Source organism: Delphinapterus leucas, chromosome 19 (genome assembly GCF_059928025.1).
Source record: "Delphinapterus leucas isolate spDelLeu-1000000601 "Yukka" chromosome 19, BTC_Dleu_Yukka2, whole genome shotgun sequence".
NCBI classification, from domain to species: domain Eukaryota; kingdom Metazoa; phylum Chordata; class Mammalia; order Artiodactyla; family Monodontidae; genus Delphinapterus; species Delphinapterus leucas.
The window spans coordinates 39892639-39963947 of record NC_143147.1 but is presented as its reverse complement, the minus strand read 5'-3'; the positions used below and the strand labels follow the sequence as shown (position 1 = coordinate 39963947).

Here is a 71309-nt window from a genome sequence, read left to right as displayed (position 1 = left end):
AACATTTGGTATAATTCACCAGTGAAACCATCTAAGCCTGGATTTTTCTTTGTGGGAGGTTTTGAAAATACTAGTGCAATCTCTTTACTTCTTTTAGGTCTATTCAGATTATCTATTGAAGTAGTTTCAGTAGTTTGTGTCTTTCTGAGAATTTGTCCATTTTATCTAGGTTTTCTAATTTCATAGCATATACTTGTTCATAGTATTCCTGTATAATCCTTTTTATTTCTTTAAGATCTCTTCTTTCATTCCTGATTTTAGTAACTTGAGTCTTCTCTTTTTTCTTAGTCTGTGTGGCTAAAAGATTTGTCAATTCTGTTCATCTCTTCCAAGAACCAACTTTTAATTTCACTCACTGTTTTCTATTGCCTTTCTCTTAATAAGGTGTTTCTTGAGCACCCAGATGATACAAGCTGCTTAGGTCAGGGGAAGCTCGGACTGGGACTATTCCTTTGAGCGGCTAGATTCAAACTCATCTCCTTGTCTATTTCCCTCTAAAACAGGGTTCTCTCTATTTCAGTGTCTCCCTCATCCCCCCGGAGTACTATGACAAAAAAGACAGAGACCACATTGTTACTTGGAGGCTGTGAGGGACAACAGTTCCATTAAATCCATAAACATTTCTTAAACATCTGTTACAAGCTATGTGGAAGGCACCAAGGACAGGGCTGAGTAGCGAGAAGCAGCCTCAGACTGTGCAGCCTCACCGTCTAGCTGGGAGGCACACATGTACACAGCCAACTTTAACACAGGCTGGACTACAATGAGGGCTGTGATTGAGAAAAATGCTCGTGGGGGGCTGGGGTTGGGGGGTCTTCTGTCTGGAAGAGTCAGGGAACAGAAGAGCTGGCATTTGAGGTAAGTCTTGAAGCATGGCAGGATTGGGGGAGAAAAAGGGAAGGAGGGAAGGTTCTTCAATCAGAGAGAAGCACACAGGCCAAGGCAGGGAATGGTAGGAAGCCAGGCCTGGCAGGGACAGAGTGTGCTGGGGAAAGGACAGGCTGGACAGAAAAGCTAGGACCAGACTTTGGAGGAGCCTAAAGGATGTGCTAAGGAACTAGAACTTTGTCCTTAAAACACTTGGAGCCCACTGAAGGGCACTGAGCTGGAGGATGACATGACCAGCCTTTGCTGGAGTTTGGGGCCACAACAGAAGCCTAGGTTGATTTATTCAGCCTCCCTGGTGGCCTCCTCATGCTTAGAAGCAAGCAGAGACAGCCGTCTTTACCCCGGTTGATCACCACGTCCCTGAGACTCTCTCCTCCCTATGCTTCCGTGGTGCAGCACCTCCCTGATTTCCTTCCTACCTCTCTGGCTGCTCCTTTGCAGTCTCCTCAGCAGGCTCCTCTTCCTCTGCCCATCCTCAGTGTTGCTGTTCCTCCGAGTTCTGTTCTAGATCCTTCCTCTCCTCACTAGAACATTCTCCTTTGGAGATCTCATATGTTGCCATGGCTTCAAGGACCAAATATGGATTGGGAACTCCCAAATCTCTAGGTGGCTTTCTCAGACCTCTCTGCTTGCTTAGACCTATCAGATCCAACTGTCCATTGGACGTCTCCATTTAGGTGCTATTTTCATTAAAATTAGGTCCAGCCGTGAGTAGAGGGGAACCCCCAAGTAAAATGGCCCAAACAAGACTTCTCTTTCAGATAAAAGGAGTTCAGAGGTATTAAGTCCAAGCCTGGGATGACAACCTGGGGCTCATATCTCTGAAATCTGTCACTTTGTCTCTATCCCCAGGCCACCATCCTCCTCCTGGTCACCTGCAACAACTTCACCGTTCCTGCTCCTCTCAAATGCATTCTCTACATCTACACTGTCCGACATGTTAGCCACCAAACACATATGGCCACTGAGTACTCAAAAGTTGGCTAGTCCAAACTGAGATGCACTGTGAGTGCAAAATACACACTGGATTTCAAAGGCTTAATATGAAAAAAATGTAAAGTATCTTAAGTTTTCTGTTAAATGATAATAGCTTTGATATATAGGATTAAATAAAATATATTATTTAAAATTAATTTCACCTGTCTTTTCACATTTTTAATGTGGCTACTAGAAAATTTTAAACTACGTTTGTGGGACTTCCCTGGTGGCACAGTGGTTAAGAATCCACCTGCCAAGGCAGGGGACACGGGTTCAGTCCCTGGTCCGGGAAGATCCCACATGCCACGGAGCAACTGAGCCCGCGAGCCACAACTACTGAGGCCAGAGAAGCCACCGCAATGAGAAGCCTGTGCACCGCAACGAAGAGTAGACCCTGCTCGCCGCAACTAGAGATAGCCCATGCGCAGCAACAAAGACCCAACACAGCCAAAAATAAATAAATTAAATAAATAAACTTCATTAAAAAAATAAAATAAAAAATAAAACTACGGGCTTCCCTGGTGGCGCAGTGGTTGAGAGTCCGCCTGCCGATGCAGGGGACGCGGGTTCATGCCCCGGTCCGGGAAGATCCCACATGCTGCGGAGCGGCTGGGCCTGTGAGCCATGGCTGCTGAGCCTGCGCATCTGGAGCCTGTGCTCCGCAATGGGAGAGGCCACAACAGTGAGAGGCCCGCGTAATGCAAAAAAAAATAAAATAAAATAAAACTACATTTGTTGCTCTCCTTATATATCTATCAAATAGTACTGCTCCACACAAAAGCAAAAAAGCATCTTTCTGAAACACAAATCTCAACACATCACACATCTTCTGAAAACCTTTCATTGTCTTTAGGCTAAAGCTCCTTCCACTCAATATGGCTTTCAAGCCCTCCACGGCCCAGCCCCTGCCTTGCCCTCCAGCCTCATCTTTCACCACCTCCTCCTTCCCTCCACCTTCCCCTCGCACTCCTTTCAGTTTCTTAAACGTACCAGGTGCTCTCTAGCCTCTGGGCCCTGTGTCTGTTACGCTCTCTCCCCTCTTGGGTGGCTTAACCCTCCACTCATCACTCCAGCCTTGGCTTAGATGCATCTCTTCCCAGCTACCCTGATTCTCTGAGCTCCCATTACTTCTCTATCCTGACCTCACCCCACCCACCCGCAAATGACTATGCCCGCTAACCGTGTCCTTTTCCAGACTGATCAGAAATGTGCCTGTCGTGTTCACTGTAGTATCCCCAGCACCTAGAGCTGGCACGTGGTCAGTAGGCAACAAGTGTGTGCTGAATCAATGAATGACTCACTCCAAAGCCAGATAAACAAAGTTTCAGGGTAGGGCCAGACTAGATGACTTCTAAGTCTCGCCACCCAGTGACCATTAAGCTCCCAGTTTGGGAGGTGAGGCAAAGGGAAACTTGTAACATGTGGCCTGGTCTGTTCCAGGCCTGCACAGGCCCATTTGTGGAGATCCAGGCCACCACTGTCCCATCCTCCATCCCCGCAAGGGCAAACAGCACTGACTCTCCTCCCAGGAAAGCTCGCTGGCACGTCCCCAGCATTTTCAGAAAGAGCTATGCTGAGGATTCTCACAGAGGTGAGCTTCCTCCTGGGTGGGGGTGAGGTGGGTAGGAATAGGGGGAGGCGCTGAGGAGGGTGTCTGTTTACCCAGCACCAGGAGAATCCATGTGCATGTTGCTAATGAAGTGTGAGCCTCTCAGGAGATGAGAGGTGAAGGAGATGGGGGATGGGGACCCAGAGCATAAGACAAAAGTGGGTTTACATGAAGGCAGAGTGGAAACCACCCTCCCAAGCCATGGCCCAGCAGCCTGATCTGCCCGTTCTAAACTTGGACCAGAAAAGCTGAGTCCTGAGCAGAACCTTGGAGAAAGTTTGTCCAGGTGGTTCCCTAACCTTGGGGGCCTGAAAGAAGCACAGTCCGATTTTGGGTTCCCTCACTGCTTCTGACACACTCAGGAGAGTATGAACACACAGGCACACACAAACACACACCCTGTGTAGATGATGCCCACACTCCAGGTTCTCTGCCCAGTGCCTTGCACCCAAGAACCTCTAGTTACCCCTTCTCAAATCAGAAGGACTCCCAGCGGATTGACCCTGCCCTTAACCCAGCCAGAGACCACCCTGCCCTGGGCTGTTCCGTGTGCAGTCCCTGATCGCAAAAGAGTCTGGCACAGAAAGGGTGACTGGAGTCCCCTCCGCCCTGCCCAGTGGGTCTTGAAGGTGGGATGCACGCTGGAGGCCCTTTCTCTCGGGGCAGACCCTGCACCTGGCAAAGCCTTCGCTCCCAGGTTTTATTATCCTCTTCTCTCTTTTCCTTTCACAGCCATGTCAGCTCACACAAAGCAATTGGTAGTACCTGCAGTTCCCAACCTGGAGAACTAACTGAAAACACGTTCCCCAGCGTGCTGCCAGCAGCAGCCAGCATGAAGAGGCTCTGTGATTACAGACACGCAGGGATTTGCGTTCCTGTTCTCACTCATCTATGAAACGCTTCCGTTCCCTTCATTTCCCATGGTGCCTTTAAAAAGGAAACGTGAAGCTGAGGCCTTTAGAAAAGTTAGTTCCAACGCCCTGCTCCACCATGGGCCCTCACTATGATTCAAATCCATTTGGTCGTTTATTCATTCTTTCATTGGAAACAGATTTAATGGCCTCCTGCCATGTGCTAGCACTGAGCCCGATGCTGGGGACACACCAAATGTGACCCAGGCCCTACTTTTGAAGACTCACAGTCTAGTGAGAGAGTGAAAGCATATGATCTAAGTAGTTGCAGTCAAAAATCAAAAAGCGATGCGAGGGCTTCCCTGGTGGCGCAGTGGTTGAGAGTCCGCCTGCCAATGCAGAGGACGTGGGTTCGTGCCCCGGTCCGGGAGGATCCCACATGCCACGGAGCGGCTGGGCCCGTGAACCATGGCCGCTGAGCCTGCGCGTCCGGAGCCTGTGCTCCGCAACGGCAGAGGCCACAACAGTGAGAGGCCCGCGTACCGCAAAAAAAAATTTTTTAAAAGCGATGCGAGAAAAGGAAAATGCGGATAAAATCCTAGTTAAGAGAAAGATAATTTTGGAAAGGGTCGCTGTTTCTTGAGAGGTAATAAAGTGTAGTGGCTGAAAGTATAGACCCTGGAGACCACAGGCCTGGGTTCAGATCCTGACTTTGCCACTTGCTGTGTAACTTATGGAGAAATGGGGAGAATTTTGAGGTTATTGTGAAGATAAAGTGCAGGGTCCAGCACCTGGTAGAGCTCAATGGATGTCAGCTGCTAGAATCAGGGAAAGTGGCTTAGGACACGGGTTTTCTGCACATGTGGAGCAGGAAGGTAGGGCATTCCAGAACAGTCAGGCCACAGGAAGAAAATGTGGTGCTTGTATGGGATTCCTTTTGGCTGCAGCCTGTGAGAACAGAAGAAAGAAGAGATGAAGCCAGTAAATCGTGTTGGGGTTAAACCTTGGAACACGGAATGCCAAAATGAACCTAAGGAAAAGTACAATAACATAGACAACCTTAAGAAGGCAGAGTGCCCATCTTGCCTCGAGCAAGGGTCCTCATCTTTATTTAGTTATTTATTGTTAAAATTTATTTTATTTATTTATTTATTTTTGGCTGCGTTGGGTCTTTGTCGCTGCGCGTTGGCTTTCTCTAGTTGTGGCGAGCAGGGGCTACTTTTCGTTGCGGTGCGCGGGCTTCTCATTGCAGTGTCTTCTCTTATTGCAGAGCACAGGCTCTAGGCTCCTGGGCTTCAGTAGTTGTGGCACGTGGGTTCAGTAGTTGTGGTTCGCAGGCTCAGTAGTTGTGGCGCATGGGCTTAGTTGCTTCCCGGACCAGGGCTCAAACCCGTGTCCCCTGCACTGGCAGGCAGATTCTTAACCACTGTGCCACCAGGGAAGCCCTGGTGCTCATCTTTAGAGCTATGTTCAGTTGGGCCAAACTTCAGGGTGTCCAAAGATGGGGAGGCAGCCCCTGGGGCCTGGTGCAGTGTTGACCTGTCTCCTGTATTCTACCCACCTAGAAAGGCTTATTTCTGCCTGTCTGGCAGACTGAGCTCTGGAATCAAGGCTGAGGGAGAAGAGCCATCTTCTTTCACAAGGATGAGTAGACGTGGGCATCTCGGCCCACCTGAAGGCTGATGTTGGGTTACAAAGGCTGGGAGAGACCTCATGAAAGATGGCCAGTAGGGAGGGAGGTGGGAATGTAGGGCGTTTAAGGCCAGGTGAAGCTGAGCAGACTCCTAGTCGTTATCAGCAGCATCCACTTTCCTCTGTGGTTATATAGAACTTTTTCAATCCTATTTCAGAGTGGGACAGACTGAGAGCAAAGATTCATCAGGTCAAAACAAACTTAGGAGAGGCCCTGCTGGGAGACTGCAAAAGGGGGCAAAGGTCTCAGAGAGTGAGTCCCAGCTCAGGGGCATCCCCACCTCTGGGTTGAGGGGCCAGACTGGGAGGCAACGTGGCACAGCTCAAAGGGTTCTCGTCAGGGGAATCAGGAGGCCTGGCCGCGTTCTTGTCCAGGGTGTGCCACTCTCTTTGCGCAACTTTGGGGAAATGACTTCCCCTTGGCCTCTGTTCCTTCTCAGGAAAACCAAAGGTTTTTGCTGGGAGGATCTCAGAGGTCTTTTACAGCTTGGAAATTTAACATCTATGCTTGAGTGAAGCAATGCCCTGCTGTTAGGATTTGGGGTGCTGGAGTGTGCCCTAAATATTGGAAGGAACCCAGAACGGCCAGACCTGAGAAAGAGAGGAAACTAGAGGGGCTGTCTGGAGCCCCCAACCCTCAGGGTGCACAGGGGTGAAAGGCAGAAGGGGTGAAGAGAGGAGGAGGAATGAAGGGAGGGTGGGGACAGCTTATCTGAGCGCCTGGTATCTAGAGGGCAAAGGAAGCTAACTGGTGAGAGGTTTCTTCTCCCAACTCCTGCGACCTCGGGATCCTGTGGAAAAGCTGCCTTCGAATCGATAGCCACGTAAATAAATAAAGAGTCAACGCCTCCTGTCTCCAGCTCAGGGCTTCTTCAGGAAAATCGAACCTCAACCCACTTCTGCTCACCCATTCTGGATTTCTACAGAGGCCTCCAGAGGGAAGGAAACCTTACAGGCCACCTTGGGCATCTCCCTGCCTCCAGGCTGGCCTGCCATGTACCCCATCCAAGAAGGTCAGGGCTGGGGCCTGTGCCCTCTGCCTCCATCCCCACCGGGGAGGCCCTCCCTCTGCTGGCCGTAGTCTCCCTCCTCCCTGTTCCCTGGGGCTCTTACCTTCATTCTCTCACCCCCAGTAAACTCTCCCTCTCTTTCAGCTCCAGCTCTTTGCTTCTCACCTCTCCTGACTTCCTACCGTCCTCCTGACCTACTGCTTGTCACCAAATGGAATCAGCAGCAAGAGGAAGGGAGTGGCTCCCCACTCCTCTGGGGTCTCCCCTCTATACCGCGCCCCGCCAGACTCTTTGTCATCCACTGTATATGAGCCCCTCAGGGTCGGACAGAGTAAATGCATCTCTGGAAGCAATGGATAAAGACCTTTGTAACTTTACAGAACCGATATATGTCAGCAAGCTGACTGCAAGGCAGCCCTTTCTCTCTCTGACTTTTGTTACAACAGAAGAATATTCTTCTCCTAGGAAGAAGCAAATCTCCAATAAAGCAAATTCGATATTTTGGACCCCAAAGACCAAGACAGTGGTCAGCCCTGTGTGATGATGGGCGACTGCCTTCTGGGTGCACCTTGCAACACCTCAGGACCAGTCTACTGCTTCGGAGCCTTGGTCACCCCTCCAGCTCCCTGGCCCAGGCCTAAAGATGCCTAAGGGCTGCTGGGGTAGTTAGTGCAGAGAAGGGAGTTATAGGGTTGTGACAGCCTCTCTGTTCATAATTCTTGGCCACGGTGCTCCAGCTGATCCCTGGGGACTGAACATTCCTTTAATTAAAGGTTTCCAACTAGCAGACATCATATCCCTGCTTTCTCTGTTCTAAGTATAAAATGTAGACTATTTCATTTTCTCCTGAATTATCCATGGCAAAATTTCAGCCCCAGCTTCCCAACCCCACCTGGTCTCCTCCTGTCAGCAGTCATTACGTGAAGGAAAGAGTTGGATGTGAATCTGTGGCCAACGTACCCACAACGCTTCCCAGCGCACATAAGCAGAAGAGTGTTGTTTCGAGACATCTGCTCTGCAGTTCTTTTCCCCCATCATGGCTGCGGTCTAATTGTCGCAGGGGGGAACTCAGGCCTGGGAAGCAGTCAGTAGTCCAGGCTCTTGGCTCTGGTTTGACTACGTCACAGCTGACTGACTGGAGGCAGATTTGGCTGCCCAGAAAGTGGCAAAGGATTCATTCCCTGGTATCTCCTAAGAGGTGGCCGGTAGCACAGTTTAGTTGTCTTGGAAAGCTGGTTACTAATTTGCAAGGCAGCACTAATGACCCTCCTCCCCCACGGCAGTCAAGTATGGGAAACATGTTTACACAATGGACTTCCTACCCTAGGAAGAGGCTGTGAACGCAGCACACCGACCTTCAGGCAGAGATAGCTCTTAGAGCCAAGAGGGCCTCAAGAAATCATTTGGTCTGCCTTTCCCTTTGACCAGCCCCCAAGGCCCGGCCTTGAAGTGATTGGCCCAGGAGACTGAGGTCCAGCTCCCGGCTCTACTCACAACACAGGCTGGGGCTGGAGCTGAGCAAATGGGTTATGGCTGTCACCAGAGACGAGCTGGCAGCAGACACAGCAGACTATGTTTTCTTTGCAGGCTGAGGGTACCTAGAGGGAGCTGAGAATTCCTCTGCTCTGCTCCACTCCGCTCTGCTCAGCCTCGGGTGGGCAGGCGGCAGGCAGGCAGGACGAGGGGAGAGGGAAGGCCAGCGGCTCTCACGCCAAAGGAGGAATCTTCCCCCCTAGGATAAGCGAGGTAGTACGGACCAAAGATGGAAGGGAAGACAGCCTTAGGGCCCCATGGAGTCCCTGTGGAGGATGTCAGGAGGCTGGATCCCCTGTCTGGAGCTGCTCTTGGGGAGTCACAGTGAGAGCTCACATTTACAAACACGTGCTCTGTGCCAGGCACCGCGCTGAGAACTCCATTGCATTATGAAGGCAGTTTTGTGTAAGGGCTGGGAACATGGCCTAAGTGACACAAGACTGGGCTGAAGCCCAACTTTGGTACTCACCAGCTCTGTGACCTTGGGCAAGTCACTTAACCTCTCTGGGCCTCAGTTACTTCACTGATAAAATGGGAATTATAATAGCACCCACCTGATGAAGTCATTGGAAGATTAAGTACATTCGCAGACATACAGCTCTTCAAACAGTGTCTGCCATACAGTAAGCTGTAGGTAAGTTATTGCTATTACTGCTGTGTTGAAGCCTCACACAAAGCTCTGAAGTATATAGATACTCATCTCTGAGGCTCAGAGAAGTCAGATGACTTGCCCCGGGTCCGTATGATTGACAGCATGGGTACCCTCCTAAGGTCCTCTTTGGTAGGAAGCAGCTTCAGCTCCCCAGCTCCCCACCCCAGGTCCATTTCTGTTTGGAAACTCCACAGCTGCTTCATCACAGCAGGAACAAAGGTGAATCTCTATCCTCCCTCTGGGGACCAGGCTGGCTGGTGGCTTCGGGCCCAGCCAGATGGTCCCTCCCACAGACTGTGGCAGCACCTACTCCTGGGAGCCTCCCAGATGGCTCACCCTGTACCACCGTCCCAGGCCTCCCCTGGGGCCTCCACCTTCTTCTGTAGTCTCCCCTCCTCGTGCAAGGTGCTGGCTGCCAGATCGGAGGGACCCCTTTCGATCTCAGGATAAACAAACTGTCTCTCTGGCCCAGCCCTCCGCCGGCTTGCCGCTCCCCACCCCCTCGATCCGCAGTGCACAGTCGCTCTGCTCTCCTGCCAACTTGGCAGCTCGGCTCTGCTGTTACTATCAACACCTCCAAGGGAAAAGGGAGAGGACTCAGCTCTGATCGCCTGGCGCACGGAGCAGCAAATTCATGTCAGAGCCAGCGCTGGAATGTCTCCCAAGCTCCCAAGGCTCCTGGTGGGGAAGGAAAGGTGGGCCAATCGGAGCAGCCCTGATTGCAAACCAGCCTCCCAGCAGAGCTGCTGGGCCTGGCCAAAGCTGCAGGCCTGGGGGCTTGGGGGGCGTGGGGAGCGGCAGCTCTGACAGAAAGGGCTGCAAGAGGGTGCTTTGAGGCCGTGCAGGTGTGCAGGAGAGGGCTGGGGCGTCTATCTCACCCCAGCTCTTGCCGCGTTCCAGGGTGGAACAGGCTGTGGCCAGGATGGAAGAAACTGGTCTTTCTCTCTCCAGACTGTGAGCCCTTGGAATGCATGGACTGTGCCTTCTTTCCCCTGTCTCCCTTGGACTCCTTGTGTGCAGAGCTCTTGTTGTATTGGATTGGGAGCCCCTAAGGAACACTTTCCCCACCGAATGGAAACTTCCCCTAGGCAGAAGCCACCTTTTCCCTTTCCCAACCGTCCTCACCACAGCCTCTCAGGTCCTGCCCATGGGCTCCCTAAAACAGCTGATGGCTTTCTCTGGCTCCTGCCAGGACTCCTGGGGCCCAGCCTAAAAGAAGAAAGAGCCCGTATCTTCAGGGACCCAGTGCCCACAGCACAGGGTCTGTGGTCAGTCATCTACCCCTCGACAGACCCAAGGATGGTCGCTACACAGCCTCTCCCAGGAGGAACTGCCTTCCCAGCTTTCTCTGCTGTCAAGGGAAGGCCTTTGTGCCCTGCTCGAGGGCTTTGGCATCAACAGAAGTGGTGGGTTCAGGGTTAGCTTCTTAATCCTTACACCACCCGGCCACCTAGTCTCCCCAAGGATGCAGGTGTAAGCTCCCACTCTGTTTCCTTCCCTGTTACATGGAAATAACATTTCATAACTGACTGGGTTACAGCTGGTGGTGATAAAGACATGAAGATGAGGCTAGAAGCTTCTGAGACTAGAAGTGCTTAGCATTTAGAATCAGTATGTTTCCCTTCCCTCCTTCCTCCCCTCCTTCCTTTCTCTACTCCCTCCAGGAGCCCTTCTCCCAGATGTGAACCTGATCCTAAAACCCCCTCAATTCCCTGCTCCAGAAGTCTGAATACCACCACCCAGAGAAACACAGCCACCTTTCTGGTAAGAAGCCCCCAGGCCCCTGAAGGCCAGCTGACTTTCCAGGGACCAGGAACCAGGGAAAGAGAATTCATTCAGTGTGCAGGGTTGTAAATAAGCCACGAGAGGCTGTGCCATTCCAAGCTGCACCTGTGAGCATCCCTCTGCTGAAGCCCTGTCGGCGTTTCCATGACAAACTCGTGTTTCTGCGTGCCTCTCTTCCAGCTTCGAGAGGATGCCGTATGATGAGACTCAACACTGAAAATGCCTTCATAATTTTTTTCCCTAAAACAGGTTGCACGTTCTAAAAATCCACCTGCTTGTTATATGTGTTTGCTTTTTATTTTGAGAGTTCTGTGAGTACTACATTTGTACAGTATACATGCAAGCGTATGGTATACACACGGGAGTTCTGTGGTGGAGAGCTGTCATGGCAAATACACAACCACCGCACAGCGGTGATAAGACATCTCTCCTCCTAAAACATCTCCCACGTCCATTGGCCCGTCCCAAAGCCTGAAATGCCACCGCTAGAGATTAACCACTTTTGAACTTGAGTGATTATCCATCCCTAAGAGTCTACTGTGACAATGTGCCAACCCCTAAAAGGGACTAAGTTACCATCGGATGAGGGGTTAGCAAAAGAACCGTGAGACATCGGGGAGGATGACCGAAGGGTTGGTAGAAGAGCCCTGAAAGAGGAGATGAGAGGCATCCAAGACATAGTACCTACTTTACAGGTTTGCAAGGCCTGCTTGTGGGAGGACACATGCGTGTACACACATACACACACATACCTGCATGCACACATGCACACACACAGTGCTCTTTATAGAGAGCAATTGGTCCAAAAACCTAAGTTATGTTCAGATTCACCTGGGATGCTTCCAAAAATGCAGGTACACAGGTCCTGCCCCATTCATACTGAATCAAAGTTTCTAGGGCTGGAGCCGAGCCCAAGACATTGGACATGGTAGGGGAGCATCCAGGTGCTGTTGCTGATCGGTCAGGTTTAGAAACCACTGCTGTAGAGGACAGAGCCCCAGGAGAGGAAACGGAACACCTGAATTTGGGTTGCAGCATCACCATTTATTGAATAACCCTGGGCACTGCACTCTCTAAACCCCGGGGGAAACGTGTGTGAGACTTAGGTGCCCTGATCTGTCTGAGGCAAGTGTTACGGAAATGCCCGTTGAAAGCCATCAGACAATGCAAATGCTGTTATCACATACGCACACGTGGTATGTGGCTTGCGTGGGTACGTGTCACGTATATCCATGTACCTGGATTTCCTATAGAGAGGGCAGGACTGATCTTCATTGCCCTCCTTCACCTAAGCTCGTGGCTGTCTTCACATCTGAATAGAGTTTCTCTCTTCAGGACTTGCCCCCTGCTCTCCTCTCCCAATAGCATGGCACAGTCCCTGATTGTTTTTTTTTTTTAATTTCTATCTAATAGGTTTATCTATCATCTACGATCCCTCCTGGAGAGTAAGAAGGAAGAGAAGTAGTCACTCCTGCTTTACAACAAGGGGAAACCCAGGCAGGGGGCCGTTAGAGGGCTTTATACCATTTAAACATAGAGCAGGGATACTTTCCTTTTGAAAACCTGGTGAATACGTACACACACAAAATTTCCCATACAGTTTCAGGGTTTCATGGACTTTCTGGCGCCTCTCCTAGGAGTCCAGTAACCCCAGGCAAAGAACATCTGCCCCACCTGGATCTGCCCTCTGAGCTTCCAGAGGGTCACGTTCAAGCACATGAGGCTTCCTTTCAGCTGCATCTTTGCTGAATGACTAACACATTACCCCCTCGCCCCGAGCTGCAAGATTAACTTGCCTGACCTTCCCTCCCTCCCCAAGAAAGAGGGTCAAAACCCAGTGACGCAGTGACACATCACTGTGTCAGGACAGGATCTCACACCAGACTGTGCCTCTCCATTCCTGAGCCTGCAGTACAAAGTCTGAGCTGCCGTTAGGTATCAGGAGGATGGATGACCTTTATCGCAATAACAGAAGACAGCTCAAACTGACTTAAACAATAAAAGGAATCTACCGGTCCGTGACAGTAAAAAAAAGTTTGAGGTGGCTGGGCTTTATGCAAAGTCTGATTCATTTGCTCTATCTTGTCTCCTTTGGTCTCTCCACCCTCCTCCACAGTGTCAACTTCATCCTAAGACTCACAGCCTTCAAGGTTGCAATATGGTCGCCAGCAGCCACCAAAGCTCTATGCACCTTCATTCATTCTCGGGAGAGAGAGCAAGCTGCTTTTTTGATAGTTTCCATGAATGAAAGTGGAAGCTTCTTTCCAGAACCCCTCAGTCAATGTGTCCCCACATCTCATTAGCCCACGTTGGGAAACATCCCATCCTGATCAGAGCCTCTGTCCTTGGAGTGCTGCCTGGCTGGGAAATTCAGAACATGGTACAGATGGCTTGCCTCAGTGCTCAGACCTCCAAGCCCTTGGGCTTAGCCTCCTCTGTCATTTAAACTGCTTTCAAGAAAGGAATGAAGGACTCAAAAGAAATGATTTTATAGAAGCTCAGGCTCTGGTTTTGTCCCATACAGACCCTGGGCAAAAGCCTGGGCCTTCTCAGGCAGGAAAGAGGAGATGGATTTTCACTTTCTAGAAAGGGAAGGCAACGGAACCTGCAGCCAGTCAGCTGAGTGGAATGAGGGCCACACAGGGAGTCAGGGAGCTGGGGTTATGCCTCTTTCCTCCTTAGAAAGCTTGGACGATCATGAACGACGTGTTTATCCTCTCTGGGCTCTCTATAAAAAGAGTGAAATGGTCATCCCTTCACTTTTCCAGTGATCCTGTGTAAGGTACGACAGCTTGGAATGAAGCTGAGTCCTCAGAAGTTCCCAGGATTCTGTGCTACATCACAGAGGATCGAGAATGTGGTATGTGGAGTGGTTTGGGGCCAGTCCTCTATTGCCAGAACCATCCAGAAGGTCTGTTCGTGTAACTCCAAAACTTCAGGTCCCATGTGGCTCTGGCACTGTTTGGAGCTCATATAAAGAAACATGGCTCAGCAACTGAAAGTGATTTTTTTTAAAAAAAATCCAATTATTTATTTAAATCTTTTGAAGAGATATAAACACTTTGCAAAGTTTTTCTAAAGCCCCCTTTTCTCCTCCCTAATTCTCTCACATCCCTAGCTACTCAAGAGCATTTTGTATGTCAAAAGCTCCCATGCTCTCTCCAGCACCCAAATGTCTCCCCTCTTTTGGAGCTCTTTATTATTTTGTTTTAATTGATTTTTATTTTTTTATTTTTTTATTTTTGGCTGCGTTGGGTCTTCATTGCTGTGGGCTGGCTTTCTCTGGTTGCGGCTGGAGTGGGGGCTACGCTTCGTTGCAGTGCACCGGCTTCTCATTGCGGTGGCTTCTCTTGTTGCGGAGCACGGGCTCTAGGCGCACGGGCTTCAGTAGTTGTGACTCACGGGCTCTAGAGCGCAGGCTCAGTACTTGTGGTGCACGGGCTTAGTTGCTCCGTGGCATGTGGGATCTTCCTGGACCAGGGCTCGAACCTGTGTCCCCGGCACTGGCAGGTGGATTCTTAAACACTGCACCACCAGGGAAGTCCCTGGAGCTATTTATTATGGAGGGTGATTTAATCTCTTGTGTTAGGTCCTGTTCCATTTCCTCTGGGCTCTCTTCCCACTCATTCTCGCAGTTCTACATCCCAAAAGATCTTTATCAAAGTTGAGCCAGAACTCTTCTTAGAGTACTCACACACTTCAATAAACCTTGTCCCTGTCACATAAGCATCATTGGGGAAACAGACTTCCAGTCTCATATACATATAAATTATTCTAGTGCTATGTATTCCAGGGAAAGAGCCCATAGGGTTTATTAGGATTTATATATATATATATATATATATGAGATTTATTGTAGGAATTGGCTCACATGGTTATGGAGGCCAAGAATTTGCATGATCTGCCGTCTGCAAGCTCAAAAACCAGGAAGGCTAGATGCTGGTATAATTCAGTCCAAGTCCAAAGGCCAGAGAATCCAGGGAGCCACTGGTATAAGTCCTGGAGTCCGAAGACCCAAGAGCCAGGAATTCCTACGTCTGAGGGCAGGAGAAGATGGACGTCCCAGCTCAAGAAGAGAGGGGGGAATTTAACTTTCCTCCACCTTTTTGCTTTATTCGGGCCCTCCTTGGGCTGGATGATGCCCACCCACACTGATGAGGGCAAATCTTCTTTACTCAGTCTACTGATTCTAAATACTAATCTCTTCCAGAAACATCCTCACAGACACACCCAGAAATAATGTTTTACTGGCTATCTGGGCATCCCTTAGCCCAGTCAAGTTGACACATAAAATCAACATCACATACCCCATCTGGAAGTAGAACATCAGCTTTAGTGGTTTTGGCTGTTGGGGATGGGGGGGGGCTGTCTTGAACCGTCCACCTGGAGAACATTGCCTTCTCATACTTTCTACTCCTGTGGTTGTTACTCGGAACAAGTCCGCAGGATATTCTCCACTGGCTCCTCCAGCTCCACCCTCCAGCCTTCTCGACCCTGCTCTGAGATCCAGGAGGCCGACCTGTGTGGTCTATACCTAGAGGCTCCCTCGCTGTCTGGCTCCTGGCTGGGTTTGGCCAATGGGAGGCATTGACAAGAGATGGGAAGCAGGAGGTTGGGATGTTTATTCTGCCAGATCCCCCGCTGCTGGGCTGATGGTTGGCTCTGACTCCCATCCCAGGCCCTCTCCTAGCTGCAGCTGCCCCTGGGCTCTGGTCACTACTCCCACATTCCCCTTCAGCCTGGAGGCAGTAGCGAGTCCCTGTAGCTGTTGGTCCCTGGGACTCGTTACCACCTTCCCTAGCATCCTCACCCTTGTCGCTTGTCTGAACCCTGTAAACAGCTCCTTCATCCAGCTATCCTCACTGCCTGGAGTGACAGGATGTGGACTGATTCAGTGCCCCTGACTTTCACAGACTTGTTACCTCCTGGAGTCTCACCTTATCCTTGTGAAGTGGAGAGGGGGGAGGAAGTATTACATTCTTATTTATGGAGGTTCTGACATGTAAAACTTTCAACAATAATTCAGCCAAATGTCAAGGTCTAACTTGCATCTTTGGTCTGGAATATCTACCATTTTTGGCCAAGTTAAGGATTTAGTCAGTGGCTGAAGAACAGTGTCTCTCTGAAAAGCTCAGTGGAAAACGAATCCACAGCTTGTCACTATCATGATCTAACTATGGGACTACCCTAACCAGACAGGAACCACTAAAATTCAGGTGGAACTTTGCTGCACTCCCCAGCCAGTTTACCTTATCCTGACCACAACAAGACCAAAAAAGATAGAAGAATGCCAAGTACATAGAAAGACTGAGTCAGGGATCAACATGATCTGAGCTACTCTGAAAAAGCCTCTCACTCCAAAAAATCCACACGCATCCCCCATTTCCATCCCAGGCCTGATTAGGATGAAACCATGTCTGCCCGTATCTGAAATTTCATCAGTAAAGAGGTATAACTCCGCCTTTAGGCCAAACGTAGATATTGCCCTGGACTGGCCGCAAGGGGGAGGGGCACGTACTTGGCGCAAGGAGGTCGTAGAGCGTTCCCGCCATTGGCGGCGGTTAGGGCGTTTACGCAACGTCCTGACGTAGGGGAGGAGGCGTTAGTCGGGGGAAGGTTCTAGAAAAGCGGCGGCAGCGGCTCTAGCGGCAGCAGCAGCAGCAGCGCCGGGTCCAGAGTGGAGGTGCTCCTAGCAGTGTCGTTCCTCGACCAGCAGCAGTTCTCACTACAGCGCCAGGACGAGTCCGGTTCGTGTGCGTCCGCGGAGATCTCTCTCATCTCGCTCGGCTGCGGGAAATCGGGCTGAAGCGACTGAGTCCGCGATGGAGAGAGAAGAGGAACAATTCCGTAAACTCTTTATTGGTAGCTTGAGCTTTGAAACTACAGAAGAAAGTTTGAGGAACTACTACAAGCAGTGGGGAAAACTTACAGATTGTGTGGTAATGAGGGATCCTGCAAGCAAAAGATCAAGAGGATTTGGTTTTGTAACTTTTTCATCCATGGCTGAGGTTGATGCCGCCATGGCTGCAAGACCTCATTCAATTGATGGGAAAGTGGTTGAGCCAAAACGTGCTGTTGCAAGAGAGGAATCTGGAAAGCCAGGGGCTCATGTCACTGTGAAGAAGCTGTTTGTATGTGGAATTAAAGAAGATACTGAGGAACATCATCTTAGAGATTACTTTGAGGAATATGGAAAAATTTATACCATTGAGATAATTACCGATAGGCAGTCTGGAAAGAAAAGAGGCTTTGGATTTGTTACTTTTGATGACCATGATCCTGTGGATAAGCTTGTGTTGCAGAAATACCATCCTATCAATGGTCATAATGCAAAAGTAAAGAAGGCTTTATCTAGACAAGAAATGCAGGAAATCCAAAGTTCTAGAAGTGGAAGAGGAGGCAACTTTGGTTTTGGAGATTCTCGTGGTGGTGGTGGAAATTTTGGACCAGGACCAGGAAGTAACGTCAGAGGAGGATCTGATGGATATGGAAGTGGTCGTGGATTTGGGGTTGACTATAATGGGTATGGAGGAGGACCTGGAGGTGGCAATTTTGGAGGTAGCCCTGGTTATGGAGGAGGAAGAGGAGGATATGGTGGTGGAGGACCTGCATATGGCAACCAGGGTGGGGGCTGCAGAGGTGGTTATGACAAGTATGGAGGAGGAAATTATGGAAGTAGAAATTATAATGATTTTGGAAATTATAACCAGCAACCTTCTAACTATGGTCCAATGAAGAGTGGAAACTTTGGTGGTAGCAGAAACATGGGAGGACCATATGGTGGAGGAAACTATGGTCCAGGAGGTGGTGGAGGAAGTGGGGGGTATAGAGGGAGAAGACGATATTGATCTTCTTCCTATTTACCATGGGCTTCACTGTATAAATAGGAGAGGATGAGAGCCCAGAGGTAACAGAACAGCTTCAGGTTATCGAAATAATAATGTTAAGGAAACTCTTATCTCAGTCATGCATAAATATGCAGTGATATGGCAGAAGACACCAGAGCAGATGCAGAGAGCCATTTTGTGAATGGATTGTTTAATAACATTACCTTACTGTGGAGGAAGGATTGTAAAAAAAAAAAAAAAAATGCCTTTGAGACAGTTTCTTAGCTTTTTAATTGTTGTCTCTTTCTAGTGGTGTTTGTAAGAGTGTAGAAGCATTCCTTCTTTGATAATGTTAAATTTGTAAGTTTCAGGTGACATGTGAAACCTTTTTTAAGATTTTTCTCAAAGTTTTGAAAAGCTGGTGTAATAAGACATAACGTTTTTCCTTTAAAAAAAATTTAAGTGCGTGTGTAGAGTTAAGAAGCTGTTGTACGTTTATGATTTAATAAAATAATTCTAAAGGAAAAAATATTGCCCTGAAGGGAGACATTGAGTTACATTTGATGAATATTTCCATTATGTGCAAGGCACTGCTGAACACTAGTTAATGCTTTAATCCTACCAGTTACCCTGGAGTAGGAATAAACTGAATATGAGAAGAAAGTGAAACCACAAGGTGGGGAGAAACATGGGAAAAGGGGAGGAAGTTGAAGACACACGTTGCCTTTATTCATCCTGGGCTCAGGGGAGAGGCTCTGGATTAGAGATATAAACAGGGAGTCTGCAGCATTATGGATGGTGCTGAAAGCCATGGGCTAGATAAGACACCCAGGAGGAAGGACTGAGCAGAGAAGAGGACAGGTCAGGAAAGCGAGGAGGGGTGAGGATAGACAAGAACTGAGCCCAGGGACACTCCAATCTTAGAGCTTGTGAAAGGGGGAAAAAGTGAATCCAGGAAAGAACACGGAAAAGGAACAGCTGGTGACGTAGGAGGAAGATCGGAAAACTCAGGTGTTTGGAAGCAGCTGAGAAATTGTTTCATGAAGTGAGTGACCAGACGACTTAAACTGTTGCGGATGGGTCAAATAAGAATGGAGAATTGACCATTGAATCTGTCATCATAGAAGTCCCTTGATAAATGTGGTTTTACTGTCATGATAGGGACACAAGCCTGATTGGAGGGTGTGTGACAGAGAATAGGAGGTGAGGAAATAGAAACAGTCCAGATAATGTTTTTAAATTTTGCTCTGAATGATTAGCAGGCAAATGGTGAAGTAACTGGAGGGGAAAGTAGGGTCTAGGATTCTTTTTTTAAAGATGAGAGTTATATCCCACTTAGTATGCTAATGGATATGGGACACTAGAGAGAGAAAATTTGACAATGCATATGAGACAGCAGATAATCGCTGGAGTGATACCTTTGAATAAGCAGGAAGGGAAGGGATCCAGTGCACAAGGGGGGTGGGGGGGGGGGGGACCTGGCCTCAGATAGATGCATGGATGGTCCATTCATCATAAGAGGATGGAGGCAGAGTAAAAGGACCTGGATACTGGAGGTTGGTATTTTTGGTGGTGGGATGGTAAGGTTTTGTTTTGTTTTTTTCTGATTTCTTCTATTTTCTCAGTGGGGAAAAAAAATGCTATCATTGGCTGAAAGTGAGAAGCAGGGATAGTTGTGTGAAGGCCTGGGAAGGGAGGAGTGTGATACAGTTATCACAAAAAGTAGGAGAGTGACTTGCCTGGGGAGAGATTGTAGGATCACTGGGCAACAATATGGTCCTCCTGAGGTTAAAGGCCATGATTTTAAAGGGAGACCTTTCAGCACAGTCATGTGTTTTCCTCCAGCCACTTTCGGCAGCTGGAGTACAAGCGCGGGATAGATGAAAGTTAGATTTGACTAGTGTTGGGGCTTTGCTAGGCCCACAGGTTGGGAGGGAAGAAGGTCAAGGTGGTTGTATTAGTTATCAATTGCTGTTAAAAAAATGTTCCCAACACTTAGTGGCTTAAAACATAGACATTTATTATCTCACAGTTTTTGAGAGATAGAACTTAGAATTTGGAAGCAGCATGGCTGGGCAGTTCTGGGGTCTGTCATGAGGATGCAGTCAAAATGTTATCAGGGCAACGGTCATCTGAAAGCTTGACTGGGGCTGGAGACTCTGCTTCCACCATGGCTCACGTACGTGACTGGCAAACCAGAGGTGGTTGTTGGCAAACGGATTCAGTTCCTCTTCATGTGAGCCTCTGCACAGGGTGTTCGTGCGTCCTCACAACATGACATACGACTTCTCACAGAGATAGCAATCCAAGAGGGAGAACTAAGATGAAGCTATCTTTTTCTGACCTAGACTCAGGTCACAATGGATTGCTTGGCCACATTCTATTTGTTAGAAGCAAGTCACCAAGTTCAGCCCATGTTCAAGGGGAGGGGAATTAGACTCCACCTTATGAAGGGAGAAGTGTTGTTATGAACTGAATATTTGTGTCCCCCCAAAATTTATATGTTGAAGCTTTAAACTTCCAGTATAGCTATATTAGGAGATGGGGCCTTGAAGGAAGTTATTAAGGTTATATGAGATCATGAAGATGGGACTGTGATCTGATAGGATTATGTCTTTATAAGAAGAGACACAGCTGCTCAATACTCTATAATAACCTAAATGGGAAAAGAAATTGAAAAAGAGTAGATACACATATACGTATGACTGAATCACTCTTCTGTACACCTGAAACTGACACAACATTGTTAATCAACTATACTCCAGTATAAAATAAAATTTTTTTTAAAAAGAAATATATTTAGAACTAAATTAACAATAAAAAAAAAAGATTTAACATTTTCTTAGTGATTAGATAAAAGAAGACTCAGCTCGCTGCTTCTTCAAGCCAAGAAGAGAGCCCTTACCAGAAACTGAATTGACCAGAACTTTGATCTTAGACTTCTAGCCTCCAAAATAGTGAATAAATTAATTTCTGTTGTTTAAGCCACCCACTCTATGATATTTTGTTATGGCAGCCCAAGAAGACTAACACAAGTGTCAAAGAACTTGCAGACATATTTTAATGTCATTACAAAGGACAACGATATATGCAAGTGAGTTTCTTGTGATGGACCATGAACTCTAAGCTGAGAAGGGAGAGAACTGATGGTCTAGAGGGATGAATGAATGGACTAGAGAATCACTGAATGGAAGAGAGGTCACTGAAGGGGTGGAAGAATCTCGGAGCGGGAAACAAATTGAACAGATACGAGGTAGTGGCCAGAGAGAGCGGCTTGAAATGAAGATTTTTTGGACTTGGCACAGTTGGTGCTGGTGACAAGATCTAGGATAAGATGACAGAAGTAGGTGACTGAGATGGGAGGAGATTAATTAATGGAAAGGTAGATCATCTAATAGGCATTGAAGTGTGCAGGAATGATGCCAAGTGTACGGATGCTAGAGTGACTCACAGAACTCAGGATAACACTGTACTTACACTTATTGAGTAAAGAACACAAATGAACAGCTGGATGAAGAGGTACACAGGGTAGGTCAGGAAGGGTCCTGATACAAGAACCTCTGTCCTGTGGAGTTGGGATGCCTCACACTTCCTGCGTGTGCATGTATTATTCACCAACCCAGAAGCTCTTCGAATCTTGCTGTTCAAGAGTTTTTATCTTGAACAGTCTCGGGACCTCCTCTTTCTCCAGAAATTGGGGGATGGGACTGAAAGTTCCCATCCTCTAAATTTACCTGTTAGGTCTTTCTTGCGGCCAACCTCCATCCTGAAGCTATCTAGGGGCTTCACCCTGAGTCATCTCATTAGCATAAACTCTGGTGTGGTCCAAAAGAGCTCATTATGGCTAACAAAAGACACTACTATCACTCCGGAAATTCCATGAGTTTTAGGAGCTCTGTGCCAGAACCAAGGACAAAGACCAAATATATTTTATTATACCACAGGCTGCCTCATAGTAAGTGCTATGTAAGGTATTAATAATCCCTTGTTATAGATGAAGCCACTGAGGTACAGAGAGGTTAAGTAACTTGCTTATGGTCACACAGCTAGTAAGGACCAGGGTGAGGGACTCAGACTCAGACTCATGTTAAATGAGAGAAAGAGCTGATCTCAGAAGGTCTCAAGTGAACCCCTCCCTGAGGCTCCATTGGTCAGTTTTGCCTGGGTCCCCCACATCTAACAATACCTGCTGCCATTCTTTTCTTCTCCTTCTTGAGACAATATGAGTTGGTTTCTGTTATTTAGAACCGAAAACGTTCTGGGATAGGCTATGTGACCAGTGAAAGCCAAGAGTGGCTGGAAACAATATTTAAAGGGCCAATGGCAAAATTCCTCTTTGGAAGGAATTGTTTGAATCTAAAATATAGGCTTTTAGGCATAATCTGAAAGTAGAGGGCAGAACGAAAGGAGAGTTGAATTGCTTTGCTTAAAAATCAAAAGGAGGGACTTCCCTGGCGTCGCAGTGGTTAAGATTACACGCTCCCCATGCGGGGGGCCCGGGTTCGATCCCTGGTCCGGAAGCTAGATCCCACATGTGTGCTGCAACTAAGGAGCTGGTGAGTCGCAACTGAGGAGCCCGCCTGCCACAACTAAGACCCGAAGCAACCAAATAAATAAATAAATAAATATTAAAATATAAATAAATAAAAATCAAAAAGAATTTGTTTTTTTCATTTGGCCTCCCAAGGAGAAATTTTAGGTTGTCTTCAACCTGACTTTGTTATGAAGCTGTCATGAACAAATAAGTACTCAAACCTTGATCATATCTCTAATTATTTCCTTAAGACCAGATTCTAAGAAATGCAATTACTTGGTCTAAGGGCATGGATATCTTAAAAACATTTTTTAACAAATTGCCCTCCAGAACGAATGAAACAGTTTATATTTCCACCAACAGTGAATGAGTCTTGGCTTCTCAGTGTTTGTGTGTGTGAGTGTGTGTGTGTGTGAGTGTGTGTGTGAGTGTGTGTGAGTGTGTGTGTGTGTGAGTGTGTGTGAGTGTGTGGGGTTTTTTTGGCCGCGCTGCACAGCTTGCAGGATCTTAGTTTCCCGACCAGGAATTGAACCCGAGCCCTCCACAGTGAAAGCGCAGAGTCCTAACCACTGGACCGCCAGGGAATTCCCTATATATTTTTAAATCTTTGACAAATAGGTGAAAATTGCTTTAGTTTGTATTTTGATATTACCAGTAATTTCAAACTGTTTAAATGTGTTTATTGGCCATACCTATTTCTTCTTTTAAGAATTGCCTTCCTGCAGGCCTCTGGAAAGATGCTTCCCATCTTTCTGCTGAACAAAATCTGACCAAGTCCTCTTTCCTTCCTACTTTGTCCCCATGGGTTTACTCATCACCACTCCTTATAGGGTGATCCACCTGTCTGGTTTTAAAACTGAAAGTCCCATGTCACGGAAATCCCTCATTCCTGGGCAAACTGAGAGAGTTTGTCACTCTACCTCTGGGCCTTAGGCCTTCACCTGGAAAATGAAGACCAGATACCCTTTCTTGTCCCTCCCAGCTTCTCACTCATTCACCCCGCAGCTATGGACCATGTTCTACTCCTCTGAGCAGGCATTCTGCCAGGGAGGCATTAGGGATTCCTCAGTGATCCAGACCAAGTATCCCTCATGTTTATGATGGTTCCTGGAGGGATACTATCTTGACAGATTTTCAACTAAGACCTTAATGTGATTTGTTGATAGCAGATAAGGAAGCCCTAATATGGAAGCAGGAAAAATGGTCCCCAGAGTACACTTGAAGGAAGTTAGATGTCAGGAAGGGTGAAGAGGGCTGAAGAGGCAAAAGATAAACCTGAAGGACTCTGAAGTTTGGCCCAGGAACAGTAACCAGTGTACCTTTTCTCAGAAGCAGATTCTCTACAATCTGAGGCTATTTCCTGATACCCTTCCCAAAGCCCTTAAAATAGGCATTTGAGGGAATTCCCTGGTGGTTAGGACTCCTCACTGACAAGGACTGGGGTTCAATCCCTGGTCGGGGAGCTAGGATCCTGCAAGCTGTGCAAGCAGCCAAAAAAAAAAAAAAAGGCATTTGAGAAACTCTCCTGGGTTCCAAGGTTTATAGTGACTTTATGCGTCTCTCTTGTTGGCCCAGGTTTACATGTCCCAAGATTTGGAAAGAGTTCCTCTCCCTGTGACATCCTGTAAAAATGAGCACCATTAGAGATCATTTATACAGAGCAAGCGCTTTTGTACCCCACATTATTAAAGGTCAGAAATAAATTCTCACCATGCCCAAGAAAGGGCCTCAGAGGGAAGCAGCCGAGGACACAAAGCTGTCCAAAACCTCTCTGCTTTCTGCCAGGCTCAAATGGGTCTGGTTTTTTTGATTCTGATCAATAGACTGCTGGGAGAATGGTGAGCTCGCTGAAGGCAGGGACAGAGTTCTGCTTCAGATACCCGCCCCGCAGCACTGAACACAGCCTGCAAGCCTCAGAAGCTAAGGAAACACTCACCGAATTAGACAGACCTAGCTCACCTAGCTCAAAGAGGAGGGAGCAGAAAGCGGGGAGGGAGCTGGAGCCCAGAACTCCTGCCACTGCCTTCAAGAGGCAGGGAAGTCCTGATGGAAAGCCTGCCCGGCCTCTAATGAGAGCTAAACCACCAGCAGGCTGTGATTGCTCGTTGTTCGGTTATAATTAGCTGCATATTCTGCGATGGCAAAGCCGAAGCCTGCATCAAGCAGGAACAGGGCTGGGGGAGGGCTGCCACCCTCGTAGCCACCAGCTTTGGTCCTGGACTCCTTTGCTTCCTGGCCCTGCCTGCCCTGCACCCAGGGGCAAGGCCCATGGCTGGCCTACGTAGATCACTGATACTGGGCCAACACCAAATCCTGTTCTTGGGCCAAAGGGGAACTCCTTACTGTGCCTGCGTGAGAGCATGAGCTGAAAAATCAGGCACGCCTGAGTGTGAGACCAAATTGTCTGCGACTACAAGCTGTGTGACCTCAGGCAGGTTATTTAACCTCTTGAGCCTGTAGACTTAAAAAAAAATGCATAACGTGAGAGTTGCAAGGGTTTTTTTAAAATAAATTTATTTATTTTATTTACTTATGTTTGGCTGCGTTGGGTCTTCGTTGCTACGGGCAGGCTTTCTCTAGTTGTGGCGAGCGGGGGCTACTCTTCGTTGCAGTCTGTGGCCTTCTCATTGCGGTGGCTTCTCTTGTTGCGGAGCGCAGGCTCTAAGGTGCACGGGCTTCAGTAGTTGCGGCACGCAGGCTCAGTAGCTGTGGCTCGCAGACTCTAGAGCGCAGGCTCAGTAGTTGTGGCGCGCGGGCTTAGTTGCTCCACGGCATTTGGGATCTTTCCGGACCAGGGCTCAAACCCGTGTCCCCTGCATTGGCAGGCGGATTCTTAACCACTGCGCCACCAGGGAAGCCCGCGTGGTAAGTTTTATTTGGGGCAAAATGAGGACTGCAACCCGAGAGACAGCATCCCAGATAGCTCTGATAAATCGCTCCACAGAGGCAGGGGAGAAGCTCAGTATATATGTGATTTTGGTAAAGGGGGAGTACATGCAGTCGAGCATATATTTTTTTACAGAAGGTTTCTGCTAGTCTCTTGTGGGTTAGTGCTACTCAGGAGGAGCAGACGTCACCATGAAGGATTTTAGACGTCACCGTGAAGGATTTTAGCTTTTCTAGATATGAGGAGATATAAGAATTGGGCTCATAAAATTGGCTCCTGAAAACATCTAACTGTCTGAAGACCTGTTCTGCCAGTTTTTCCCAGAGCACAGGGTGCCTCCTTTCTGCTCTCCACCTGAGCTCCTTTCAGGGGGTGTTGAAGGTCAGCAGCTGCAGCCGCATACGATTTCATCCTTGTAGAGGTGGAGGGCAAGTGCCGATGGCAAGTGCCAATTTGTAGTTGACAAGCCACAGTTTCCCCATCTATAAAATGGGACAGCAATAATAGTACTCTTCTTCCTTATGAGGTGTGGTGAGACTTGAAAGGGATAACTCATTTAAGGTACTCAGCAGAGTGCCTGGTGTGCTGTTGGCCCTCAGTGCGTTGTGGCTGCTGTGGTGGAGGGGGTAGGAAGTGGGCTTCTACTCAGGCTCCTTCCTACTTTCTGCACCGTTTGTCCTCACGCCCTTGGTCAGGCTCCATCCCCCCTCCCCCACCCCCACCCCCTGCAGCCTACTCTTTCTCCTTCCCTAAGGAACCATCTCTGGGGGAGGGTCTGCCTTAGCAGTTTCAGTCTCAGTGTGAGCTCTGTGACCTCTCCTAGGAGGGTAGTCTTGAACTTTTTATTCCTGTGACCCACAGGAAAAAAAAAATACATTTTACATAGTGACCCAAGACACACATACATATAGGTAGATAAAACAGAAGACACAAAAGTTTCATGAAACAATACTTATCCAAATCAAGTGTAATGTATTCTGATATGTTCTCTTGATAAGTTGATTTCATGACCCAACAGTGGGTTGAGACCTTTAGTGTGAAAAACAGTGCCCCAGGAGGAAGAGGCCAGTTAACTCTCATTTCTCATTATAGAGCAAAAGATTCTGTTCCCTCTTAAACGGATTTTTATCGGGGAATTAGTGGAAAAGAAAATTCTGAAAAGCTGAAACCACATAGCCACATCTGAGACTTAAAGGTAAAAGCAAGTTTGAATCACTTTCATTATGAAGATGGGTTTTTGCGTAAGTTTTGGGGCCTTCAGAATCAAGCTTCAAAGTACAGGAGATCACCTATCCTTTGCTCCTACACCAAACCACAAGCTAACTTTTCCTTAGCTGGGATTCCAGCAAATCTTCCAAATGCCACTATGCCTAGGTGCCAGGGAAGGGCAAGGTTTATATAGATTCAGCTGGACAGGAAATACTCTGAGCTAAGATTGTACTCACAGTTTTTTTCCAAAACAAATTCAGGGCATGTGACCTCACAGGTACTTATGAGGACAATAGGATAAAATGTTTAAAACTGGAACTGTCCTGGAAACCCCCAACATAGGATCACAAGGTTACCATAAAAAGTGAAGAATTTGATGCCAAGAGAGTCAGAAGAAGGGAGAAGTCCTTCTTCGCATGCACCTAGGTCTTGTCTTCTGGTTGGAGGAAAGGAGCCTTGGGCTTCCAGAACCTTCTGGAATACCAGAAACTTCTCCTAATACCCTTGAGGGTGCTCAGTAATTAAATACATGAGTGGATTTATAGGAGGACTGGCTCCTGATTGGGAAGAAGAGAAGTAGAGAGAGTAAAGGGAAGTAGAAGGCTTCCGGAGTGTGTCATGATTTTGCTTACAGCTGCTTGGGCTCACAGCTTCTCGCTCGCCCTGCTCTGCTCCAATCTCCCCCTCCTGCGTGCCGCATCCCCACAGCTCTCTCAACCATCTCTGCCCTTAACAACTTGACCTTGGCCTAAGGTGGCTGTTGTTACTGAAGAATGAAGAAGGACCAGGCTGGGTTGAACTTTCACACTTGGCTCTTCTTGGATCAGTCCCATGGAGGAGAGGGATATAATCGTTTCCTTGTCATTTGGGCCCTCGAATGCTGGGACTCCTCCCTTCTATACTGCAACCTAGGATTCTGAAGCTTGAGTAGGACAGCAGTCCCTTGTAAGGATCTAAGGACACTCCTCCTCCCAAGGACATCTCTACCTCACAATCCTCTACTTCCAGCCCTAGCTGTATACACTGCCTGCATCTACACTTTCCAGTAGGACACATAGTCAACGGGAATGGTCATCTCCAGGTCTGGGCCTCGGTGAGTCCCTCGGAAAGGAGGTTGATTCCAATATATACATAAGGATTTGCTTAGGGACCCAAGGGAGGAAACCAGGTGAGATAAAAAAAAAAAAAAAAACCTCCTCTGAGATCTTCCTCCCATAGATCCCAAGGAGAGAAGGTGAAGCAGACAGGGAGTCATCTCTCAAGACCTCTTTCAGTCCCTACTGCTATTAAACAAATTGGCTCAGCCCAGCCCATGAGATCAATGTTCACAGACCCCAACCTCAAGGCCAGAAAGTAAAACTCAAGTCCTTTTAATCATTTACCCAGTTGCTTTGTTCCAAGCTCCGACCTCGCTCTTCCTTGGCCCAGCACCTTTGGAAAACAGCGTGTTTGATGAAAAGCCCTGACTGCTGTTACTTTCGGCCATCTACCTCCTTTGCCTACTTGTTTCCTATGGCTATGTTTCTGAGAGTCTAATTGGGATTAAATTACAGGGTAATACTAATAGAGGCAGGCGAAAACCCAGCTAACGGCTCCCTGTTCCACTAGGCAACAATTGTAGTAATCACAAAAAGAAAGGGATTAGCTGGAGGTGGCTGGGTTTCCTGGTCTGGCTTCCTCCACACCCCTGGCTGAGCGAGTGAATATGGTTCACAGGGTACACCAAAAGCCCAGAGACGAGTGAAGATGAAATCAACTTTTTGAAAGAATCAGGAAGAAAGCAAGAAAACTCTTTTAGAAATGAGAATTGGCATCACAGCAAAAGTAGAAGCAAAGAGAACTGGGTTCAATCCCTTGGAAAATGAACCCAAGTAATCGCATAAATCGCTAAAGAGCTTTGGCTTGGGTTTTCTGGGATGTGATGAAGTTGAAGAAGCACTGGTCCTCCGCTCACCTTCTGCGGGTTAAGGCTGATGGAGAGCACGTGTGAAATAAATAGGCCGCTCCGCAAAGTAAATCCACACCACAAACGTTCCAAAGAGACACGGGCCAACGGCACCATCATTCCATCCAATAAACTGTGCTCACGTTGAGACAGAAGAAGAACAACACGACACGGACCCTGATGTCAAGGTCCGCTCAGTCCAAGATGGGGGACTAAATAGTGTGTCTACTGACGAGTCCCTCTTCCTGACCCTCGTGACCCATTTCTCAAATTAGAAAGCACTTCATAGGCTCTCAGCTGCGAGGAACATAGGGATTACTGCTCTCATTCTACAGATGTAGAAACCAAGGCTCAGAGAAGTAAATTGCCCAAGGTCATGTATTGCCCAAGTTTCCCAATTTCTTTGACTCTTGCCTCTTCCTGCAGGGAGTCCCCAGCGATGTCCCAGTCTGCCGTTGAAGAAGTCTGCCGTTGTCACTGCTCCACAACCTCACACCACACCCTGCAGATGCTGGAAAGCAGGGAGGGACAGCAACTCCCCTCCGGAGTTAGAATACCACACAAGGATGCCCCCACGGCCTTACAGAGTTTACTTGAAATGCTGCCTCTCTTTAATTAGAGCCTCCTCTCTCACTACAATCCAGATTTGGATCTATAAAGGCAGGGTGTCGAAAATACATCCAAATGGTAGACAGTATGTTATGCTAAAAAATAGAGGTAAATGTCATATCAGCACTCAGCATTCAGATAACAGAAGCATTTTTGTTCAAGATGTATCCTAAATCAAATGAAAGCAGATACTAAAATAGAAGCTTCAGTTGAATCACAAGAAATACCAAATTCCAAAGTGAAGTGCTACACCAGGATTTACAAAGTAAGTGGCAAAAGAGTTGAGGGTAAGATTTTAGATGAGAATTTCTTTGGAGAAAGCTGTGTTATGAGTTCCACTCCACCCCCTGCGTCAGAGGTGTCCAGACTGAGAAACCAGGGGAGTTCCCCTGTGGTCTGGTGGTTAGGATTCGGCGCTTTCACTGACTTGGTCTGGGTTCAATCCCTGCTCGGGGAACTGAGATCCCGCAAGCCGGGTTGTTGGGACAAAGGTGAGAGCTGTGAGTGGGAGAGAGAGAGGGCTGCCCAGGATAGTCAAAGATCCTATCCAAGAGGACAGCCTAGAGGGGCAAAGAGAGCTCAGCCAGGACAAGCTGGAGGTATGGCCAGATTCCTAGAGATGGAGGAAGGAGTAAACGATGAGCCTGAGGAAAGTACATCACCCAGGCTAAAGGACTGCATATGTTATGGGCTGAATGTCTGTGTCCCCCCAAAATTCATATGTAGAAATCCTAACCCCAATGTGATGGTGTTAGGAGGTGGGGCCTCTGGGCGGTAATTAGTCATGAGGGTGGAGCTCTTCTGAATGGGATTTAGTGTCTGTAGAAGAAGAGGCCAAAGAGCTGTCTTGCTCTCTTTCTGCCACGTGAGGATACAATGAGACCGTTCAGCATTCCGCAACCCAGAAGAGAGCTCTCACTAGAGCCCAGCCATGCTGGCCACCAGATCTCAGACTACAACCTCCAGAACTGTGAGAAATAAAATTCTGTTTTTATAAACCACCCATTCTATGGTATTTTGCTATAGCAGCCTGAACTAAGGAGGGGATATAAAGTATCCACAAAATCAGCTTTAAACACCTGCAAGCCCAGAAAACACCAATGCCAGATTCCCACCCCTGCACCAGTCAAGGGGGACTTTCCTGCTTCTTCCCACTCCAACGCTGTAAGCATCAAAAACCACAGTTAAAAGGATGGAAGAGGAGAGACAGAAGTGTTGTCGACTGTGAGTGTTCGGCCTGGGCTGAAGGAGAGGGGAAAAGCCTTAATTTTACATCATATTTGGAATTTTAATGATTATATGAACATTTTAGACACTGAGTTGTGTCTATATTCAGGCTTAAGGTGAATACAGCCTCCTAAGAAAGATCAAGGAAGTCACAGGGCCTGCCTGAATTTTCATTCAGGTGCAGTAGACGCAGCAGCCCTACCGAATTCAAAGGCTTAACAAGAGAGAAAACTTAAGTTTCTTTATAATTACTTCCCATGAGTTGCGCTTGTTTAATGTAACAGTTGTTCAAAAAATATACTGATTGGGAACTATATTCAATATTTTGTAATAACCTATAAGGGAAAACGATCTGAAAAAAGATAGATATGTATGTATAACTGAATCACTTTGCTGTACACCTGAAACTAACACAATATTGTAAATCAACACTTCAATTTAAAAAAATACTGATTTGTTAAATTGCTGTCCTAAGAAACCTAGAAACAGTGATGCCATTCATAAATAGAACCCACTCCTCAGACTGACTACTGGGGAGAGAGAAGCCAATGAGAGAGCAGCCTCCACTCTCACTAAGGGACCTGAGGGGAGTGTCCGGCCAGGAGCTGCCTGCCTCTATAGGGTCGAGCTGGGGTTACCGGTACCCAGGGTCGCCCCGAGCACGGTCTGCAGCTGGTGGAACACCACCGACCTGTTCTGAGGATGCCCTGAGTGTCCGCCGGCCCTCCTGCGACAGGAAGGATGGAGAATTGTGAGCTGACTCTGGTGCGGGAGGAGCCAGGAGCACAGAATCTGCTCCAGCTGTCGGGATGGGAGGAATTCCGCTCTGGGCTGGGTGCGAGGGCCTGTTGAGCTGTTGGTGCCACTTTCTTCTTTGTTCACAATGTACCATCAATAGGCCTCTTTGTACGTAAGTGCCCGGGTTGAAGCAGACTGATTTCATCTGAGGCCCGCAGGTGGGCAAGGGAAGATGGAAATAGACCTGCTGGAAATTACTGAAGTTTGGAGGTCGTGCTTCTGGATGGCAGCCCAACCCGCTCCCTAGTCAAGTCCTGACAAGTCCGAGCTCCAGGTGAGCATCAGGCTGAGACCTCTCTCTCTCTTTCTCACACACACACACACACACACACACACTCTCTCTCTCTCATACATGCAGCATTAGGAAGTAAGACATAAAACCGCAGGATTTCTAGCACACGTCTTCCCTATCTTGTCCTCACTGGCCTCTCTGCCTTAAAATATCCCTCCTCAAATGCATCAAGCACACCGCAACCAGATTAACATCCCTCAGTCCCATTTTTACTCGTCCCTTCCTCAGGTGTGCTCCTGGATTCCCCATTGCCTTCAGGCTGTAGCCCAAGTCCTAGGAGGGTTTCAAATCACCCACTTTCTCAACCTTCGGTGGCGCTTTCTTCCAAACAAAACTTTTTCGGTAGCTTTGCTTCTCTGTTGACCCCCAAAGATGCTTTGCGCTTCCCGCCTCTCTGGTTCACGTGCTTCCCCAGGCCTCAGCCAGGCGGGCAGAGCTGCCAGCAGCGGACTGGAACTGAGGCCCGGCCACCACCTCTGGCTCTGCCACTGCCTCTCTTCAGACAGGTGAACTTCAGGAAGCCACCTCACTGTCTGGGTCTCCTTTTTTCTGTCTTAAATTATTAGACTGAATGATTTTGACTTTTTGTTTGTTTGTTTCTAGTCCAAAGTTAGTGATTCTCCTGCTTTTAAGCAAACCTCTGCCTCTCAGGTGATTTCCAGGCCCAAGTGACATAAATCCCATGACAATCACTTCACCTCTTCTGTTACTCTTTATACACATTTTCCTCTCCTGGGCAGCAAAGAGTTTGCTTTCCTTTTATGAGCAGCTCTACCAGAAAAGGAAATTTTGTCTTTTTTTTTTTTCTTAGTATCTTTTGGGTCCCAGTACTTGTGTTTTTATGGCAACAACTTGACTTGAAGCCCTTTCAAATGGTTCAAGCATTTAAAATTTTCTGCTAGCCAAGCTGTAACATCACAAAAGGCTCTGAGTTCATTTGGGGCCACAGGAACAGGGTTCTAAAGAAGAGAAGGGCAAAGGGTTAGTTGCAATGATATGTTCAAAACCCAAACCAGACTGAAATTTCATCACTCAGGAAAGGCTGGAGACTCCCACATTCCAAGAACCTGGCCAAGAGATGTTAGGATTACCTGCTTATCTGCTACTAGGTGACTGTTTTGGTCCCACTCTGGGTATCAAGGGTCACAGGGCCTATCCTCCTTCCTCTCCCGTTTGAGAACCGTATTCAGATGGACGTAGGATCATCAGAACATTAGTCCTCGGAAATGCAACATTTGCATTAAGGACTGGGCGTCTCTGGGTACCAATGCTAGACAGCTATTTTATTCGCTGATTGGTGTTGGACTAGAATCTTACCCTCGCAGTGCCTCAGTTTATTGCCTATAAGAGAGAAAGTAACAATAGGGTTATGAGAATTAAATAAAAGAATGCATGTGAAGCTGTTAGCACTGTGCTTGGCCCTTGTGGTTCACATTACAATAAGATTAATCAACATACCAAGGGTTCAAGGTCACCTGGCTCTGCGCCTTTGAGAGTAGGGTTGGGTAATGAGAGGACACAGAGAGAGAACACAGAGGCCCAGGCTCTAATCCTTGCTCTCATTTCCTTGCTTTCAACATGAGTCCCAAAGCACCCTCTCCAGCACCAATGCTATAATAATCAAAAGTAACGTACAGGGGACAGTATGATCAGTTATCATGAGCAGCCATTAGAAAAGGCTTATGTGGGATCAAGATGGTGGAGTAGAAGGACGTGCTCTCACTCCCTCTTGCAAGAGCACCAGAATCACAACTAACTGCTGAACAGTCATCAACAGGAAGACACTGGGGCTCACCAGAAAAGATACCTCACACCCAAAGACAAAGGAGAAGCTGCAATGAGATGGTAGGAGGGGTGCAATCACAATAAAATCGAATCCCATAACCCCTGGGTGGGTGACTCACAAACTGGAGAAAAATTATACCACAGAAGTCCACCCACTGGAGTAAAGGTTCTGAGCCCCACCTCAGGCTTCCCAACCTGTGGGTCCAGCAATTGGAGGAGGAATTCCTAGAGAATCAGACTTTGAAGGCTAGCGTGATTTGATTGCAGGACTTCGACAGGACTGGGGGACACAGAGACTCCACTCTTGGAGGTCACACACAAAGCAGTGTGTGCAACAGGACCCAGAGGGAAGGAGCAGTGAGCCCATAGGAGGCTGAACCAGACCTACCTACTAGTGTTGGAGGGTCTCCTGCTGAGGTGGGGGGTGGCTGTGGCTCACCACGGGGACAAGGACACTGACAGCAGAAGTTCTGGGAAGTACTCCTTAGTGTGAACCCTCCCAGAGCCCACCATTAGCCCCAACAAAGAGCCTGTAGGCTCCAGTGCTGGGTCACCTCAGGCCAAACAACCAACAGGGAGGGAACTCAGCCCCACGCATCAGCAGACAAGCAGATTAAAGTTTTACTGAGCTCTGCCCACCAGAGCAACACCCAGTTCTACCCACCACCTGTCCCTCCCATCAGGAAGCTTGCACAAGCCTCTTAGATAGCCTCATCCACGAGTGGGCAGACAGCAGAAGCAAGAAGAACTACAGTCCTGAAGCCTGTGGAACAATAACCACATTCACAGAAAGTTAGACAAAATGAAAAGGCAGAGGACTATGTACCAAATGAAGGAGCAAGAAAAAACCCCAGAAAAACAACTAAATGAAGTGGAGATAGGCAACCTTCCAGAAAAAGAATTCAGAATAATGATAGTGAAGATGATCCAGGACCTCACAAAAAGAATGGAGGCAGGGGCTTCCCTGGTGGCGCAGTGGTTGAGAGTCTGCCTGCCGATACGGGGGACACAGGTTCGTGCCCCAGTCCGGGAGGATCCCACATGCTGTGGAGCAGCTGGGCCCATGAGCCATGGCCGTGGAGCCTGTGCATCCGGAGCCTGTGCTCCGCAGCGGGAGAGGCCACAGCGGTGAGAGCCCCGCGTACCGCAAAAAAAAAAAAAAGAATGGAGGCAAAGATCGAGAAGATGCAAGAAATGTTTAACAGAGACCTAGAAGAATTAAAGAACAAACACCTAGAAGAATTAAAGAACAAACAAACAGAGATGAACAATACAATAACTGAAATGAAAAATACACTAGAAGGAATCAATAGCAGAATAATTGAGGCAGAAGAACGGATAAGTGACCTGGAAGACAGAATGGTGGAATTCACTGCCATGGAACAGAATAAAGAAAAAAGAATAAAAAGAAATGAAGACAGTCTAAGAGACATCTGGGACAACATTAAACACATCAACATTCTCATTATAGGGGTCCCAGAAGGAGAAGAGAGAGAGAAAGGACCCGAGAAAATATTTGAAGAGATTATAGTCGAAAATTTTCCTAACATGGGAAAGGAAATAGCCACCAAAGTCCAGGAAGCACAGAGAGTCCCAGGCAGGATAAACCCAGGAGAAACACACCGAGACACATAGCAGTCAAACTGACAAAAATTAAAGACAAAGAAAAATTATTAAAAGCAACAAGGGAAAAACGACAAATAGCGTACAAGGGAGCTCCCATAAGGTTAACAGCTGACTTCTCAGCAGAAACTCTAAAAGCCAGAAGGGAGTGGCACAATATATTTAAAGTGATGAAAGGGAAGAATCTACAACCAAGATTACCCTACCCAGCAAGGATCTCATTCAGATTTGATGGAAATGTCAAAAGCTTTACAGACAAGCAAAAGCTAAGAGAATTCAGCACCACCAAATCAGCTCTACAACAAATGCTAAAGGAACTTCTCTAAGTGGGAAACACAAGAGAAGAAAAGGACCTACAAAAACAAACCCAAAACAATTAAGAAAATGGTAATAGGAACATACATATCAACAATTACCTTAAATGTGAATGGATTAAATGCTCCAACCGAAAGACACAGGCTCACTGAATGGATATAAAAACAAGACCCATATATATGCTGTCTACAAGAGACCCACTTCAGACCTAGGGACACATACAGACTGAAAGTGAAGGGATGGAAAAAGATATTTTATGCAAATGGAAATCAAAAGAAAGCTGGAGTAGCAATATTCATATCAGATAAAATAGACTTTAAAATAAAGAATGTTACAAGTGACAAGGAAGGACACTACATAATGATCAAGTGATCGATCCAAGAAGAAGGTATAACAATTATAAATATATATGCACCCAACATAGGAGCACCTCAATACATAAGGCAAATGCTAACAGCTATAAAAGAGGAAATCAACACTAGCACAATAATAGTGGGGGGTATTTTAACACCTCACTTACACCAATGGACAAATCATCCAGACAGAAAATTAATAAGGAAACACAAGCTTTAAATGACACAATAGGCCAGATAGATTTAATTGATATTTATAGGACACTCCATCCAAAAACAGCAGATTACACTTTCTTCTCAAGTGCACATGGAACATTCCCCAGGATAGATCACATCTTGGGTCAGAAATCAAGCCTTGGTAAATTTAAGAAAATTGATATCATATCAAGCGTCTTTTCTGTCCACAACAGTATAAGACTAGAAATAAATTTTAGAGAAAAAAAGTAAAAAAACACAAACACATGGAGGATAAACAATACTTTACTGACTAACCAAGAAATGACTGAAGAAATCAAAGAGGAAATCAAAAAACACCTAGAGACAAATGACAATGAAAACATGATGATCCAAAACCTATGGGATGCAGCAAAAGCAGTTCTAAGAGGGAAGTTTATAGCAATACAATCTTACCTCAAGAAACAAGAAATCTCAAATAATCTAACCTTACACCTAAAGCAACTAGAGAAAGAAGAGCAAACAAAACCCAAAGTTAGTAGAAGGAAAGAAATCATAAAGACCAGAGTAGAAGTAAATGAAATAGAAACAAAGAAAACAATAGCAAAGATCAATAAAACTAAAAGCTGATTCTTTGAGAAGATAAAAAAAATTGATAAACCTTGGGACTTGCCTGGTGGTGCAGGAGTTGGGAGTCTGCTTGCCGATGCAGGGGACACGCGTTCGATCCCTAGTCTGGGAGGATCCCACATGCCACGGAACAGCTCAGCCTGTGCACCACCACTGCTGAGCCTGTGCTCTGGAGCACGCTAGCCACAAATACTGAAGTCCGCCTGCCACAACTTCTGAGGCCTGTGCACCTGGATCCTGTGCTCCACAGCAGGAGAGACCACCATTGTGAGAAGCCCGCACACCATGTCGAGGAGTGGCCCCCGCTCGCTGCAACTGAGGGAGCCCACGCACAGCAGAAAAGACCCAATGCAGCCAAAAATAAATAAATTTATTTTTTAAAAAGATTGATAAACCTTTAGCCAGACTCATCAAGAAAAAGAGGGAGAGGACTCAAATCAATAAAATTTGAAATGAAAAAGGAGAAGTTACAACGGACACCGCAGAAATACAAAGCATCATAAGAGACTACTACAAGCAACTCTACGCCAATAAAATGGACAACGTGGAAGAAATGAACAAATTCTTAGAAAAGTATAACCTTCCAAGACTGAACCAGGAAGAAATAGAAAATATGAACAGACCAATCACAAGTAATGAAATTGAAACTGTGATTAAAAATCTTCCAACAAACAAAAGTCCAGGACCAGATGGCTTAACAGGTGAATTCTATCAAACATTTAGAGAAGAGCTAATACCCATCCTTCTCAAACTCTTCCAAAAAATTGCAGAGGGAGGAACACTCCCAAACTCATTCTACAAGGCCACTATCACCCTGATACCAAAACGCGAGAAAAATACTACTAAAAAAGAAAATTACAGACCAATATCACTGATGAATATAGATGCAAAAATCCTCAACAAAATACTAGCAAACAAAATCCAACAACACATTAAAAGGATCATACACCATGATCAAGTGGGATTTATCCCAGGGATGCAAGATTTCTTCAGTATATGCAAATCAATCAATGTGATACACCATATTAACAAACTGAAGAATAAAAACCATATGATCATCTCAATAGATGCAGAAAAAACTTTTGACAAAATTCAACACCAATTTATGATAAAAAAAATCTCCAGAAAGTGGGCATAGAGGGAACCTACCTCAACATAATAAAGGCTATATACAACAAACCGACAGTAAACATCATTCTCAATGGTGAAAAACTGAAAACATTTCCTCTAAGATCAGGAACAAGACAAGGATGTCCACTCTCACCACTATTATTCAACATAGTTTTGGAAGTCCTAGCCATGGCAATCAGAGTAGAAAAAGAAGCAAAAAGAATCCAAATTGGAAAAGAAGAAGTAAAACAGTCACTGTTTGCAGATGACATGATACTATACATAGATAATCTTAAAGATGCCACCAGAAAACTAGAGCTAATCAATGAATTTGGTAAATTTGCAGGATACAAAATTAACGCATAGAAATCGCTTGCATTCCTATACACTAACAACGAAAGATCAGAAAGAGAAATTAAGGAAACAATCCCATTCACCTTTGCAACAAAAAGGATAAAATACCTAGGAATAAACCTACCTAAGGAGGTAAAACACCTCAGAAAACTATAAGACACTGATGAAAGAAATCAAAGATGACACAAACAGATGGAGAATTATACCATGTTCTTGGATTGGAAGCATCAATATCGTGAAAATGACTATACTACCCAAAGCAATCTACAGATTCAATGCAATCCCTATCAAACTACCAACGGCATTTTTCACAGAACTAGACAAAAAATTTCAGAATCTGTATGGAAACACAAAAGACCCCGAATAGCCAAAGCAATCTTGAGGGAAAAAAACGGAGCTGGAGAACCCAGACTCCCTGACTTCAGACTATACTACAAAGCTACAGTTATCAAGACAATATGGTACTAGCACAGAAACAGAAATATAGATCAATGGAACAGGATAGAAAGCCCAGAGATAAACCCACGCACCTATGGTCACCTAATCTATGACAAAGGAGGCAATGATATACAATGGAGAAAAGACAGTCTCTTCAATAAGTGGTGCTGGGAAAACTGGACAGCTACATGTAAAAGAATGAAATTAGAACACTCCCTAACACCATACACAATAATAATCTCAAAATGGATTAAAGACCTAAATGTAAGACCAGACACCATAAAACACTTAGAGGAAAAACACAGGAAGAACACTCTATGACATAAATCACAGCAAGATCTTTTTTGACCCACCTCCTGGAGTAATGGAAATAAAAACAAAAATAAACAAATGGGACCTAATGAAACTTAAAAGCTTTTGCACAACAAAGGCAACTATAAACAAGACAAAAAGACAACACTCAGAATGGGAGAAAATATTTGGAAACGAAGCAACGGACAAAGGATTAATCTCCAAAATATATAAATAGCTCATGCAGCTCAATATTAAAAGAACAAACAACCCAATCAAAAAATAGGCAGAAGACCTAAATAAACATTTCTCCAAAGAAGACATACAGATGGCCAAGAGGCACATGAAAAGCTGCTCAACATCACTAATTATTAGAGAAATGGAAATCAAAACTACAATGCGGTATCACCTCGCACCCATGAGGTTAGAATGGGCGTCATCAGAAAATCTACAAACAACAAATGCTGGAGAGGGTGTGGAGAAAAGGGAACCCTCTTGCACTGTTGGTGGGAATGTAAATTGATGCAGCCACTATGGAGAACAGTATGGAGGTTCCTTAAAAAACTAAATAGAATTACCATATGGCCCAGCAAGCCCACTACTGGGCATATACCCTGAGAAAACCATAATTCAAAAGACACATGCACCCCAGTGTTCATTGCAGCACTATTTACAATAGCCAGGTCATGGAAGCAACCTAAATGCCCATCGACAGACGATGAATAAAGAAGATGTGGTACATATATACAATGGAATATTAATCAGCCATAAAAAGGAACAAAACTGGGTCATTTGTAAAGACGTGGATGGATTTAGAGACTGTCATACAGAGTGAAGTAAGTCAGAAAGAGAAAAACAAATATCATATATTAACGCATATATGTGGAATCTAGAAAAATGGTACAGGTGAACCGGTTTCCAAGGCAGAAATAGAGACAAAGATGTATAGAACAAACGTATGGACACCAAGGGGGAAAAGTGGGGAATGGTGATGGTGGGATGAATTGGGAGATTGGGATTGACATATATGCACTAACGTGTATAAAATAGATAACTAATAAGAACCTGCTATATAAAAAAGAAGAAGAAGAAAGAAAGAAAAGGCTTATGTGAAGGTAAAGGCGATAAGAACTGGAGTAGCCTCAGATAATCTGGACTCCGTTCACTCTTGAAGTCTTCTTTCTTCATAGATAAGCAAAGAAAGCCCAAAGAGTGACATCAAGCCAACAGTAGGACTAATTCAGGGAGATTTTGGTAAATTGGAGACTTGGGGAAATATTTCTCCATCAAGTTTTAGGGAGTTGTGAAGAAATTAATATTTACTGGGTTTTGTTGGTGGGTTGTTTTTTTTTTTAATTTTAAGTAAGTTTTTACTAAAGCGTAGACCTGACGTAGACCTGACGTTTTGTCATTGATTAAGGGAGCTGAGGGAAGAAATGGTCTGGCTTGGACCAGAGAAAGAAGAGAGGGGCAGGAGAGGCAGGTGTGAGTCTTGGAAACCTCCAGCTAGAGCTGTGTAGCGACCTCAGAGGTGGAGGGCCCAGATACAGCCTGTGCAGAGCCTGGGTTATCAAGCTGCTTCAAGCTAGTCACTGGCCCCTCAGCAATCAAATGAGTGTCATCTAAGGCTGTCCTATCTTAGAAAATTACTTTGAGGGTGACAGCAGGCAGCAGAAGGGGAAGATCTAAAGGGTGTGTGGTATTTGTGTGAAAAGAGAAAATCTTGATTGCTAAGATAGTGGTAGGTAAAATCCTGTCAGAGGTGAAAAAATCTAGGAAGTCTTTCAGGGGTGTCCTGGGTAGGGAAATTTGGGGAAGAGGAAAGGGAAAAAGAACTTTTAATTCAGCCTCTGCCATGGGCCAGGCACAGTGCTAGGTGGCATTTTTTTAAATATCAATTTTAATGAGATATATTTCACATATCATACAATTTACCCATTAAGACGTACAATTCAATGTTTAAATGTGCAATTAAAAATGTACAATTCAATAGTTTCTAGTGTATTCTCAGAGTTGTGCAACCATCACCAGTATCTAATTCCAGAACATTTTCATCACCCCCAAAAGAAACTCCACATCCACTGGCAGTCACATACCCACATCACCATTTTCTCCCAACTTTCACCCTAGGCAACCACTAATCTACTTTGTCTATTCTGGACATTTCATATAAACAGAATTATATATTAAGTGGTCTTTTGTGACTGGCTTTTTTCACTTAGCATAATGTTTTCAAGGTTCATCCATGTTGTAGTATATTTCAGTACTTCACTTCTTTTTATTGCCAGATAATATTCCATTGTATGGATATACACTTTGTTTATCTATTCATCAGTTGATGGACACTTGGGTTGCTCTACTTTTTGGATATTATGAATAATGCTGCTATAAACATTCATATACAAGTTTTTATGTGGACATATGTTTTTCTAGAATATATACCTGGGAGTGGAAGGGTTGGGTCACATGGTAGCCTATGTTTAACTGTGTGGTGAACTGTCATACTGTTTTCAAAAGTGGCTGCACCATTATACATTCCTACCAGTAGTATATGAGGGTGCTAATTTCTCCACATCCTTGCCAATACTTGGTGTCTGACTTTTTGCTTATAGCCACCCTACTAGGTGTGAAGTGGTATCTCACAGTTTTAATTTGCATTGCCCTGATGCTAATAATGTTGAGCATCTTCTCAGGTGCTTATTGGCAATTTGTATATCTTTGGAGAAATGTCTATTCAGATCTTTTGTCCATTTTAAATTAGATTTTGTCATTTTATTATTGATTTGTAAGAGTTCTTTCTATATTCTAGATACAAGTTCCTTTATCAGAGAAATGATTTGGAAACATTTTCTCCTATTCTGTGGGTTTTTTTCACCTTCTTGATGTTGTCCTTGGAAGCACAAGATGTTTTTACTTTTCATGAAGTCTAATTTATCTATTTTTTTTCTCTTGTCACTTGAGATTTTGGTGTCAACATCTAAGAAACCATTGCCTAATCCAAGGGCATAAAGATAATTATTTGCTTCTCTGGGTGTTCTTCTGATGTGTAGCAATTTTGGATGAGCTATAAAATAAATATATTTAGTTAATAAATGATTATATCTTTATTCCATAAAACAATCCCAACAATTCCAATGAGAATTTAGCTCCCACCGTCAGCCATCCATCTACTTAACTGTTCAATTCCAGTATGCACATGTAGTGATTTCAGATTTGTTAAAATGAGAAGCAACTTTTTTTAAAAGATTTATTTATTTATTTATTTTTGGCTGCATCGGGTCTTAGTTGTGGCATGCAGCCTCTTCGTTGTGGTGCACAGGCTTCTCTCCAGTTGTGGCGCGCAGGCTCTAGGGCACGTGGGCTCTGTAGTTCATGGCACACGGCCTCTCTAGTTGAGGCCCAAGAGCTCAGTAGTTGTGGCGTGTGGTCTTAGTTGCCCCACGGCATGTGGGATCTTAGTTCCCTGACCAGGGATTGAACCCATGTTCCCTGCATTACGAAGGCAGGTTCTTTACCACTGGACCACCAGGGAAGTCCCAGAAGCAACTTGTTTTTTATTAACTAGTGTACAGTGCTTAGGTACAGTTCCTTTTGCCTTTAGTTTTATAAACTCCACTCATTTTCTTTATTCCCCTACCTGCTTCAGAGAGGTTGCTTCATATATTTGCAATATATTTAGATTCTTTTATCACACTTTGTATTTCATGCTGGGTTCCCCAAACCTCCTGAATGGTAATTAAAACTTGTATACATTAGCACTATTTACAATAGCCAAGACATGGAAGCAACCTAAATGTCTATCGACAGATGAATGGACAAAGAAGATGTGGTATATATACACAATGGAATACTACTCAGCCATTAAAAAGAATGAAATAATACCATTTGCAGCAACATGGACGCAACTAGAGATTATTAGACTAAGTGAAGTAGGTCAGAAAGAGAAAGACAAATACCATGTGATATCACTTATATGTGGAATCTAAAATATGACACAAGTGAATGAAACAGAAATAGACTCACAGACATAGAGAAGAGACTTTTGGTTGCCAAGGGGAAGAAGTGCGGGAGGGATGGATTGGGAGTTTGGGATGAGCAGATGAGAGCTAGTATATACAGAATGGATAAACAACAAGGTCCTGTTGCATAGCACAGGGAACTATATTCAATATCCTGTGGTAAACCATAATGGAAACGAATATGAAAAAGAATGTATATGTATAACAATCACTTTGCTGTACAGCTGAAATTAACACAACATTGTAAATCAACCATACTTCAATAAAATTTTTTTAAAACTTGTATGCATTAAACTTTATACTCTTTGTGCTGTAAAGTTTTACGGGTTTTAGGTCTTATATTCATAGTATCATACAGAATAGTTTCACCACCCTAAAAAAAGTCCCATTTGTTTCACCCATTCTACTCCCCTCCTCCTGAGTCCCTGACAACCACTAATCTGTTAACCATCTCTATAGTTTTGTCTTTCCCAGAATGTCATATAATTGGAATATATACAGTATGTAGTCTTTTCAGACTGGCTTTTTTCACTTAGCAACATGCATTTAAGATTCATCCATGTCTTTTTATAACTAATTTCTTTTAATTGTTGAGTAATATTCCATTGTATGGATATACCAACCTCATTTTTTATGTACTTAAATTTCTTTGAACTTGAGTTAAATCTTGCAATACTCCCCAGTATGGAAATGTTTCATTACAAGCTTTACATGATCAATTTTTTCAATGATCTATTTGTTACTTTTTCCCCTGCTAGAGGCACCACACCTGTACTTTTTCATTGGCCAGCTCCAATCTAGACTAGCTGTCCTCTAAAGAAGCTACAGAATTATCCTCTTGGGTCTATCCTTTGACATCATGCTGGAAACTTCCTTTCTCTCTCTCTATATATATAAACCTCTTGTTCCCTGCATCCAATGTCTTCCTTTTTCTTGGTTTACTTCTTTCTTCTAGTTCCCCAGCAGCATCCTGAGAAATAGTGAATGGAAGATAACATCACTGAAAATTTTGGCTTCATTCATGATTGAGCGTTTGGCTCAGTATAGGGTTGAACACTGAAAATAAATTTTCACTCAGAAAATGTCAAGGGATTTGCTCCATTATTGCTATTGTTGTTGTTTTAGATTCCAGTGTTGTTACTAAGAAATCTGACGATATTCTGATTTTGGGGGTGGGGGGGAGAGGTTTGTATGTGATCTATTTTTTTTCTTTAGAAGCTCTTAGAATACTTTATCTATGGTATTCTAAATTTTTACAGTGATGTAATTTGGCGAGGGTATTCTTTTTGTTCATGGTGCTGGGCATTTTGGTGGTCTCTATCAATTTGAAGATTCTTATCCTTTAGTTCTGGGAAATATGTCTCTTTGATGATATTCTTCTTACCATTCTGCCTTTTTGGAATGCTCACCAGTAGTTTTTAAACTTCTTGAATTAATCCTCTAATTTTCTTATCCTTTCTCTCCTTATTGTCATCTCTTGGTTTTTCTGTTCTAATTTCTGAGAGGTCTCATTTATTTATTTATTTATGTTTTGAGGTCTCCTTGATTTTATCTTTTTACTCCTCTGTTTAGTTTTTCCTTTAATTTTTACTATCATATCTTGAATTTTCAAGAGTACTTCTTTCTTATTCCATGATTACTTTATATATACACCACGTGTACATGTCCAATCTCTTTTTCCTATTTATTCACTTCAGTCTCTCTCTCTTGTTAGATATTTTCTTTAAATGTCTGGCAGCCCTTGACTGGCCATTCATATACAGGAGTAAGGCACTAAAAACTTTTTATTTATTTATTTTTTAAATTTTTGGCTGTGTTGGGTCTTCGTTGCTGCACGCGGGCTTTCTCTAGCTGTGTCGAGCGGGGGCTGCTCTTCGTTGCGGTGCGTGGGCTTCTCAGTGTGGTGACTTCCCTTGTTGCAGAGCACGTGCTCTAGGCGTGCAGGCTTCAGTAGTTGTGGCGCAGGGGCTTAGTTGCTCCGTGGCACGTGGGATCTTCCCGGACCAGGGCTTGAACCCGTGTCCCCTGCATTGGCAGGCGGATTCTTAACCACTGCGCCACCAGGAAAGCCCCAGCACTAAAAACTTAATTGAAAGCACCATTTATGGGCAGGACTTCACTGTAGGGAGAGCTGGCTACAATTCTTTTGCTTTTGGTCAAATTGAACTTTTCCAGAGAGTCTATCTCCAATGTCAGCCTCACCCACCCAGATACCTGGAACCCCTGTTTCTGAGCCTTTCATGGGTTTTGTGAGAATTCAGCTTATTGTTTAGGGTGTCCAGTTTTGCCCTTCTGTAACTCTGCCAATCTGCCAAGTCACCCATGTACTTTCTACTTGCACTTTCTACTTTCCTGTATGATTTAAGGCCTCAGATGTCTTCTAGTTTCGTCAAAGACTGGGTTTGCATTTCTGATTTCTGTACTTGTATTTTTTTTTTTTTTTCGGTACGCGGGCCTCTCACTGTTGTGGCCTCTCCCGTTGTGGAGCACAGGCTCCGGACGCGCAGGCTCAGCGGCCATGGCTCACGGGCCCAGCCGCTCTGCGGCATGTGGGATCTTCCTGGACCGGGGCGCGAACCCGTGTCCCCTGCATCGGCAGGTGGACTCTCAACCACTGCGCCACCAGGGAAGCCCTGTACTTGTATTTTTTCAGATGAGAATGGGACAGAAATGTCTATACTCTGCCATCTTAAAATAAACGGTCTTCTAGGATCATGATTTGTTTGAAAAGCTTTGATTCATATTTGTGATTGTAATCTGAAAGTTGAAGAGAATTTGGTTAATTTTCTAAATAGAATTTTATAATTTTCTAAATAGAATTTTACAATTTAAAAAAATATTCATTTATTTATTTGGCTGCACCAGGTCTTTAGTTGCAGCTTGTGGGATCTAGTTCCCTGACCAGGGATCGAGCCTGGGCCCCCTGCATTGGGAGCACGGAGTCTTAACCGCTGGACCACTAGGGAAGTCCCAAATTTTATAATCATTGGGTTGGCTAGTAGTGTTACATTAGGAAATTTTTCTTTATATTAGATTTGCATGATGGCCATGAGCGTTATATACGGGTACCATTCCCAACATGTTTGTACAGTTAGGGCTCTGGGTATAAATGAAGTTAGATGTATTGGTGCCCTAATATAACAAACTATAAAACTTCCTTTTGTGGACAACCACTACGAAACATCTATTACCAGCAGATGGTTTTTTTGGGGGGGGGGGTTGTTTATTTATTTGTTTGTTTATTTATTAACATCTTTATTGGAGTATAATTGCTTTACAATGCTGTGTTAGTTTCTGCTGTATAACAAAGTGAATCAGCTATATGTATACATATATCCTCATATCCCCTCCCTCTTGCGTCTCCCTCCCACCCTCCCTATCTCACCCCTCTAGGTGGCCACAAAGCACCGAGCTGATCTCCCTGAGCTGTGCAGCTGTTAACCACTAACGATTTTACATTTGGTAGTGTATATATGTCAATTCTACTCTCTCACTTTATCTCAGCTTACCCTTCCCCTTCCCCGTGTTCATCAGCAGATGTTTTGAACCACATAATAATGTCTACAATGGTTGTCTCTGACAAACTGCCAATGGAAGTGATCCAGTTCTTCAACAATACTTACTGTGCATGCTCAGTTGCTTATGGTTGGCACACTGGAAGTTGAGCTGCAGGAGATGGGGGATTAGAATAATCAATCAAAACCAAGGCATCAAAATGACAGTATCAAATATCTTGAGTACTGAATACTCAAGCATTGATGTATGTTTACTGAACAAACTCTGTGTGCCTGTGCTACAGGCTGAAAAATAAAAAGAAATCATGACATCTTTCCTCATGGAGGTTTCAATTCACTTAGAGGAATCACATTATACACATGAGTAACAATGATCAAATAAGTCAGAAGTCAGGAGTGTGGCAAGGTCCGTCTTCCTGACATTTTCCTGTGTGTAGTGCTGGTAAAATTTGGAGTTGCCAGTGTCCAGTCCCCAGCCTCTTGGGTGTTGAGAAGCAGTTGCAGCAGTGGCAGAAAGCACAATTCAGTGACGAGGCAATTGTGGTAGTGGCTACTGCAGCTCCGTGATCCCTGAATAGCATTTTAGGCAGTGTGCCAAGATTTTTTTTTTTTTTTTTTTTTTTTTGGCTTAACTGTTCAGGTTCTGGCCCCCTGATCTCCACTTTCCTGATTGTGGCAGAGGAAGCAGCATTCTTGAGAGGTCAGTTCTGCAATGTTCAGGGAGTCACACCTAGAGGTACGCCTTGAGCCCACTCCTCCATTTCTTCCAACAATTTTGTAAGTACCTAACTTCCTGTATTTAATCCCTTTCTGCTTAAAACACGTGGAGTGTTTCTGTTTCCTGCATTGAACCCTGAATAATGTAGAACTAATGTTAAGAATTCGAAGTGTTTGATAGAATCAGATATAGTAAATGTGTACTTCAAATGTTTAATAAAATTTGATGAACTACTTATATAATATGCTAAATGTTTGAGGATTTATCTTTTAAATGTAGGTATTAATTGAATATTAATCATAGAATAAGTAAAAATAATGGATCTTACCCTTATACAACGTATGATTAGATTAATAATTATCAAGACTTTTAAGTTTAAGAAAAACTAGAGTTTAAAACTTAAGAATTTTAATATACAGTCATCCCTCAGTATCCGCAGGGGATTGTTTCCAGGATTCCCTGTGGATACCAAAATCTGTGGATGCTCAATTCCTTATATAAAATGGCATAGTATTTGCATATAATCTAAACACATCCTCCCATATACTTTAATCATCTCTGGATTGCTTATGTCAACAAAAAATTAATCAATAGTCAATCTAAGAGAGAAATGGAAAATTTTATTCAAGCCACCTGAGGATTATAACCTGGGAGACAGTCTTTCTGAAAGCTCTGAGGACTGTTCCTCCTGTTGGAGGTCAAGGCACAGTTACATAAGTTTTTGAGACAAAGGGTTGTACATCAAAGTAACATATTGATAGTTTGCATAGTCCAACAAGGTGAGTAGTGGGTTATTGTGACACCTTACAGGATTGAGACAGGAATGTTATCTCCTAAGTAGTTACCTTGAGGGCACCAGGAGGAAATTGCTTTTTTTGGCGAGTAGGCATCTTCTAAGGGGATCTAGTTAATGTATAATGAAGATGCACAATGCATACTAAAGGGGAGTGGGATAGTGGCTCAAACAGGCAGAGAGAGAATTTTACGTTTAATTTTTCTTGTAATTTTTCTTGCCTTAAAATAATCTTATTCCATCACTTATAATAGCTAAAACAATGTAAATACTATGTAAATAGTTGTAAATCCAATGTAAATGCTACGTAACTGGTTGTTAGCATACAGCAAATTCAAGTTTTGCTTTTTGAAACTTTCTGGGAATTTTTTTTTTCAAGTATTTTCAATCCGCTGTTGGTTGAATGCGCAGATATGGAACCTGCAGATACAGAAGGCCAGCTGCATTGAATATCAATTAAAACATAAGTAAGTATAATAGTATCCCCCCCAATGGAAGTTTCCCCTTAGTAAAAAACACAATGGACAGTTAACACTCTATCTCCAGTCCCCCCCGACAGAATCTAGCACTGGAGAGTGTTCAATGAAATTTGTTAAGTGAATGAATGAGCAACAATACCATGAAACAGATTTTATCATCACAATTTTAATGATGAAGAAAGTGAGGTTCAGATAAGCTTACCACTAGGCCAGTAGCCCCTAAAATTGGGTGTATTCACCCAGGTGGTATGTGATACAATACTATACATTTTAAAATCAAATGTCTTATTATGTGCACGATTGTGTAGAAGTCACATACACAATACATTAAAATGTACATATATGAAGGACTTGTGCTCCAAAATGTTTTATTCATGGTGTGAGTGGTCAGGAAGGTTTGTAGGCTACTGGGGTAGACCGAGGACAAACTGTCCTCGGCAGGGTCACGTGGCTTTATGTCTGTGCCGTGGCATAGTGAGAGCGCTCGAGAAATGTTCTGAGAGAGAATGAAAACACAAAGAGACGAGTCAATGAATAAACCAAGATGTCCCAGGTAATACGACTAGTAAGTAGAGGTGTCAGGATTCAAATTCAGATCTCTTTAGCTCCAAAGTCTGTACTTTTCCAAGAACAGGCTCCTGCTCAGCACACCAGATTAGCAAGGGGAACCTGAGATGTATTTCCAACTAGTTGGTTAAAAAAAGAACACATAGGGCTTCCCTGGTGGCGCAGTGGTTGAGAGTCCGCCTGCCGATGCAGGGGACACGGGTTCGTGCCCCGGTCTGGGAGGATCCCGCATGCCGCGGAGCGGCTGGGCCCGTGAGCCATGGCTGCTGAGCCTGCGTGTCCGGAGCCTGTGCTCCGCAACGGGAGAGGCCACAAGAGCGAAAGGCCCGTGTACCGCAAAAAAAAAAAGAACACATAGATAAACCCTGAGCAACAAAAAAAAGCATTACATTGATCAGGAGGTTTTTAATCAGCCAGTCAGCTTTTCCACAAGGGAGACATCCTTCAGAAACATGGGAAGACAAAAGAGCTGCATCACATTTCCAATAGTTACATGTTTGGATAGCACTAGAGGCTGCATTCTGTGTGGCCAGGGGCACTTTTGTTTCTCTATGTGATACATGGAGAGGATTTCTCAACTTCTTTTCAGCATAGGTCATATCTTCCCTTTCAAAAACAAAAACAAACAAAATCAATTTAGGCAAGACCTCCAACCTTCTTTTCTACTAAGCTGTCTATCCACAACATCAAATTAGTCACAAGACAGACTCACTTGAGTTTCACTTCTTTCTTCTTCCAAAGAGGAGTAAAATGGACCAATATCTGAGCCAAAAACATTGAAAATCCAAGCACATAGGTGTTTACAGCCTGAATAAGAACGACTATTATTGAAAACCTGTGTGCAGGGCACTGTACCACTAGTTGATTTCCACATGTTATTTCATTTAATCTTCACAACAACCCCAGAAGTATTATTATTATCCCCCATTTTATAGATGAAGAAACAGAGTCTTAAGTAGGTTAAGGGAGTTATGCAAGATCACACAGGTTACGTAAATGGTATAGGAGGTTTAAACAAAAACCCATCTTGTTCAGAGCACATCTTTCCACCATACCCATACCAGATTTCCGGATTCCAGAATAAGATACGCAGAGAAGTGCCTCTGCCTACCCCTAGTTGCCAAGAAGTAACATAAGCAAGAAGTAAACCTTGGCTATTTTGCTAAGCCACTGAGATATGGGGGATTGTTTTATTATTGAAGCATTACCTAACAGAAGTTTGTTGGTATAGGTGTCTTTAAATACAGTGTCATAAACTTTGAAAACCACTTTAATAACATGGTACAGTGCAAATCATGCTTAGTGAGAGTCTCTATTACTTTATACCATCCCCGAACAAGTACTTACTTTTACTTAAGACAAAGGCTCAAAAGTGCTTGAAGCTCTGCAGGAAAGACCATGAGTCGGTCGGGGCATGGCTTTGGCATTCAAATAGTTGCATACAAATTGGTGCATAAACGTCTAAAGAAATATATTCTTTTTTGTTGCTCTTTTTTTAAATTGAGAAAATCTTTTAAATCTCCTATTTAAATCATAGTTGAGAAACTAAAGAATATCAGTTTGAAGGGACACCAAATTACAAGTCATCTTGGAGGCAGGGGGCAAATAGCTTGGTCTAGCCTTCCTTATACAGCTCATATCAAAAGGGGGCTATTTTTGGTGGAATTTCAAAGTCACAGAGGTTGAGAGACAGTCTCCTTGACTGGGGAGAGACAATTATATTCTCTTAAGGGCAATTAGAGAACTTTAAGAGTATGCTGTCAGTGGGCTTCCCTGGTGGCGCAGTGGTTAAGAATCTGCCTACCAGTGCAGGGGTACGGGGTTCAAGCGCTGGTTTGGGAGGAGCCCACGTGCTGCGGAGCAACTAAGCCCGTGTGCCACAACTACTGGGCCTGTACTTTAGAGCCTGTGCTCCGCAAGAGAAGCCACCGCAATGAGAGAAACCTGGGCACTGCAACTAAGTGTAGCCCCCGCTCTCCACAACTAGAGAAAGCCCGCACGCAGCCACGAAGACCCAATGCAGCCAAAAATAAATAAATAAAATAAATTAAAAAAAAAAAAAAGTACATTGTCAGGTGGGAACTGTAACTAGAGTCCCAAATATTTATATATTTACTTGCAAACTAAGAATTTATAAGAAACGTTCTAGAATTGTGACTTGATAAAACATTAACAGAAATATCTATAGTTTTTTTTAAAACCTGGATTTAGTTGAAGCTAGGAAAACACATTTTAAGGTGATAAGCAGTTACTGTATCTATAACGGTAGAAGATATGAATAATCCTTTAGACTGTTTCTTTTCTTTTGTGTTAGGAAGCCTTCCCAATGGGGCTCTCCAGTTGCACAAATATAAAATAACGCCCGCTTACCTTGGGAAAAATTATAAAGAAAGCTCCTTTCTGACCACAGATATTTTAGACTGAGAAGCTGAATATATTATCAGTACTTGGGCATGTAAATCATTGGTTCTGGCAAACACATGCTATACCACTGCAAAATTATTATGGGGGATTAGGAATGTATAGACAGAAGTACTTACCTCTATATGGATGTAGATATGTTTTTGCAGGGATGTGTGTTCCTGTTTAAGCTGTGTCTCGCACTATAACAGAAACAGATCCAGGAGACCACATAAAGGATGTTCAAACTTGTTTTTCATCACTAACTAGAAGAACTGAAACTGGAAAAAGAAAAATGTACTGGACCATGTTTGGCTGATGAGGTTCAACCTTGACTATGCAGTGAGAAGGTCCTACATGTGGTATTAATTGCAAACAATCCAGACTTTGGAAAATATATCAATGTTGGCCCGTAAGGAGGCAGAGGGGGAGGTTATATTCCTGCAGAAAAGAGAGGGAATTCCTTTAGAAGCAAATATCCTCATTCTCAACTGTCTTATATAAAGATAGATCCCAAGACAGGAAATGGAGACTCTAAATTAAGGGAAAGAACTTTTCCTCCCCTGGAGTCTGGATACTACAAAGCGTAGAAATTAACTTGGAAGGAATTGCAGCTGGTGAGCTCCTGACCACATGGAGGCAGGTGGGAGCCAGACAAGGAAGGATCCCATGGGCATGGGTCTAGACTGTAGACTACACAGGTATCCACATCTAGTAGTCCTCTGGGGCGAGTGGTGGTACTAGCACCAGCCTGAAAGCTGCTGGGCTCCCAGAACTGTGGAACACAATCTGCAAATTTTGGAAATTTATCTACAAATTCCACAGTGAGTGGACATTAACAGATACTTAGAACAGAACCTGTATGGACTCTTTGCATACGACATTGCGTCAATGCAAGAACAATTACAGAAACCTGCACTCTTACGACCAGCAATTTTGAGTCAACGAGACGACAAAAAAATGCAACCGGTTGGAACAGAGCAGCACCTTCCCTTCTGGACTGGGCAGGCTGGCAGGTTACCTTAGCATTACACTGTAGTAATGGCTGCTGAAGCATGTGTAAGCAAAGTATCACTTGAAGAAGTGTACTACTTATGTTTACAACTATTAACAATATATTACCCATCAAAAACACCTACTAGAGAAACAACATGACAAAACTGAACTTATATATTAGGTTTAGGCAAAAATTACAAAAGCAGGTTTTTCCCTCTCGGCCAGAGGTTGGCAAACTTTTTCTGTAAAGGGCCAGATATTTTAGGCTTGTGGGCCATGTATTCTATGTTGCAACTACCCAACTCCACAAGCAAATTTAGAAAAGTAATTCTGAGAGTTTTCAGCTAATGTAACTTTTAAAACAATAAAGGGGGAAAAAAGTCATACTCTCAAAATTTCAAATAAAAAAATTTTTATTGAAATTATTTCTAACATACTTGACAGCCGCATTAACATATAATACCATTACTACTACTACTACTAATAGCTAACACTTATATAGGGCTCATAGTATAAGATAAAATTGCCAAAAAAGATAGCATTGTTAGCAAATAAAGGATATCTGCCATATTTTTATTATAATTCTTTAAACAGCCATTTACTCCAATTAAGAAATGTACAATATGATTTGGTGTTTTAATTTTTAAGAGAAAGAACTTAAATTAATCAAGAAGAGGGAGAGGGCTTCCCTGGTGGCGCAGTGGTTGAGAGTCCGCCTGCCGATGCAGGGGACACGGGTTCGTGCCCCGGTCTGGGAAGATCCCACATGCCGCGGAGCGGCTGGGCCCGTGAGCCATGGCCGCTGAGCCTGCGCGTCCGGAGCCTGTGCTCCGCAACGGGAGAGGCCACAGCAGTGAGAGGCCCGCGTACCGCAAAAAAAAAAAAAAAAAAAAAAAAAAAAAAAAAAAAGAGGGAGAGAGGGAGTAATAATATTAATAGGAAGAGGGAGACATGGAAGAAATATATCTCTTTGTAATAGATCATTTTGAGAGCTGTTTTCTGGCAAAATCATGTTATTGTTATCCGTAATGGGACAGTAAAGATGGGCAGAATTAGCCAAAAACAAAACAAGAAGAATCAAAGAATGAGGGAGGCCAGTCCTAAAATAAGATTACCAAGACTATATTATTAGATGATTTACTTGGGCTTGAAAAGTGGCTATCATTATTACACTGTGAAATGAAAAACAATCCTTGTACCCATTGTGTCTATCCACTGACAGAAACACGATACAGTTTCCATAGAAACAACATTCTGCTCATCTAAAGTCCCATTATTTTCAAAGAGCAATCAGGAACTAGTCAATAATATTCATTTTAACAGAAAATGTACTCGTAATAAAGGGAATTACAGCAAAACTCTGTCCTCAACCTAGTTTACTAGGGAAGATGAGACAAATATAAATGAAATAAAAAGATATACTATTAATATTTCTTCCTTTTTCAGAGAATACTAATCACTAAACAGGTGGAACAAGGGAATAGAGACCTATGCAAGTGAACTCTTTCTGGAAGTAACTGCTATTCACGGCGGAATTAAGTACTCCTAATCTTTGTGTCTCTTCACCTAGTAAAGCTAACAGTTATCCCCAGAAATGACAGTAAGGATTGATACACAAATACTGAAAACAGAATTTCCAGATCAGGGAAGGCATATTTCGGTGCAAGTTACTCTAGAACACCTCCAAGCCTTAATAACACCTTTAGAGGAACGGTACTGGAGAGTGATTTTGCTGATTTTGGAGATATTTTTTTCCCCAGTCATTTAAAAAAATTTTTATTGAGTTATAATTTACATACCATACAATTCACTTGCTTTACTTGTACAATTCAATGGTTTTTGGTATATTTACAGATTTGTGTAACCATCACCACAGGTAGATTTAAGTGTTAGGAAAATCACTGAAAAACTGAGTCTTGTGACTTCAACCCTTACGGTAACTAACTCTTTGAATTTCCTTTTTTCCCGAAGTAATTATTTCCAGGGTACAGTATAGTGCTTACGCTAGTTTATACTTACTGGATTGAATCGAAAGCATTTAAAGTTTCTTTTTGCGGAAGTAACTTTACATACACAGCAACAGTATTGAAATAGGCAGCTTCTAAGAATTAAACTGGTAAAATCCATACTTAATGAGTTGTGAGGGCAATCCATAAAACTGTCTGTGACTGTGTAACTGAGGAGTTTAGAAACACTCTAAAGCCCTAATTAAGATGAGGAGGTCATCTCAGGAGGCAAAACGAAGTGGCTGTAATCTGGTCAGCAAAGATCTAATTAATTGTATAGTACACTGTTCAGAGAAAAGTTTGCATGAAGATTAGCCTACAGAAAGAGAATTGCCAATCTTTACCCAGCACTATTCGGGGAACAGAGATGCAAAGTCCAGAGGGTATGAATCTTCCTGTCTTTGAAGAGGTACACTCTGCTGTGGGGCAGGGATCATTTATCAGGTTTCACCAGGATCTGAATGAGAAATCTCTCAAAGCGATTCACCTCATTTTGTTTTGATTCCTTATTTACTAAGAAACTGTCTGATTTGCTTTCCAGACCTGACAAAAGGTTTTCTTGGTGTGTACAATTTGAACATCACGGTTATCAAAAATGAATCTGCTTCACCCCCCAACAAATGAACAAATGGTTTGGTTTATTCGCTTTCTTGTTTTTCACTCTTGTGTACTAAAACATGCCAATCTACTCTGGGACACTGATAGTATAAGATCATACCCTTAAATGTAATAATTTCCAAGCTAATGTCACCCAAGGAGACCTTGATAAACAGCCACCCAGACTTTTCTTGCTACACCCTGACCTTGTCATAGTGAAATAGACCAGGAGCCTATGCCCCTCCCGCACCCATGTCCTTAGCCTGCCTTTTAAAAAAATATTTATTTATTTATTTATTGGCTGCCTTGGGTCTTCGTTGCTGTGTGCGGGCTTTCTCTACTTGCGGCGAGCGGGGCTACTCTTCATTGTGGTGCACAGGTTTCTCATTGCGGTGGCTTCTCCTGCTGCAGAGCACAGGCTATAGGCGCGCGGACTTCAGTAGTTGTGGCACGTGGGCTCAGTAGTTGTGGGTCACGGGCTCTAGAGCACAGGCTCAGTAGTTGTCACGCACGGACTTAGTTGCTCCGCGGCATGTGGGACCTTCCCGGACCTGGGCTCAAACCCGTGTCCCCTGCATTGGCAGGCAGATTCTTAACCACTGCACCACCAAGGAAGTCCCAGCCTGCCTTTTGTCTGTGGAAAAACTTTAGCCAAAGGATAAGTTTAATCACAGAAGTGAGAAAATGCAGAAACAAAGAAAACAGAGGAGACCAAATAATAATAGTTTAGTCATTAAGCATAGTCAAGGACCTTTAGTTCCTCCTTAAGGGCTATAGGCAATATTCTGAGCCACATCCTGTGAGCTGTCTTATAGACACTGAAGCCCCCACCAGGTGGAAGAAGTTAACTACATGATGACCAGGCTGTAGCCATGACATAAGCTTCCACAATTCCGAAAACTGGCCTCAAAGGAATGCAAACAAACCGAACCTGGAACTGAAGATTAACTGTACCTAAAACAATCAAGATGACACTGGTAAGACCACTGATGACCAATGTCAAGATGACTGTCAGAGCTGACTGTATTATTTCTGCATGTAGCCCCCTCCCTCTGTCTATAAAAGCTCTTGCCCAAATTGTCGGGGGCGGAGGGGTGGGGGGAGTCGGCCTTTTGGACAGGCATCTACCCTCCCCCACAGTCACTGGCATCCAAAATAAAGCAAACATTCCTTTCCACCAACCTGGCCTTTATTGGTTTCTGAGCAGCGAGCAGCCAAACCCCACTTTCGGTTACAAGAGACCCCAGAACCTACAATTTGGTTACATTCAAACACGGTAAAATAGGCCAAGAGAGAAACAAGAATGTCCTATTCACTCTCTATTAAATTTTACCCTGTATTCTTCTGAACTGAACAGAATCAGAAATGACTGCATTAAATTGGACAAGAATAAATCAAAGCAAATTCATGGTTTTCTTATTTTTCTGGAATGAAAATGCCTTGAAATCAAAAGCACCTATGTTTAAATCACTTCAGTTATTACTGACTTAACATTAATCAACTGAAGATGAATCTGAATAATCATAAATGGATGGATAAAATTAGATAGAAAATGTGCTCAGTAAATAAATAGTGAATGTAAGAACCAATACATGATGTGCCTGGAATTCTTTAAAAACTCTCATCTCTTCTGCTGCTAACCAAGTAGGATAGTGCTAGAAACTGAATAAATCTGTTGAAATAGTATCCCTTTTGGTCAGCTTCTCACTGAAAAATTATCAGGGTCTTCTCTTTTTTTTTCTTTTGGCCGCACTGCGCATGTGGGATTCCCTGACCAGGGATGGAATGATGGAACCCATGCTCCCTGCAGTGGAAGGAAGAAGTCCTAACCACTGGACCTCCAGGAAATTCCCAGGGTCTTCTCTCTTTAAACTGAAAGCTCAGTTTAAAAATATGTCATTGAAGGATGAGCTAAAGCAGCGGTCCCCAACCTTTTTGGCACCAGGGACCAGTTTCGTGGAAGACAATTTTTCCGCGGATGGGGGGTCGGGTGGGAAGGTTCAGGCCGTAATGCGAGCAACGGGGAGCGGTGGGAAGCGGCAGATGAAGCTTTGCTCACTCGCCTGCCGTTCATCTCCTGCTGTGCGGCCTGGTCACGAACAGTATCGGTCCTCAGCGCAGGGGTTGGGGACTCCTGAGCTAAAGGACAGACAAAAAAGTACATGCACATATACTCATAATTTTGGAAACCACCAAAGAGATTTCAAGGACTACCAAAGATCCTCTATGGATCTGTTGAGGAGCAAATTAAATTTGTATTTTGGGATTACTAAAAACATTTGTAAAATACATTCAGTCAACTTTCAGAACTGAAAACATGCCCTTCTGCTAAACAATCTATTTTTTTAAATTTCAAAGGCGCTTTGGATTTTGAACATACTGTGTTCCTTTCTTTACTGTGACTTCCGGGATAGCCACAGGCAAATTTGCAGTCCATCTCTAGGAGCTCACCAAATTATTACTGCAGGCATTTTGTGTACTCATCTTATCGATGCCTTCATTTTCATCCTCCTCCCTTATTTTCCCCATGATTTCTCCATCCAGTTTTAGTAATGTTTTATGGTATCTCTGTAAACTGCCTCACATCCCTGGGGAGAGGGAGTTGCAAATAAATACATAATATGAAAAAAATCATCCTTACACTTAGGGTACAGATCTGTTTTAGCATATTGATAACTGCAGGGTTGTTGTTGTTTTTTTTAATTTGAATTCATCACTAATATTTAAAAACCCCAGCATTTCATATAAAAATCTAGATTTCAGATGTCACTGAGGAAAAAATGTTAAAAGTTCTTATCTCCCTGGACCAGCATGCTACCAGGATCAGTCCTGAGCAGCAACTGTGGTCTCCAGTGGTCACAGTAATACACATTCATTGTGCTCATTCATATTACTTGAGAGGCCTGGTAATGACTTCAAAAAAAGGAAGGAACTTCAGGATTCTGCAATACACAGAGGCAGGAGCGCTTTTTCTCATTCTTTGAAAGCAGCTGGAGAAATAACAGGCACAATTCATTCTGCAACCTTCACTGGACCTTTCCGCTGCGTTGGGCCTAGCGATAGGCTGTTGAAGAGAGAAGCAGAGGTCTGGGTCCTGGGTGGCAGGTACCACCAATGACTGGTCAGAGCACGAATCACCGCCACTAGCACAAGGAGCGTTTAACTGAGCTATATACAAAGCTCGGTTCTGAACCAAAGGTGGAACGGTACTTTAGTCTATTTACTAGGGAATCTAAGCTGGGTTCCCCTCCATGAGACACTTACGTAAGCAGCCCACGGCCAGTTCGCAGGAGATGGGGCGGAAAGACAAAGTCACGGCTTGGCTCTGCATTGAATCACAGACAACGCAACTCCTGAACTAGGCGCACTCTCCTAGGACGCCCCCGTTTCCGGAGCAACCGCCCGGTCCCGCCCCCTTAGACTCCGCCCCCGTGAGTCTTTCCCGCCAAAGGCCGTTAACACCGCAGAGCATGGTGGGACAAAGCTCTCGGCTAGGTTTCACCAAATCCTTTCAGGGCGCCGTTGCTTTAAGAGACCCATTCCTGGGGAAACTGATTATTCTTTAGGACTCGACAGAGATTAATAACCCCTTTTATGAGGGCTCTGTATCTAATCTTTACCACTCAGCCGGTCACTTCATTCGCGAACCTCTCCACAAAATCGGGAACGCGGGAACTTCTTTTCCCTTCGCGCGGAGGGTGACGTCGCGCGTGCGCCAGCGTCCCTTTCGCAGCACCCGTTACGCTTCTGCGCGTGCGTAGTGAGATCGAATAGCTGCTTCCTCCCGCTTCTCTTCCTCCCTCCCCCCCATATCCGTGCGCCGAGCTGATAAAGGCGCCATTTTGGAGGGGCCGCGGGAGACGTGGGGTAGCTGTGGGCTCGCTCTGCTGTTCGCTAGGCTTGGTGGGAAGACCTGTTCTCGAGTCCGCGCCTTTCGTCGCCGCCATGTCGGGAGGTGGTGTGATTCGTGGGCCGGCAGGGAACAACGACTGCCGCATCTACGTGGGGAACTTACCTCCAGACATCCGAACCAAGGACATTGAGGACGTGTTCTACAAATACGGTGCTATCCGCGACATCGATCTGAAGAACCGCCGCGGAGGACCGCCCTTCGCCTTCGTTGAGTTCGAGGACCCGCGGTGAGGCGGTCAGGGTCTTGCTGCTTTGAGGAAATAGGTTGGAGTAGTTGGGGAAGGCTCCAAGGCCTTCACATAGAGAATGGGGAGGTGGGCTCTGAGGTTGGGAGCAAGACGAATCGCCCATGCAGGAGTGGAGTGAGGAGCCGAGTCGTCGAGGCTTCTCTTGTGGCTGGGCCCTCCGGACGTCCCCAGAGCCGACTCGCAGGCTCGGAGCGGGAAACTGAGGCGCCGAGGGCTGCCGTAGTGGTCGGCAGCCTGGCGTGCTTCTGGGTGGGGGAGGGGCCATTCCTATTATGCAGCGCATGTGGGCTCTTCCACCCCAGGTGCGCATGTGCGGGGGGCCGCTAGCTCTCCGACCGAGTTAGCCGCCCCTCCCGGTCCTTTTCCTTACCCCTTTGCTCTTCTGTGATCACGCAGGGATGCGGAAGATGCGGTGTATGGTCGCGACGGCTATGATTACGATGGATACCGTCTGCGGGTGGAGTTTCCTCGAAGCGGCCGTGGTACAGGCCGAGGCGGCGGCGGGGGTGGAGGTGGCGGGGCTCCCCGAGGCCGCTATGGCCCCCCGTCCAGGCGTTCTGAAAACAGAGTGGTTGTCTCTGGTGAGTTGACCGTTCCGTGCGAGTTGATGAAAGGGGGCAGAAACCATTTTAAAGTTTTCCTTGCGTGACCAGTTTGACAAATGCAAGTTTTCATGCCAGGTCTTAAATTATTTTAGTCCTGTGGGTGAATTTAGTAAACAGGGATTGCTGTATTTGAGATTTGCCAAATTAGGTTGCAGTACCTAGAATATGAAGATCCTTACTTTGCAAATAATGTTGGGCTCTTGATTCCAGAATCTTAACAGCTCCTTAACCTAGGATGTTAAAAATAATTGTTAATCTTAAAGTAATCTTTGTTCTAATGTAAATTTTAAGTTTAATGTGAACTTTAGGATAATTGGTATTGAAAAAAATAACTTTTTCAGGACTGCCTCCAAGTGGAAGCTGGCAGGATTTGAAGGATCACATGCGTGAAGCAGGTGATGTATGTTATGCTGATGTTTACCGAGATGGCACTGGTGTCGTGGAGTTTGTACGGAAAGAAGATATGACCTATGCAGTTCGAAAACTGGATAACACTAAGTTTAGATCTCATGAGGTAGGTTATACACTTATTCTTTTCTTTGGCCAGAATTGGATACAGTGGTCTTAACAGTGGAATTTGAAGGTAAGATTCAGGCAAGGGTGTCCGAGTAAACCCAGTAAAGTGCCTCTGGTTTAAGTTACATTGAATTCAGCATGCCTGAAGACAGGTGAAAGCTTAGATCTTTCAATCGAAAGTTCTGTCTATTCAATAGGGAGAAACTGCCTACATCCGGGTTAAAGTTGATGGGCCCAGAAGTCCAAGTTATGGAAGATCTCGATCTCGAAGCCGTAGTCGTAGCAGAAGCCGTAGCAGAAGCAACAGCAGGAGTCGCAGTTATTCCCCAAGGAGAAGCAGAGGATCACCACGCTATTCTCCCCGTCATAGCAGATCTCGCTCTCGTACATAAGATGATTGGTGACACTTTTTGTAGAACCCATGTTGTATACAGTTTTCCTTTATTCAGTACAATCTTTTCATTTTTTAATTCAAACTGTTTTGTTCAGAATGGGCTAAAGTGTTGAATTGCATTCTTGTGTAATATCCCCTTGCTCCTAACATCTACATTCCCCTCATGTCTGATAAATTGTATTTTAAGTGATGTCATAGACAGGATTGTTTAAATTTAGTTAACTCTCCATGCTCTTCAGACTGTGATATTATGTAAATGTCTATTCTGCTCTGGTTTGTGTGAACTGGGTTGTTGGGGGTGTTTGTGGTTATCTTACCTGGGGAAGTTCTTATGTTTATCTTGCTTTTCATGTGTCTTTCTGTAGACATATCTGAAGAGATGGATTAAGAATGCTTTGGATTAAGGATTGTGGAGCACATTTCAATCATTTTAGGATTGTCAAAAGGAGGATTGAGGAGGATCAGATCAATAATGGAGGCAATGGTATGACTCCAAGTGCTATTGTCACAGATGAAATTGGCAGTATTGACCTTATACTAAAAGGCAAGGGTTTAAAATGATTGTACATCTACCTTAAAACACTTGCAAACATCTTATGCAGTTACCTTTAGCTACAATTGCTTTGCTCTTTAAACCTTGGCAATTGTGGCAAAATTACGTTGCCCATTTTGTAACAATTTATTTTGCTCCCTACCCTTTTTTGTTTTAATAGGGACTAATGTGGGAAGAACTGGCTAATTTGTCACAATGCTTAGTTACAACTGTTAATGTGTGACCTGCTGTTGGTGTACATGTGGGTACAGGGTGTCTTTAATTCCAACCGGATAGAGTATAATATCAATACTGCTAAATCTGCATGTCCTCTGTGTGACTGATATAGCGTTGCTACTTCATTTTTTTTTAAGACAAAATGAAAGCAAAATATAGAGTTCCAACGTATTGGTGTAGATAATCTAGTTGGGAATACTTTTAAGTCTCACCTTCCCCTTTAAACTAATATTCATAATTGACTCATATGTTTAAAACACTTTAATTTACAAATTAAATTACAGATGGGAGCATTAGATTTAGTTTAGACTTAGGTGGGTAGCAATACCAGTAAACTCAACTACATGACTTTTTGCAACCACAAAACCTGTAATACGCTGTACAGTAACAAGTGTTGGCATTATCAGTTGAACTGTAAATATAAAATGCTTCTTCCAATTAGTCTCTATGATGATTAAGTTTCTAAAATTTATCTGAACACCATTCAGAAACTTGTTTTGGGGAATTTGATAGTTATTGATGTACATCTGTTAAACTGATGACAGACATAACTCATCATTCCCCAGAAACCTTTTTTGATTACAGTATCTAACATTTTGCCTCCTCTTTTTTGGTTTTGCTGGTTATAAAGGTTTGGATTGGAGAGGGCTCACTGGATCCCAATCCTTGGAGCTGGATCATTGGATTCAAATCATAATGTGGATAGGATAGGGAGGATGAATTACAAGGATTCATGGAGCGGGATCAGATTACCAGGAACATAGGAGTGGATTCCTGCCCCAACCAAACCGCATTCGTGTGGATTTTTTTTTTTTTTTTTTTATTCAACTTAATTGGCTATTCCAAAGATTTTTTTTTTTTTTCCTATTTTTGACGATTGGAGCCCTTAAGATGCACGATGGAATTGTGTTTTGCATTTTTTGGTAAAAGGAGCAAAGCGAGGACCTGGAGATATACGCTGGAGCAATCTCCTTGGAAGGATTCAGCACGAGTAGATGGTAAACATTTAAAGGGGAAAGGGGGGGTTTGTTTAAAATAGTAAAACAGTAAGTCACTTCTAAATTTAAAGAAAACAAAATTGGAGTTGAAGACTAAGTAGGTTTCCAATTGGCTATTGCCGTTTTTCTTTGAAAAAATAAACATTTTTTTAAAAAAACTATGCATGGTTGTCCTTTTTCCTCTTGTAAGAATTTTTACTGGTTGACTAGTCTCAGTTAATACTTTAAATTGATAAGATTCCGATTCTTGTGTTTATGTGTTAGTAAATTAAAGGTTCTTGAAAGGACTTTTCTAATAAATGCTATTAGCCATCTGTTAATTGTTGTAAAAAGTCTTCAGGGGAAGATAAAAAATGAGAATAAGGCAATTGTGTATGTAATATGGTAAGTGAGGGGGTGATCTAGTCTTTGAAGGATAAGTTTCAGAGCTTTGATTTTAAAATGTTGAAAAGCTTATAGATGCTGCTTATTTTGGGTGATCATCTAGACAGCATAGGGTTTTGTGCAAAATTGGGTGAGGACTAGTAAATTAATGTTGGTGTTAGCCTTTGAGTTTCTCAATAAAACTAAACTCATCTAAAAAATTGGTAAGTTTTAAATTCACAGATTAGGATTCTTAACGTAAATTACATTTTCTGTTCGAAGTGTGAATAGCACACTAGAAGATTAACTGCTTATTTGAGTAAATCATTGCTAATAAAAAGCTGGGCATTCTTTAGAATTTTGCCTTGGAAATCTTCTCAACCATAAAGTTATTCTGTATCCAGACATACCAAAGCAGTGATTACATCTTGTAGTCTACTGGTTTTTGTATCTTTACCTGATAGCCCCTTGGTGCTAAGTTTTCAATTTAGAGTTGGGGAGGGGTTTTTACCTAGAATTCCTAATCTTCTGATTTCCTGATAGCTAGTCACAACCATCAAACCATTCTTTTTCTACACCCAAAAGGTAGCTAAGTCATAACATTTCCCTTGGGTGTTAATTATACTTGGAAGCAGAATTTAAGATTGCTATTCAGTTGACGTAATTTCAAACCTAGGAAACACTAGAAATCTTGGTAGTAGAGAAAATGGGCCCAAAGGGATTTGCATAAGGTCACCCAACGAGTACATTTAAGTGAACCTTATGGAATGTCAGGAGGAAGAGGAGGGATTTTGCAATGTCAGGAGGAAGTTCAAAATTAGGATTCCATTTTAAGGAAGCAAAACACTTGGTATAGATTCATTAAGGGAGTAACTCTAGTTATGTGAGAATTCAAAACAACTGTTCAAGAGCAGACAGGCACGTAAAACAAGTTCTGTTTCATCTGTAGAATATACAATTGGTATTTTTTAATGACTAATTTTGGAAAGATTAACATGAGCTAGACTTAAGCAAGCCTGGGTTCATTTGTGTTCATTGAATATTTTGGAAACAGGACCAAAATGAAAATTGTCATCGCTCAAAGTTGGCAAAGTTAAGTTGCCATCACTTAAATTGCATTTAAGCTACGCTGAAAGATGTGCTCTGCTACAAGTAGTTCCAACCCCTGACTGAAGTGAGGTAGAAAATATTACTTCCCTAGTATATAGGCTATTTAAGATTAGAGAGGACTTAACTGTGTGAAAGGTAGAAGGATGCAGGTTTTCCAGTTCAGTAAGACCAGACAGCTAAATGCTGTAAGGGGAGAGGCAGACTTGCTGTTTTTCAGTCTTAGGAAATGGGCCTTAAATCTCTACCTAGTTTAGCAGCTATTAGAAGAAAGTCACACCCTTTTGGAACTAAAAAAGCTGTCTTGGATTTTCCCCTTTTCTCCCTATTTATGTCCCCTTAGATATTGTAGGGAGCCTATAATTAGTTTATTATTTTCTAACCAAGGAAAAACTTAAGTCTCTAAGAAGCAATTATTTTTCATAACGTCAGATTGAGTAACCCACCTTGCTGTTCAGCCCACATCCTTCTGGAAACAAAAGGTAAGAAACCCATTTTCTGATTCCTAATTGTTTGGGATCTGAATTTTATTAATTTAAAAAAGATACTCTTTGGAATATGGACAGATTTCCCGCATTTAAAATGTTTTTTCCCCTAAATTTTATAGTTTAATAATATATTCCATTATTCGTGTATCCACGCATAGTGCTTAAGTTCCATATGATTCTAGAATTTTAACTTTCTCAGTTTTGTCTTTGAAATATATTTGCTCATTAGGGCTGGTGTTCTTTTTTTCAAGTTTCTGTGAAGATGAATTTCTTGTGTGCGTTTTTGCTTACTTTGTACATGAAGTTGTGATGAAATTGCAAACAAAATAAGTTATATGTCTGTATTTACCATAAATAGTATTAAAAGGAAAGAAACTCCATTAGACTGAAGTTCTGTTATAACCATCCTTTGGTTTAGCTTATTTCTGTCATGGTATGAAGAATGCAAAGGCAGAAAACAGGTTCACGATCTCTTATCCCAAAACTCCAAAAACAAAGTTCTTTGTTGTGGAGCAAATTGAATATAAAATGTGACCAAAATCGATGCCTTTGTTTTGCACTTAACTGTGACTGAATTGTCTTCCGGCAGAAATATTGATGTGTCAGTTGCCATAGGTTTTGCTGAGAGTGTTACGTGATAAAGGGTCTATATATGATATATGGTATATATATGCACTTTATAAAGTGCAAAAAGCTCTGAATTTCAAATACATCTGCCCCAGAGTTCCGGATAAGGGATTGTAGAACTGTTACAGGATACACAGAGCGAAAGCTTCTGTGTAGTTTTGAGCATGTGAATGAAAACAAACCGGTTACTGTGGATCCTTTATTGATTGAGCTATAAGTTCCCCGTCTTTTTAGACTGAAGCAGCCACAAGAAAAGGTATGACTCACATTTCTTTATGTTCTGTTGCTATGGTGGATTCTCATCAGTTGTACTCCATTGAAGGAAATATCCTGCCATCCCATCCTATATGGTGGAATACTCTATTTGGGGGTAATTTTTTCTAGTACTTTTTTTTTTTTTTTTTACAGGAACATTGATCAATATGATCCTATAGGAAAAGGTGGGATTGGCATGAAGTAAAGAGATTATAAGGAAACATCTGTTCATTGTGTCTCTCGTGATTGTCTATTGAATAAATAGTAATCCTGGCAAAAACTTTTGCTTTAAATATAGATCCAAGAAGTTAACGGTATACTTCAACCAGCTTATTCTTGTGGTTGAGAACTTGGAGGGTAGGGGGCGGTGCTTCTTGCTAACTTTGAAAGCTATACCCGACAACCTTGAATGTGGTTGTGATTTTGTAGAGATGGAAGGAGAGAAGGATTTTTTTTTTATTACAAAAGTCGCTTGGTGCTTCTGTAGTCTCTGTCAAATTCAAGTTAATTTAGGCAGAAGTAACCTCATAATAAACATTTCAAAATAGATGCCTCACTGGGTTATGGGAGAGAAAAATCAAGCATACCTTTGCATAAGGACGTTCCCGGTTAGGTAGGTATGCAAAACACAAATGAAACAGAACAAACATTTACAGTTAAGTAGATCCTGGGTGTTTCATCTTCATCTCTTAGAAAAAGTTCTAACATTCAACCATCAGGTTAAAGTATCTTTAACTCCTTTTACAATTATTAATAGAATTACCAATGTGAAGATAGTAGAAACTGAGAGCTTTTCTAGAATGCCTTATTCATCCTCACCAAGTATACTTTGAACAAACATTAATTTTGTAGGGATGTCAAATGCCTAATGAGTTCCGGTTTTTGTGGGGGTTTTTTTACAATGGCCTATTCCACTCCCTATTTGAGTAAATGCTAGGGAAATTCACTTAGCCACTAGGGGGAGCTATGATACAAAATCAACCAGGAAATACCCTAGGGTAAAGAATCCATACAGCAAGGTGGAAACTATATTAATCCTCTATATCAGCTCCAAAGTTAGGGTTTTTTGGTCTAAGTTTTTTTCCTGAAACTTTACCTTTGCCTCCCCATCTGTTGGGCAGAATTCTTTCCCTTTTCATTTAGGTTTTGAATAGTACTTGATGAGTAAATCTGTAAATCAGAAAACTGGGTTCTGGGACTTAGGAGAAAATGCAAACGATGTGAATCTGCTAGTTTTTCTGCCTACCTTGTATATCTCCAGGTATGGAATAGTAAGGCCAGAGTGTAAGAACTGGGTACAGGAGTAGATGTGTGTGTGCCTCCCCCCCCAAATCTAGCTCAAAAATTGGTCATATAATGTAAAAATGCAGTATACTTTCAGAAGCCTTTATCATTTGTTTTTATGGTGTGAAACACCTTGGGGAGTGAAATTAATCTTTATTTCTTGGCATTACTGAGACTTCCAATGATTGTTAGTGTGCCTTAAAACCCTGTTTATTCATCAGGTTGGTTAGCCTTATTTTTCTGTTCTGCAGGCCTTGTTTCAGTAGGCAGAGTATCTTGTGATCAGAAAGTCAGTACAGACTTCTCTTGACATGTTTATTTAATGCCATTTTATTTTAAGAAAGCCAAAATTATTAGGAACTAACACTTCAGCACTTGTCATTCCCACCACCCCCCCTTCAACTTTACATTGCAAAAATGTAAAGGACACAGGCTTCCTGTTTATTGTCACTAAGAATATTGTATTAAAGTATTTTGGCCCACTTGATCCAATTTAGCCAACACCAATATGGGAGCACTTGCCTTAAAACACAAATGTTAGGAACTTGTCTACTTTGAAGAATAAGACACTAAAAGAGGACAAATAAAGGTATTTTAGAAGAGAAAATAGAATCAGGTTTACAAAGTGGAGATTACTTTGCCTGCTAAACTCACATTTTATGTAGCAAATGAGGCTACAGAAGGTAGTTGCCGACTAGCAGCCTTGCTGCAAATTGGATTGAGAGAACTAAAAGTGCACTAGATTATGCCTTTCCTTAATTCTAAAAATCTTAGCTCTGATATCTTCCTAATTTAACTTGTGAAGAGAGACCATAAATCCTAAATTGCTCAAATGAAAATCTAGAATTCTCTTTATAAAATAAAAAGACTAAATTTGGAGATTGTTTTAAGTGCCAGATGGCATGGCAGAATTGTACCCTGAAGTGCTGGGTATTAGGAGAGCCTTTGTAAGTTTGGGATAAGCTTTCAGGTTGTTTATTAAGGTTTAATCCTTAGGAATGGACTGCTACATCAGTTGAACAAAAGACAACCTACCGCCTTTAAATAGGACTTGGAAGTCCTGGACTGAATCTGAGGCCATTGGTAACCTGGCCCCTGGCCTACCTTTTAGTCTGATCTCTAGCCTTCCCCCTGATATACTCTATAACCCAGGACTGTATCTTAAAGCTTAAGCCAATCTGCCTTTATCAGTGAGTTGTTTATATATATCTCCTTTCTAACAGGTCATAACCTCATCCCCTTTCTTCCCAGGTACATAGCACAATGCTGTGCACCGAGGAGGCACTCAGTTCAATTGCATTTGAAGAGAAACCTAGAGATTCACATTACTTTACTTCCCTTTCTGAGTATCTTGAATAAGTAACCAGTTAATAGAGTCCCAGTTTCTTGTTTCCAAGTTGGAAATAAATCCTTATTCAGTTGATACTTATAGAAAAACCTAAGTAACATTAAGACATTTTCCATCCTTTTACCTCCTGGTATGTTTCTAACAATTTTTGGAGACTTTTTCTTAACTTGAAATAAGAGTGACGTCCGCAGCATAAGACTAGGAATGTAAAATGTTGGTTAGAATGTAAAATGTTGGTTAGCAGTACAGCAGTACAGCAAGCACACTACAAAAAAAATCTTAAATGACTCATTTGTCCTCTAAAACTAGGTAGTAAACATGCAGCAAGGTGAGAGTCAAGTGCTGCGACTTAATATAACCAGTTATTAGCCACAGTACCATTGTATCTATGACTTGAGCTAGATAGAGATTCTGTTTACTTACCAGATAGAGTTATTCAAAATGCTGTTTGGATTTGTGTCCCATCTTCATTTGCCATACTGGCATCCTTGTCTGTGCACCCAAATTCATTACTAAAGTAATGAAAAACTAGTTAACTGGTTTTGACGACCCGTCTCCATCCTGGCCATCAAATCTGATCTTCCTAAAACTGTCACTCCCTAGTATGAAACAATGGGTTATAGTCTACAATTTAGCACCGTTTGCAATCACATCTTCCCCTGCTCTGGCTGATCTGGTAAATATTTTACTGACCATGCTTGTTTTTACTTCTGTATTTTATGTTTTCAGACTTTTCTCCTTCCCTCTTATTAGCACTCACCCTGCAGCTTCAAATCCTTATCACTATCAAGTTAAATTTAATTTCTGAAACTATAAAAAGCAAGCTTCTAAACCCATATAATAGCTCTCTTCTCTGTGATGCATTTAGTCTCCTCCCAATTTTATCTTATTACTGTTGAAATTTTTGTGTTAATTTTTTCTACCCAGTGGAATTTTTGCCGTGTTTGTATTTCCCAGTGAGCCAAATGTTTACTTGCCAGATAGGGTTCTTCAAAATGCTATTTGGATTTGTCTCCCACCTCCATTTGGCCAAGTTTAATAAACGTTGATTGACAAGAGGAAGAACTTAGTACTCCTTAAAAGCAAAGTGCTATAGAAACCTATTTTACGAACTGTTGGTTAACTGGGTAGATTACTGGAGAAAGTAATAATCCTAACATTGCATCAAATAATTCCTCAGATATGAAGCTAGGAAATGCAAATTACTGTTGACCCTTAATGCCAGGGTCAGGGGTGACCCTCCACGCAGTGTAAGATTTCCAAATAACTAGTCAGCCCTCTGTATGTGCAGTTACGCATCTGTAGATTCAAACAACCGCGGGTTGTGTAGTATTGTAATATGTACTGAAAAAAACACGTATAAGTGGACCTGTGCAGTTCAAGCCTGTGTTCAAGGGTCAACTGTAACTTAAATGCAAGCCTAAGCCAAGTATAATTGGAAAAGTAAATGTTACCCCCACAATCATTCTTGCAAAGTCAAAAAGAAAGTTGTTCTGTTGCAAGATGTGCCACACTTTTCAGTACAGATCTCAAGAATTGATGCCATTGTCTCCTAAAAGAGCAGAGGAGTTCCCTCTCTTGCTGCTTTCTCCTGGGTCTCCTTTTTCCATCTTTCTTGCTTAAGCGTGATTCTTAAAGAAGCCTTAAATTCTCTCTGAATTTAGTGGTCCTGTATCAGTGAGAACTTCTACAGATTTCTCGTTGGGATTGAATTATTTTGGTTCTTTTTTATTAGTAGTTATCTATAGAGGCATTCACGTACAGAGTGGAAAAACTGGATAGTATTTCCTTGGTTTGGGAATCTTAACATTACTGCAGGACCCTGACCCTGGTCTTTAGGCTGATAGAGGATCAGCTAGCATAAGCAGTTCTCTCAAAGCCAAGAGACTCAGCAAACATTTAGCAGACACCCACAAGTCTTACAAGCACCCACATTCCTTGTGCCATTAAATATTCTTCCACCCCTTCATGATCAGCTAAAGCCAAAGCATTCTTGGACTAACTGCACTGTATTTTTCCTTTGCTTTTCTTCAACATACTTAGTGTCACATAATGCATACACTTGCATGTTGCCATTAAGTTGTCTGGTTGTCTCATGTATGTTTTATTTCCCCCAGCTACATGGTAAACTCTTAGCGAAGACTATGTTAATAACTTTTTGACACTTTTTCCAAGATAGTATGTTAGTACATACACACCTTAATAAATGTTTATGGATAAATAAGTATGTTCATGAACTCCTTGGCAGGTGGACTGCATAGCTTAGATCTGATATGCAGTGTGGTCCTCCAATCAGATTGGGCTTATTTCCAAAGTAGTGACTTAAAGGGTTCATGCCCTTTCTACCTTCTTAATGGAAAATTTGGAGGGAAAAATGCAAGGACATAGGACAAATACTTCATCATTCTTAATGGAAGTAGTTGTTTTATGAAGTGCTTTGACTCCTTTTAATTCTCAAATGTTATTAGCCTTATTTTGGGGTTTGAGGATATAGGCTCAGAGATGTTAAAGTGACAGGCCCAGAAATTGAATCTATGTTTTCTAGCGACAAGTTCCTGTTTATTTTATTACTACATAGCTTTTTTTTTTTTTTTTTTAAGGACAGCCTTTTTCCAGTGGGGAGGTTGTTGGGGGGGAAGGTAAGTCTTTGACCCAAGTGATCACCACCTGTAATGTCCACCTGATGCCACCAGGGTGTCCCATGGTGCTGTCTTTGATCCATGTTCTTAATCGAGTTGATGGGGACTGTTTCAAAGCTGGTGTTAATCTTGTCAGAGTGGCCGTGGCCCAGAGCCCAGCAGCAAGAAAGTGGGTCTTTCCAGTGTGCAGTGCACAGCTAGCATCAGAGAAGCTTTTGACCCCCTCTGGTCAGGTTGGCCCCACAGAAGGATAGCAGGTCAGACAGCGGCCAGAGCCTGGTCAGTCACTCTTACTAGGCAGCAGCCCCACAGACAGTAGCATAAAAAAGGTTCTGAGAATGGGTAAATGTTTATAAACATGCATTTGTTTTGTTAGCTGAGTATACACTTACACAAATTTGTATTAGCAAAATAGATCCAATACACAAAACTGGACTGAATTACTTTACCAGTTTTAAAAGCCAATGCATGGTTACTTCCCACTTTCCAGTTTGCAGTAACAGTCTGGATTATACTTAGCCCTGAGCATACAGCCTCTTAATCATTAGTTTTGATATTCAGCAACCTTAGATGACAATCTTCAGTATCAAAGCTATCACTTACCTGAGAACCAATGAGGTGCAGTCTCATTTAGTATAAGAGCAAGTAGCCCCTTTAAAATTTTCCTTCCCAGTGATCTTATAAGCACTTTGTATAAACATCTAACTGTTCTATAATTATTTTTTTCAAGTTTTGATTTTTCTACTGGAGGATATTCTTTAAAAGTATTCCAGTAACTGACTGGTACAGTTCCTGGCGTTTAATAGATGCTTGATAAATATTTGTTTACCGAAATAGGATAATAGTTATGGCATAGTCCTACTCATGAGCCATTTTTCTAAGGAGAGAATCCACATTAGGAGGTCTTTGTTTTGTCTTCAAATTGATTAGAATCCATTATGAACTAGGAAGTTAGTCCCTGGGGCGTCCCGGCTGGCCTTTCAAAACCTTGAGTATGTCATTCTGGGTTGGAATTAGCACAGCCTGAATTTGGTCTGTATCTGCTGATTCTCTTTAGGTATCATCCGTGCAATGTCTCTAGGACCAGGTGTTTACCAGGGCTCTTAGAGCCACCAGGAGAGACTAAATTAAACTTTACTGATTGGAGCTCTTGGACTTGGGGGTGCCCTTTTCCCTCTCCCCTCCCTGTTTCCCTGGGTAAGTTTCCATCCCAAAATTCCTGCAGTTTTAAGGTCACTGTGGAACAAATCCCAAACCTACCTCTAGT

General features: G+C 43.5%; 2 protein-coding genes and 1 long non-coding RNA gene across 7 annotated transcripts; 2 read left to right on the top strand and 1 right to left on the bottom strand.

Moving 5' to 3' along the window:
• Positions 1-16687: 16687 nt before the first annotated feature.
• Positions 16688-18340, top strand: LOC111163726 (heterogeneous nuclear ribonucleoproteins A2/B1-like). 2 transcript variants are annotated; one of them, XM_089900881.1, is made up of 2 exons: positions 16689-17541; positions 17662-18339. In XM_089900881.1, the coding sequence occupies exons 1-2, from the start codon at positions 16821-16823 to the stop codon at positions 17844-17846; spliced, it is 906 nt and encodes a 301-aa protein (XP_089757007.1). In that variant the 5' UTR covers positions 16689-16820; the 3' UTR covers positions 17847-18339. The 2 variants fall into 2 exon arrangements, with proteins under 2 accessions (XP_089757006.1, XP_089757007.1); XM_089900880.1 differs by having other exon boundaries at positions 16688-18340.
• Positions 18341-52281: 33941 nt separating this feature from the next.
• On the bottom strand, positions 52282-59270 carry LOC111163766 (uncharacterized). The gene is made up of 3 exons (XR_016388967.1): positions 58110-59270; positions 57754-57814; positions 52282-56628 (listed from the first exon to the last, which is right to left on the bottom strand). It is a non-coding gene; the product is annotated as an uncharacterized LOC111163766 (long non-coding RNA).
• SRSF1 (serine and arginine rich splicing factor 1) lies at positions 58353-64994 on the top strand. Of its 4 annotated transcripts, none has more exons than XR_016388966.1 (5): positions 58353-58628; positions 59046-59230; positions 59596-59768; positions 59968-61931; positions 63834-64994. XR_016388966.1 is itself a non-coding variant. In XM_022552758.3 (4 exons), the coding sequence occupies exons 1-4, from the start codon at positions 58435-58437 to the stop codon at positions 60160-60162; spliced, it is 747 nt and encodes a 248-aa protein (XP_022408466.1). In that variant the 5' UTR covers positions 58353-58434; the 3' UTR covers positions 60163-62092. The 4 variants fall into 4 exon arrangements, 1 of the variants encoding a protein (XP_022408466.1); XR_016388965.1 differs by having other exon boundaries at positions 63745-64994; XR_002641837.3 differs by lacking the exon at positions 63834-64994 and having other exon boundaries at positions 59968-60648; positions 61565-61918.
• The last annotated feature ends 6315 nt before the right edge of the window (positions 64995-71309 follow it).

Excerpts from the sequence above, each read along its gene's own strand:
- LOC111163726 (XM_089900880.1), top strand. The coding sequence starts at position 16,821 with ATGGAGAGAGAAGAGGAACAATTCCGTAAACTCTTTATTGGTAGCTTG.
- SRSF1 (XM_022552758.3), top strand. The coding sequence starts at position 58,435 with ATGTCGGGAGGTGGTGTGATTCGTGGGCCGGCAGGGAACAACGACTGC. Across the intron at positions 58,629-59,045 it reads GTTGAGTTCGAGGACCCGCG|GGATGCGGAAGATGCGGTGT; the intron begins GTGAGGCGGTCA and ends GTGATCACGCAG. Across the intron at positions 59,231-59,595 it reads AAACAGAGTGGTTGTCTCTG|GACTGCCTCCAAGTGGAAGC; the intron begins GTGAGTTGACCG and ends TAACTTTTTCAG.